A 71929-nucleotide genomic window follows, 5' to 3' on the forward strand; every position below is an offset into this window, starting at 1 on the left:
TACTCCGGGTGATTTACCGTACATTGTGACAGTACATATACTGCATGTATAGCTAACGGGGCTAGCTGTATGCTAGCGCAAAACAATGTATTCATGCAAGTTACATTGTATGGTAGCAGAATACCCGTATACGATTGCAATTATAAACACGTTATTGCTAGCCTAATATGAACCACTAGCTTTTGTTCATAGTAGTTTTATTACACTGCATTATAGTTGCCTTTCCTCCAAGCTAACGTTCATATCGTGTTAGCTACCAAGCAGTGGCGGCCGGTCCATAGGGGCGCTAGGGGCGCCGCCCCACCTCTTCCCATATTGAAAAAAAAAAAAAAAAAAAAAAATTCAAATTCAAATAAAAAAAAATATATATGTTTAAAAAAATATATATATTTTTATTTTTATTTTTAATGAACAAGGTAAATATTATACAATTGGTATCAGTAAAATGTATAATCTACAATAAAATCTCGTTTAAAATTGTGTTACGATGTCTAAAGTTACTGATAAGTCACATGTTTCCTGCCTGGCCTTGCCCATGCACCTTCTCTCGTCTGGGCGCTAAGAGAGGAGCCTTCAACCAGTGCAGCAGCAGCCACTAGCAGCTGACTGTTGCTATCTGTAACATGTAAACTATGCCGCGAAAATATAATTTCAGCCAATCAGCGTCGTCAAAGATGACGGTCACCGGGCGCCAATGTCAGCGCCCAGTGCAGTCTGTGAGTAGTTTGGACAGTGACTCGTATCCGGTTGACGCAGTAGTTGATGAGGATGGCTTCGTGTGCAGGTGGAGTCTCCGGACCTCGGTCCCCGCCTAATTCTGTTCAAGAGCTAATCTCCAATCCTTTCGAAAGGAGAAGTTTGGCAGATAAATTGTTGCTTAAAGACCTTGGACCGGACCAACCCGATTTGAATATATCGCAGCAATCTCGTGAAAAAGACAAAACGTATACACGAGGCTTCGCAAGTAGCTGGTACACAAAAAAGGCTTGGCTAGCTGGATGCAAACAGGTAAATGCTGTCTTTTGTTTCCCATGCTTGGATATCACTTTATATGTAGAGAGGAGGTTTCCCATGGTTGTTAGAAGTTTATTAATAAGTGGGCATTTATCACAGAAGTGATTGTTCTGTCTCCACGTTTGTTGCATTGTCTGTGATGTATTTTCCAACGGTTATAGCTTCTGTTCTGTCCTAGCAACACTACACGGTTTGCAGCTCCACCACATTTTTGGTTTATCTTCGGTGTCGCTTAAAATCTGCTTCCCATCGGACTAAAACCTCCACGTAATCTGAAGACAGATACTTGAAGTTATTTAAACCTTTTGCAAACTTTATGTTCTTTCTTGCTCTAGCCTTGCCAGTTACATTGTACATAACACATATATTATCATTATGCTAAGTGGTTGTTCGTGTTAGACGATGTAGCTTTTTCATTTCTGAGTTATTGCTATATGTAAATAAGCCTGTTTGTAAATAATCCTCAGAGAAACAAAGAAAAAACACAATTTATGACATTTTGTGCTGTGGTTATTTTTTTTAAATTGCATTTATTCACAGTTCAGTTTGAAATGCTGTAGTGACTTGTATTGAACCACTTAAATATTTATAATTAATGCTACTGAAAAGATGCTATTAATTTTATATCTCACATGCAGTTCACTGTAAAGCTACTTGGTGAAGGTGTTGGTTCATAAAACATGAACAGTTTTAAGAAAGAAAAAAACAGACCAGTTCTGAGAACACAAATTCCTGGTAAAGTAGTAGATGTTCAGGTTGATAAATAATATTTTCCACACTGAAGATTATGGAGGTATTGATCAGTCTTCTCATATTTTTAAGCCTCTATTTCTCCTTTCCCCCCCCCTCTAACATCACCAGAAGTCATCATTTAAGGGGTCATTTCTCGAAAAAAAATTTCGGGGGGGAAACCCCCCGGACCCCCCGGGTAGGTCACTTACGGTACGTCAAGAGCCCCACCAAAAAAAAAGACCACCGGCCGCCACTGCTACCAAGGTAAACAAAGCTAGGTTAGCATATTAGCAGGCGAGCTGTTCATTACACTCCTACCACAACTACTACTAACGAATCTAAAACAACTAAGTTTCTCTAATATTTTGTGATTTGCATTTGATTTCGTCCAGCCAGATCCTGGCGGACAATCCATGACGGGGACGGGACTTCTACTACTACTGAGGCCTCGTGCTAAAAGGCACCGCACCGGCTGTGCGCAGGCAAGATGCGAGGAGGAATGGATGATATACCGTGTGTATATATGTATATTTATGTTCATTTTGTACATTTCTAAAAATAAAGTTTAATGGAAATACTTAGTAGGCCTATCCTTTCTTCCCTGAATTCATATATAGCAAACCATGATTTGATTTCTCATCAAACAGTAGTAGTTTATTACAGGTAAAAATAACTTACTCTTTGTTATGACCGGCTCGTAGGCCACAACGGAAAGGCAAGGAGACATACACGAGTTTACAAAACCACGGCACATTTATTGTGGTAAATGCAGAGATAGGTGGTCGAGGGGAGAGGGTCGCTCAGTTCGTCCTTCTGCAGCCGCTTTGGAGAGAGACTCCGGGCCGCTGGGATTAATAGCACCGGCTACGGAGGTGTCCGTGATCGCGCTGATTACCCTCTTCAGCTCCACCCCACCGTAAGCCCTGCAACACACCTGCACAAAGGCCCTGGGGCCGTCACACTCTTCTATAACAACAGTTGTAGGTACAGTTCGGTTAGTTAGCGTATAAAATATACGGCTGTACCGACGCCATGATAAGACTGATGTTCCGCTGAGAGCAGCCTCTCTGGTGGTTGACTAATCAGAACAGAGTGGCCGAGCTGACCAATCGGAGCACACTAGGCTCACAGGGAGGGGGGGGGCAAGAGCTCCAACGAGTCGTTTAGTGGAGAAAGTGAATACTGCTGAATACACATGCTTGACAGAGATGCTGTATGCGAAACCAATGTGAGTTTGGAAAATTGCACAGTATAAATCTATTTTAGTATACCTCAACAATGTAATTATGATCAGTGGAAATAGCCATGACATGGGCCCTTTAATGATATATCTCCACAAGAGGTCGAGGGGGTGTCCATATGGCCGTCTGGTGTGCTGAGTGCCTCCCAAGAAACATTTTCTTACACATTGATGGTATACCTACTTTATTACATTGGATGGGAGACAAAGAGGGTTTTTCTGAAAATCATCAACCTTGACATGGAAACTTGATGTGAAAGTGCAGTACAAAGTGTGAAGTCTAATATGAGTTTACCCTTGCATCACACAAAACCAATTGCACACTTAAAAACAAGCAACAGGAATGATATGTCAGAACACATACAAACATTGGATTAATTCTGATAGCATAAGGCTTTTGATAAAACACATAAAACATCCATTACAGCATGTAGCTTACTTAACAAAAAGGCTATGCTCATGTTCGATTTTGATGAAGTGCTTCTAAGTCAGCTGGAGAAAAATTTCTGCCCGTGACAATTTATTCAATAAGAAATTATTTTATCTAGATATTTGCTAATGGAGCAAAACATTTTAAAGCAGTATTTCAAGATATCCAAAAAAAAGAGCAAAATATGTTGAATAAAATGGAAAAGAACTGACTTTCCACATGCACGATGACATTTATTTTCCACCTTTTGCGTAAGCTGATGATTTTTACACTTAAATACGTGTCAATTTGCAGTTACAACCTCAAATTCAGTGCTTTTATAATAAAATAATAGCTTAGAACCACTTTGTAAATAATGCTGTTTAACTTGCCCCCTAGGGCATTGAGTAGACATTACAGGAAACTGCTCCCCATCAGCGTACAGTTTGTGTTTCCTATTTTTCCAGGTGTTTCCTTTATTTTGTTAGTTGATTCTCTCCAAAACTATATGAAGGGAGGCAAACACAGCCTGTACACCAGACCGTAACCTGTTACATAGTAGGTTTGACAGACTTTGTAAATCATAGGCTGTCAAATAAATCACATGAAGTAACAACTTCAAAAATGGTTAACAGCTAAATGAAAACAATTGGAGTAGCATTCAAGAAAAAAGAAACCTACTCAAAAGTGTACTATGTCATAAATCTTGTGTGACATCTTGAATCTGAATAAATACAAGCTGGCGTTACAGTATCAGCAGGGTTATTTTTGTTACAGTCTGCACAAGCCGTTTTCATTTTTCAGCAGGGCTCTGTACAGGATAATGACCATGTGGAAAGAGATGTCTGACTCATGCATCAGTGTGGGGTCTCTGCAGCCCCCAGATGACGAATGAGACAGGATCATAAGTACACAAGGACAAATGTGCGAGGATACGTTTTTTTCACCTGAGTGCAAAAGTGTTTTTAAAGTATTTTTTTCCTCCTGGCTACAGCAGATGAAGTGGTCCTCACACCAAGCTATGGAAGTGTGGTGCTCACAAGTGTAGCAAAACATGTATGTATGTGTGTGAGAATGTTTGTGAGAATGTGTGTGTAATTTATGCCAGTGTGGGCTTTAATAGGTCGTCGATCCATCCAAATGTGTTTTGTTTATCGTTCCATTTTACCTACCAAGGGATAGTAGTTGAAACTAGAGAATGCAATTCCTGAAGAAATTGCTAGTGGGAATGCTTTATGCTGAAAAGCTGATGCTGAATTGCTATGCTGAAATGTAATGTGTAAGAAGAAAGTGAAGAATTTAGATTGAAATGATACATGAACACTGGGGGCTTGAATGTGTGATGAGAGAAGAAAAGACAGTAAAAAGGCTTGGAAAAGCAGCAGAATATTTGAACTGCAAACTTTTGAACTAACTTGATGGTGAATGATCTGTCGCCATGGCAACGGCATTTGATGACACCCCATAATACGCTTAGATGTGTTGATGGCTGCATCGTTACCAAACCTGTGAAGTTTTGGGCCGTTTGGAGCATTTTCACTGAAGTTATGAGAAAACCGTGTTTCATGGTGAGCATTGTGTTGCCATGGCAACGGCATTTGAAGAAATCTCAAAACTGTCCCGTAGATGTCTTCACGGCTGGACTGTTAGCACACATGTGAAGTTTGAGCACTTTTTGAACATTTTCATAGGAGTTAATGTATAGCGACATCGTCTTTTATGGCGAGGGATGCGTTTCCATGGAAACGGCATATGATGACACCCCATAATTGACGTAGAGCGGTTGAGGGCAGGACCATTAACCATTATCTGAAGTCTGCTGCTCTGAGCATGTCAGTTGGAGTTATGACATCATCGTGTTCCATGACACAGGCAAGGCAAGGCAAGGCAAGGCAAGGCAAGGCAAGGCAAGGCAAGGCAAGGCAAGGCAAGGCAAGGCAAGGCAAGGCAAGGCAAGGCAAGGCAAGGCAAGGCAAGGCAAGGCAAGGCAAGGCAAGGCAAGGCAAGGCAAGGCAAGGCAAGGCAAGGCAAGTTTTTACAGGTGTTTATATTTGAGCTAACGAGGTGTCCAGAGATCAAAGGTTTCCATTGTTCTGAATGAGAGATAAACCTCTTACATGTGAACGTTTTGTTGAAGAACCGTAACAGATATCGGTGAAATTTCAAAGCGTGAAGCATCTCAAGGACCTTGAGTATCTGAAGTGTGCTTTTTGTGTACTTTCGGGTCAATAATGTGGCCTTTTTGGCAGATTACCTAAAGGTGTGCGGCTGCTGCTGTGAGGAAATATCAGCCTGAAATTACAATCGGCTTTAATGGAGACATGTTGAAAGTTTTTGTCACTTCATACCCTCAAGAGGCATTTTGTTTAATTATTTGTCATTTTTCAAGCTACGAGATGTTTTCCTACGTTTGTCATGAAAAATTATGTCTCAGGAATGTAGGGTTTGGGAATTATGGCAGTTTTAAAAAAAGATATGAAGGCAAATTTCAAGATTTCCTACACTCTAGCTGTGACATCACGCACTCTAGTTAATGTTAAAATCTGACGAAGGCCTCTTTACCAAGGTCTGAACAATGTTTAATATCTCTAAAAGTTAAAAATGTGATGAATTATGGGATGTATCTCTGGAATTATGAAAGCTATGAATGATAAAAGTAATAGCAATCGATTCCTGACCGAACCGAACGTTTTGATGTTTGAACGGAGTTTCTGCGATGTTCAATGCGAGAAGACCGGCAAAATAACGGGCGGAATAAAATTAAAGAATTTCGTGCGTAGAAGAACAGATAGTTGGAATGCTGTTAACAGCCCACTAAATTATTAGGAATGCCTATTAGAAACGAGATGCCTTTAGATGTATTTTCTGGCTAAATAATGCTATGATAATGATAAACAGACTCGACCATAATCAGTGTTGTTTAGATTTGGTCTTCCTTCTAGCTCTGCAGCATAGGAACCTGAACATGGCGAATGTCAATAACAGCATTACAGTCGCTATAGTCAGCAATAGTAGCAGTACATCTAAACCGTAGTACGAGTACCAGGGCATCTTATAAGCCTCTGTACGCAGGTGAGGTGCCCCCTTATTACGCATCACATATTCTACCCAGAAGGTGGCCTGATCCATTGGGGCCATTGGCTGATCTCTGTGCAAACGTGACAGTCTTTGCATGTTCTGTCTGTAGCTGTCGTGATGGAGCACTTCATTTATGCCTTGCTCAAAACTGTGTCTGCTAACATCAGCTAGCTCAATTATCTTTCCGGCACCTCTGTGTTGCAGACGTAGAAGATTGTCATACTGGTCAAAGAACAATGGTATACCGAGCACAGGGACCCCGTGGTAAATGGCCTCCTGTACGCCGTTGGTTCCCCCATGAGCTACAAAGACTTTTGTCTGCGGGTGGCCAAGGAGGTCCTTCTGCGGCATCCAGTCCACTATCAGGGTGTTGTTGCCCAAAGTAGAAGGACGCTCACCTTTGTGCCTCCATATCACCTGATCAGAAAATGAAATCATTATGAATTGGTTTTGTGTCTGTACAAAATATATAATGATGATTCCATTGCTGCAGCCTGCATCTACTTATCATAAAACTATCAATCATACAATCAAGTACTATTATTATTATTATTTTCAATGTTATGGTGCGTTCACACCGGACGCGATGCGATTTTTGGGGGCGGCGCGATTACATGTACAGTCAATGCAAAGACACAGACAGACGCCAATGGCTCCGGCGGTGCGAATGAAGCGGTTGACGCGAATGAAGCGGTTGACGCGAATGAAGCGGTTGACGCGAATGCCCCAGCGCGATAGAGGCAATTGAAGGGAGCCGCGATAACCGCTCAAGTTCAATTTTTTCTACTTGAGCGTCAAATTCATCTGACACGTTCGCACGGTAGCCAATCAGCGGTAAGGATCTCAGCCTGCCGTCACTGACGTTGAAACAGAAAACCAAAACATTAAACGTTAGCTGTTAGCACACAGAGCTCACAGCTCCTCATATCTGTTCAGAAACTGGACGAAAGTTAAAGTACAAACCACAGACTGTCTGAGTCATGGCGAATAAAGTCGCTGCTTTATTTCTGTCTTTAGGACGTTGTTGTGAGTTTGGACGGAGCATATACAGGTTAGTTTAGCCTGATCGATCCAATCTCCATTCAGAAAACACGCATTTTAAAAGGTTTTTCGCCTGCCGTCTTGTCTGCACACTGCACATTAATTCACGGTTTTTACTAACCAGTATCAGTATGTAGTCATTCCGGCATCATTTTGAAACGTGTATTACAATAACATCACGGTAAAATATGTTCATTTAGTAGTAGTTGGTTTCTACCACAGTATTTACATGGAGATAAGCCCCGCCCCCTGGCCAGCGCGTCTTGTTTGAATGATGCGAAAAAAACACAGCTGACAGCCGCGGTGAAACTCGAGCGATCAGAGGTGTCCGGTGTGAACGCAGCATTACTATTGATAATTACCAATTAAAAACTAGCAGTTTTCAACATTTCATGAAATAACAAAAGTGAATCTCTGAGCATGTGTTACCTTCTGAGGCATCTTGGCAAAGACGCTGGCGATTTCATTTGCGACCTCTTTGGGCAAAGCATTCACATAAGTCCCCAGAGTCATGATGATTACTCCATGCTCCCCAGCACTCTGAACAAAGTCCTCCAGGTCTGCTGGCAGTGGTTGGGCTGGTTTGCACTGGAACCCTCCTATGTAGATGATATTTGGCATTGTTGGCCGAGGGAATTCAAACACAAAATCCGACCTGAACAGCCAAATGTCTGCTTCCTGGAGAAGCGAAATGATGTCACATCCACCCTCGATGTATTTCTCACAGATTTCATCATAGACCGGCCCCACCAAGACTTTTTGCTGGAAAACTATAATGCCATAGAAAAAAATATTCTTCACCCTCTGGAAAAAAGTCATTTTGTCCGTTAATCCTGATCCTGGAACTGGGATATAGGACAATGGTGACGGAGCTATCACAAAGTGGCCTTCTCCGCTGGTGATCCAGCGAACATTGAGCACCAAAGGCAATTTCAAATACTTGGCCAGTATGACCCCTGATCCTATACCTGGGTCAGTTAGTACAAGATCATATTGGGCATCTTTTAAGCTTTTGACCACCATTTCATCATCTAAGATTTGAGGGAGGGCATCAGCCCACATCAAATGAAGATGAGCAATCAAAAAGAGAAAATCCTTGGTGAGTTTTAGGAAAGTAAGTGCTGAAGCACCCTCTCTCTGCGCCTGAAATTTATCAAAAATAGATATATTTTAATACAGTTCTTGAAAGTCTATAAGACCATGTGGGTCCAAATAAATTATCCATAATGACATACCTGCATATGCTGCTGTAGGTAAACATCTAGGATGTCCTCCATGCCTTTACTAAGTTCCATGTTAATGGATGTGTAGAGAGGAGACTTTTCTGGGATGTACCAGCTGTTGGAGGCCCTTATCACATCAATGCTGTGTCCCCTGGCATGAAGTTCTTCCAGCAGAATCTTCATATTGATCCAGTGGCTGCCGTCCAGAGGAAACACAAGGATGTTTCCTCCATCACAAGGTGGTGTGAAGGAAATCAGACAAACACTGAGGATGGAAAATATTCCACAAACACAATGCATGGTTCCTGAAATGTGAGAGAAAAATCTTTATAACACGATAAACTTCTTACATTTCATATAGAATCATAGACGTTTGTTTAGCAAATTCATGGAAAAAATGTAGTTTTTATTGGTAAAGTGAATATGAATCTGCAGATGATTATATCTTTGGTACAATCCTATCGTTTTTACTTACCCATGCTTCAGAGTTGCGTCTGGTACCTAAAGTTTATGCAATACTTTTATAAATTAACTTTCCACCTCTGTAGGTGAGTTTAAAATAGATAATTGCAGCTTACACATTAATTCAACTGAGAGTGACCATCAAGAGAATAAATACTTTAGCTATTTGACTGTGGCACAACTTTTATGCAGAGGTGGAAGAAGTACTCAGATCTTCTACTTTAGTAAAAGTACAAGTACCAGAGTGTAGGAATACTCTGCTACAAGTAAAAGTCCTGCATACAAAATGTTACTCAAGTAAAAGTACAAAAGTATTAGCTTCCAAATATACTTAAAGTACAAAAACTAAAATCATACCTATGATGGTTGCTCACAGGCACATGAAAACAAAACGGCCTGATGCTCTCGAGAGAAAACTTCACAAATTAGCCGTCATGCCTGCCTGATGAGAGCAAAAGTAACTGTACGTGGCCCATGGAGCATTTTTTTTTAAATATCCGCCGATTTACAGAAGTCTCTTTCCCAATGTAAGTCAATGGGAAAAAGTTATTTCGGCCCGTTACGTCACGAACTGAAACGGAAGTTGTAGTACCGCCGTTTGGCCACTATGAACATTTGCTTCCACGTCCGGCGCACTTCATGAGGGCCTAGATGACGTGTATTGATCATTAGGTCTGACCATTATGGTTCACAAGGGCAAACATTTTAATTTTTTTTTTCCACTCTGGGTGCTATACTATACTTGTTATAGTGAGTTAAGAGTGGACGATCATCATGTTCCCTGGTAGCTGATGACCTAAAGTAGACAAAGGTTGAAGAGCAACTGAAGAAAACAATTATTTATATTGTGTCTGCCTTGAAGGCTCTTAGGATGGACAAAGGTCTTTGGACTGACCGTTGTTAATAATTGCCTGCTAGAAAAATCTTAGATAAAAGTAAATCTGTTCAACAAAAACAAATAGTTGAATAATCTAAAGAGCAGGTATTCATTTGCCAAATGACTCTGCTTAATCACACAATCACAATTTGTGGGTATTTAAAATGAAAATCTGTCCACAAACCTTTGACAAGCGATTCTAAAAAAGTGAAGGTGCTACATTTCTTTAACAATATCTTTATTTTAGGTGGATACATTAAATGACTTACTGTCATTTTACTTTATAAATAATAAATAGAAACAAATGAGATGCCTTTAGATGTATTTTCTGTCTAAAAAAGGCTTTACAGAACTCATTGTATCCTATTTCTAAAAAGACTCAACCGTAATCAGTGTTGTTTGGATTTTGTCGACCTTCTAGCTCTGCAGCATAGGAACCTGAACATGGCAAATGTCAATAACAGCAGTACAGTCGCTATAGTCAGCAATAGTAGCAGTACATCTAAACAGTAGTACGAGTACCAGGGCATCTTATAAGCCTCTGTACGCAGGTGAGGTGCCCCCTTATTACGCATCACATATTCTACCCAGAAGGTGGCCTGATCCATTGGGGCCATTGGCTGATCTCTGTGCAAACGTGACAGTCTTTGCATGTTCTGTCTGTAGCTGTCATGATGGAGCACTTCATTTATGCCTTGCTCAAAACTGTGTCTGCTAACATCAGCTAGCTCAATTATCTTTCCGGCGCCTCTGTGTTGCAGACGTAGAAGATTGTCATACTGGTCAAAGAACAATGGTATACCGAGCACAGGGACCCCCGTGGTAAATGGCCTCCTGTACGCCGTTGGTTCCCCCATGAGCTACAAAGACTTTTGTCTGCGGGTGGCCAAGGAGGTCCTTCTGCGGCATCCAGTCCACTATCAGGGTGTTGTTGCCCAAAGTAGAAGGACGCTCACCTTTGTGCCTCCATATCACCTGATCAGAAAATGAAATAATTGTATTTAGTTTTACAACATAATGACGATACCCTTGCTTCAGCTTGTCCCCCACTTATTAGATAACTATCAATTATGTAATTTAGTATTACCCTTATTACTTTTGCTTTATTCAGATTATTACCAATTAAAAACTAGCAGTTTTCAACATTTCATGAAACTACAAAAGTGAATCACTGAGCATGTGTTACCTTCTGAGGCATCTTGGCAAAGACGCTGGCGATTTCATTTGCGACCTCTTTGGGCAAAGCATTCACCAACGTTCCCAGAGTCATAATGATTACTCCATGCTCCCCAGCACTCTGAACAAAGTCCTCCAGGTCTGCTGGCAGTGGTTGGGCTGGTTTGCACTGGAACCCTCCTATGTAGATGATATTTGGCATTGTTGGCCGAGGGAATTCAAACACAAAATCCGACCTGAACAGCCAAATGTCTGCTTCCTGGAGAAGCGAAATGATGTCACATCCACCCTCGATGTATTTCTCACATATGGCATCATAGACCGGCCCCACCAAGACTTTTTGCTGGAACACTATAATGCCATAGAAAAAAATATTCTTCACCCTCTGGAAAAAAGTCATTTTGTCCGTTAATCCTGATCCTGGAACTGGGATATAGGACAATGGTGACGGAGCTATCACAAAGTGGCCTTCTCCGCTGGTGATCCAGCGAACATTGAGCACCAAAGGCAATTTCAAATACTTTGCTAATAAGACCCCTGCTGCAATAGCTGGGTCAGTGAGAACAAGATCATATTGGGCATCCTTCAAGCTTTTGACCATCATTTCATCATCTAAGATTTGAGGGAGGGCATAAGACCAAATTGAATGACCATGAGCAATCATAGAGAGGAAATCCTTGGTGAGTTTGAGGAAAGTAAGTGCCGATGCACCCTCTCTCTGCGCCTGAAAGATTGCAAAAGAAAATGTTTTAAAGTGGTGAAAAGTAATCAACTAAATATGTGAATGACTAGAATTGGCTCCATTACATTATCCATCATTTCATACCCGCATATGCTCCTGAAGGTACACATCAAAGAAGTCCTCAAAGCCTTCATTAATTTCAATGGTAATGGATGTGTAGAGAGGAGACTTTTCTGGGATGTACCAGCTGCTGGAGGGCCTTATCACATCGATGCTGTGTCCCCTGGCATGAAGTTCTTCCAGCAGGATCTTCATATTGATCCAGTGGCTGCCGTCCGAAGGAAACGCAAGGATGTTTCCTCCATCACAAGGTGGTGTGAAGGAAATCAGACAAACACTGAGGAATACAAATATTCCACAAGCACGATGCAATAGCATGGTTCCTGAAATTAGAAGAGATATTTAATAACACAAAAGACATCTTTCTTTTCAAATTGTCTAGACGTGCGTTTAAAAGTTTAAGGATAAAGATCCAGTTTCTGTTGGTAAAGCGTATTTAAATTATATTAATATTATTTAATATTTTAAAATGTTGGTGTCATACTATCCACAACTCAATCATTTTCCTGCCATTCACTCACCCATGCTGAAGAGTGGCAGCAGGATTGCCTGATGCCTGCCAAATGACAGTATTTAAAAGATTCCCTATATATTTGATTTCAAACTCCAGTCTCAAATACGGTCTGTCCCCATAAGTAAATGAGTTACATGTGTCACGTGTCACATGAAATGATGGCGCTAAAAAAATAATTCTGTAGTGGACCAACAAAGTGACTATTTCTTTGTTGTCATGTCATCATAGAACATAACTTCCTTAAGTAATGTTGATGTCAAATTGCTGGTAGAATCCTGTTAAGTGTAGTATTGTAAATGTCTTACTCTCTTGCATGCAAGCTTTTATCAGAAGGACCTCTGAACTCTTTCATAAGAGTATTAGCAGGGATTGTGTAATATTGAGCCACAACATTTTCATGCATATCAAATTTAAAGTGTAAATAAATAAATACCTTGAAAGTATACAAATGTGTTTTTTGATTTAAAGTTAGAGCTACCATGTTATAACAATAAGTCATGAAGTTTCTGCAGGTTGATGACCTGGAGGTAGGTTTATCACAATTTGTGCCAAAAGAGCTGTGAATGTAGGTTGCAGGTCTCAGGACTCAACTCAGTTGATCCGAACCATTTCCTCATATCCGTGGTGGAAAGATTTTCATATTCTTTTCCTGTTGCACCAATACCTCAATTTAAATAATCTGGTATAATCTGAGACTAGAATTTTACAAATCCTTAAAATTAAGCACATTTTAACAAAAACTAAATTCATCAATTTCTGATATATACCTGATACATATAGTCCTGGATAATATTCTAAAAGCTTCTTTCACTGTGATATACTCCCTAGGCTTTGCTATTGCCTGCGTTGGGCATAGATTTCAAGATTAAGAGGAAACAGTTTACAAGAAAAAACTCCTGAATTCCAATTAATGGGGAAAGAAATTGAAGAAATCCCGGGAGCGCACCAGAGGAGGGATCTGTCTCCCAGGACAGACAGATGTGCAATATGTGTAGTGTGTAAAGATTAAAAAGATAATACATCAACAACATAGACATTCCAATCCAATAAAATTGATAAAACAAATATTTTTTTAAAAGATGACCATGTACAGTTCCTTTCTCTTCTTGAGTCCATTTGGGTTTCTTTGGACACACTTGCCTTACCAGCAAAAAAACAATGTGCACATTGTTCAGTCTGCTTGATCCTAATGTCTGAACAAATGCATGCAAGTCAGTTGGAGGAGGATTAGATTGAAATAACACTTAGTGACCCTTTAAATTGCCCAATAAGGAACCATCAATGTATCTTGGTCAATGTCACCTCTGTTAAACATACAGTGCATTCCTCTGGTAGTTTTTTTCCATTCAGATTGAGGGAGAGCAGGCATACACTTGCCATATGACAAGGTGACGTGTGTGTGTGTGTGTGTGTGTGTGTGTGTGTGTGTGTGTGTGTGTGTGTGTGTGTGTGTGTGTGTGTGTGTGTGTGTGTGTGTGTGTGTGTGTGTGTGTGTGTGTGTGTGTCTATAGGATAAAACTCACAAAGATGCATTCAATCCAGAATGCTTGATGTGATTATGATCATGTCATCCTTTCCCAGAAACCAAAGAAGGTCAAGAATGAAGTCACAGCCCTCCAAAGATTTACAACATGCAATTATCAGAGTACAATAATACAAAATAATTTCAATGTTGATTAGTAAATAAGTTGTGATCAAAGTGTCCTTGTAGTCCTTGAAATAAAATATTAACTTTTCAGCAAATGTTGGTCCATAGCTATAAAGATTAAACCAATATTTGTGTTCTTTTTTATGTACTACAGATTATTTGTTTTCTTGTGTAATGTAAACACACATTTTGAACATAGTGTACTTCTCTAAAAATACACCGTACTCCCCCCCCGGGAACCGACCCAAAGTCTTATTTCACTCTTCCCTTCCAAGCTTAGTGCCTGGCAGATCTCTTGTGTGTCCTCCAATTCTAAATTAAAACCAGGTGACCACAGCTATGGATCTGAAATGTATGGGGTTTGAAGGTAGTCCCTGCAGAGACAGGATTAAAGTGCCAGCCATGATTCACTTTATGATTTATGTTCACTGTACATTTCCTCACCACTCAAACTGCGCCACTTCAGCTGATCTCAGACAATGTGCTTAGATTTTGTGTGCTATAGAAAATTAGGTACAAAGATAGATGTGGATGAATAAAATATAGTGCTTGCTGATGTTATGTTATGTTAATGCCTTGTCTTTTATGCTGCTGCAACAAAAACAATTTCCCAAATTGGGATCAATAAAGTACCATCTTATCTTATCTTATCTTATCTTATCTTATCTTATCAATTACATTTACATTGTACATCTTTAATCAATTCGGTGATGCTACATCATACCTGCTGAGTAGATCATGTCAGACTTTGAAAACATCTAGCCTAAGCTATCTTGAGAATACAATCGTTATCAATATTAAATAACTGCAGACATGTAATGTCCATATACATGTTTTAAGTTAAGTTAAGAGCTTTGTTATATCTGTGCCTTACAGTACATATTCTGTCAGAAAACACTTGCTATTCTACGAAATGGTTACGATATGTTTTTCAAACCAATATTTCATTGTTAGAAATAAACTGCTAATATAGAAATCAAAACAGTGAGAAGGTAAACAAGATGAAGGTACATGTAGAGTCAGAACAATATCAAACACTGTTGGGTTCATTTAGCCATATTATCCAACAGGGTTTAAGAGTGGATGATGGTGCTTTGCCTAGGAGAATTATACATAGCTGAAGTATGACTATGTTTTCTGAGAATTGACAAAGAGAAACACATGCAAACGCCCAACCAAAGCAAAGCAGGATTTTTGTGCAGATCACTGAATCCATTTTTGCTTCTGTGGCCAGTAGTTCCTCTGTAGAGAGAGGAATTATAGTGAGCTGTGTGTCTGTGGAGAGAGTGATGTCACGCCTTGCGGATGCCCACGGGGAGCACAAGCCAAAGAGGCTACAATTGTGTGTGTGTGTGTGTGTGTGTGTGTGTGTGTGTGTGTGTGTGTGTGTGTGTGTGTGTGTGTGTGTGTGTGTGTGTGTGTGTGTGTGTGTGTGTGTGTGTGTGTGTGTGTGTGTGTGTGTGTGTGTGTGTGTGTGTGTGTGTGTGTGTGTGTGTGTGTGTGCCTTGAGGCAAGAGTATTTTGGTATTTGTATTTGGCCTTTTTCAAGCACTTAATTGATGTCTTAAGGAGGCCCTGCTTTTTGGTATTCCCCCTCTTTCCTGTAGTGTAGTATACGTTTTTGTGCATGGAAATGGTCGGCAAAGGCTAATATCCCAAAGTTCACCATGTCCCCCCCAGCACTGCACCCTCCCGCCTGAGACTCCTCAATTGGACTCCTTTGTTTACTTCTGTAACACAGTGACATCACTTTGTAACAGTTGCGCTTCTGTTGGCTAGCGGTCCCACACATTGTGCGGGATAGGTTAAGGGACAGGACGTTTCTGACATATCTCCAAGAAGTTGATCAATCATTGGATTAACCAATCAAAGCAGACTGGGCTCTCATTTCAGACCGAGGGTGAAAAAAGGTTCTGCAACAAAGGCAGTATTTCAAATATAAAGCACTTGTCAAGAAGCACAAAATACAAATATGACCCTTAAAATGAGCATAATGTCTCCTCTTCAATTACGTTGAATCTAATTACTGGTTAATGTCAACCCATACTCTAAATTCACCATGTAATCATATGAAGGGATCTGATTACACCGAACTCACAGCCTGGCCTTGACTAGTCACAGTGACATCATCCAATACCAACCATGATCACAAGAAGGATTTTCCAAAGAAACCCGGGGTCCAAAATCAGGGAGGGAGAAGGACGGAAAAGAGCCACAGTTGAAAATAGACCAATGGAGGGATATATGGACACAAAGGGAGGGAGGTTGTGTGCTATCTGTCACACTTGCTGATACCAGTTACGAGACAGAGACATGCCCAACACATGAAGCTCAGCGCAAGTTCTTTCAGGAAGACTGGGTATATACATTCACTCCGCAGCTGCATATAATCAGCTCATCACAGGCGTTCTCTTTAACCTAATACATTTCACCTCATTCTCCAGCAGCCAATCACCGTGCTGCAGCCAAACTTTAAAATGGTTCTCCTCTCTCCTGCAGTCAGCTGTGATTTCAGGTTTTCATGCTGCACCTTCTCCCCATCCACCTCCATCATATCCAGTGCCAGGAGAGCTAATCCAAAGACCTCATCACACCTCCTCTTCATATCCAGATATTCAGCATCATCACCAGTGTCTAGACCCCGGGGGGGTTCCCTATATAATCACGGCTGCATTTCCCCCTTTAGATATACGATTTCAGGATCGGGGTCTAATCGCCAAAGACTTAACATTTATCATATGACATGTGTCAAAATGAAGTCTCTCCTGATGGAACTGTTTTATGTGAGTATACAGTATAGGCTGTTCCTACAGCTGATGTTGGGGTGTCTGTCCTTTTCTCTTGATAAGTACGGCCTTCCCTCAAGGGAAAACAAAGCTGTGAAGTGAGCAGCAACCTATAATGATGTGGAGTTACATACATGGACGTAAACATAAGGGTTGAAGTTAATGTTGACTTGTCCTTGACTTTCAGAGACAATTAAGTTATTGCAATTTAACTGCCTGAAGTGAACACATTCAATTTCAACAAAATGGAGCTTTGTAAGTTAAGATAAGATAAGATAAGATAGTACTTTATAGATCCCAATTTGGGAAATGTTTGTGTTGCAGCAGCATAAAAAGACATGGCATTGTACAATACAAATTAAAAGACAAGAAATAAACAAGAAAATAGAAAATATACATTGTTGAAGTTGTATTCCACATTACAATCAGTATTTGCATTTCCTCATAGAGACAAAATACATTTTTTTCTACTTGATTGACTGTTTGGATCTATTCAAATTAGTTGGTTTTTTAAAAGTAAAACAGACTGGTTTTTGTTTGGCTTGTTTGACAATGGCATTAAAATGTAATTATACTCAACAAACAGTTGCATCAATTGGTTCATTTTATTTCTGAATTCAATTTTCATTGTAAATCATTAAAAAGCACAGTTTGAGGTTTGTGGCTATACTTCAATTTACAATTACATAAATATGCAAACCACCACACATAATTCTTCCTTACTGTTTATTTATTCAACTGTGTTTCTGCTGAATGTTATACTTTATGTGGTCTCAGGCCTCATATATCATCACACTTTGTCTCGTAAATAGGCCCAGGAGTATCAGTGAATGTATCAAACAACGATAAGTGAAATATTATTTAGCTTGTGGTTGGACTTACCAGGAAAACCTTACTAGTTCTATAAATCAAAAGCATATGAGAGTATGCTTTATCAAAGACAGCTTTCCTCGCCACGACAGGCAACTGTGTTTGGACTGTTTAGGGATGGGGAATTGGTTTAATACGGTCAATTTTATGAAATTATAGGATTTTCCATGGGCCTTTTTGGTTTATCTTCTCACTGGCATAGTTTTAGTTTAGCAGATTATGTCATTTATATGGATTGTATAAATACAGATGATAATGAACAAGACAAAATCAATCACCAAGTTTTCCATAAAAATGAATGCCTGTGCTTCCTGCTTGTGATGTATACTGTACATGTGTTCTTGATATTCAAATATACTTTGCTGTTCCTCATACAGTGATATACGATTGGCATCTCAAATAAAACACTAAATTGTTTTTTGTAACAAATGTTTGTTAATTTGTATCTGAGGTTTTCCAATCTCTTCAACAAGCACATTAAAACTCCAACACAATCTACTTTTGCCATTTGAAGCAGTGGGTGACAATTTTGGTAGAGGAGACCATATGTTAATGATATATCTCCACAAGAGGTCGAGGGGGTGTCCATATGGCCGTCTGGTGTGCTGAGTGCCTCCCAAGAAACATTTTCTTACACATTGATGGTATACCTACTTTATTACATTGGATGGGAGACAAAGAGGGTTTTTCTGAAAATCATCAACCTTGACATGGAAGCTTGATGTGAAAGTGCAGTACAAAGTGTGAAGTCTAATATGAGTTTACCCTTGCATCACACAAAACCAATTGCACACTTAAAAACAAGCAACAGAATGATATGTCAGAACACATACAAACATTGGATTAATTCTGATAGCATAAGGCTTTTGATAAAACACATAAAACATCCATTACAGCATGTAGCTTACTTAACAAAAAGGCTATGCTCATGTTCGATTTTGATGAAGTGCTTCTAAGTCAGCTGGAGAAAGATTTCTGCCCGTGACAATTTATTCAATAAGAAATTATTTTATCTAGATATTTGTTAATGGAGCAAAACATTTTAAAGCAGTATTTCAAGATATCCAAAAAAAAGAGCAAAATATGTTGAATAAAATGGAAAAGAACTGACTTTCCACATGCATGATGACATTTATTTTCCACCTTTTGCGTAAGCTGATGATTTTTACACTTAAATACGTGTCAATTTGCAGTTACAACCTCAAATTCAGTGCTTTTATAATAAAATAATAGCTTAGAACCACTTTGTAAATAATGCTGTTTAACTTGCCCCCTAGGGCATTGAGTAGACATTACAGGAAACTGCTCCCCATCAGCGTACAGTTTGTGTTTCCTATTTTTCCAGGTGTTTCCTTTATTTTGTTAGTTGATTCTCTCCAAAACTATATGAAGGGAGGCAAACACAGCCTGTACACCAGACCGTAACCTGTTACACAGTAGGTTTGACAGACTTTGTAAATCATAGGCTGTCAAATAAATCACATGAAGTAACAACTTCAAAAATGGTTAACAGCTAAATGAAAACAATTGGAGTAGCATTCGAGAAAAAGAAACCTACTCAAAAGTGTACTATGTCATAAATCTTGTGTGACATCTTGAATCTGAATAAATACAAGCTGGCGTTACAGTATCAGCAGGGTTATTTTTGTTACAGTCTGCACAAGCCGTTTTCATTTTTCAGCAGGGCTCTGTACAGGATAATGACCATGTGGAAAGGGATGTCTGACTCATGCATCAGTGTGGGGTCTCTGCAGCCCCCAGATGACGAATGAGACAGGATCATAAGTACACAAGGACAAATGTGCGAGGATACGTTTTTTTCACCTGAGTGCAAAAGTGTTTTTAAAGTATTTTTTTCCTCCTGGCTACAGCAGATGAAGTGGTCCTCACACCAAGCTATGGAAGTGTGGTGCTCACAAGTGTAGCAAAACATGTATGTGTGTGTGTGAGAATGTTTGTGAGAATGTGTGTGTAATTTATGCCAGTGTGGGCTTTAATAGGTCGTCGATCCATCCAAATGTGTTTTGTTTATCGTTCCATTTTACCTACCAAGGGATAGTAGTTGAGACTAGAGAATGCAATTCCTGAAGAAATTGCTAGTGGGAATGTTTTATGCTGAAAAGCTGATGCTGAATTGCTATGCTGAAATGTAATGTGTAAGAAGAAAGTGAAGAATTTAGATTGAAATGATACATGAACACCGGGGGCTTGAATGTGTGATGAGAGAAGAAAAGAAAGTAAAAAGGCTTGGAAAAGCAGCAGAATATTTGAACTGCAAACTTTTGAACTAACTTGATGGTGAATGATCTGTCGCCATGGCAACGGCATTTGATGACACCCCATAATACGCTTAGATGTGTTGATGGCTGCATCGTTACCAAACCTGTGAAGTTTTGGGCCGTTTGGAGCATTTTCACTGAAGTTATGAGAAAACCGTGTTTCATGGTGAGCATTGTGTTGCCATGGCAACGGCATTTGAAGAAATCTCAAAACTGTCCCGTAGATGTCTTCACGGCTGGACTGTTAGCACACATGTGAAGTTTGAGCACTTTTTGAACATTTTCATAGGAGTTAATGTATAGCGACATTGTCTTTTATGGCGAGGGATGCGTTTCCATGGAAACGGCATATGATGACACCCCATAATTGACGTAGAGCTGTTGAGGGCAGGACCATTAACCATTATCTGAAGTCTGCTGCTCTGAGCATGTCAGTTGGAGTTATGACATCATCGTGTTCCATGACACAGGCAAGGCAAGGCAAGGCAAGGCAAGGCAAGGCAAGGCAAGGCAAGGCAAGGCAAGGCAAGGCAAGGCAAGGCAAGGCAAGGCAAGGCAAGGCAAGGCAAGGCAAGGCAAGGCAAGGCAAGGCAAGTTTTTACAGGTGTTTATATTTGAGCTAACGAGGTGTCCAGAGATCAAAGGTTTCCATTGTTCTGAATGAGAGATAAACCTCTTACATGTGAACGTTTTGTTGAAGAACCGTAACAGATATCGGTGCAATTTCAAAGCGTGAAGCATCTCAAGGACCTTGAGTATCTGAAGTGTGCTTTTTGTGTACTTTCGGGTCAATAATGTGGCCTTTTTGGCAGATTACCTAAAGGTGTGCGGCTGCTGCTGTGAGGAAATATCAGCCTGAAATTACAATGGGCTTTAATGGAGACATGTTGAAAGTTTTTGTCACTTCATGCCCTCACGAGGCATTTTGTTTAATTATTTTTTGCTTAATTATTTGTCATTTTTCAAGCTACGAGATGTTTTCCTACGTTTGTCATGAAAAATTATGTCTCAGGAATGTAGGGTTTGGGAATTATGGCAGTTTTAAAAAAAGATATGAAGGCAAATTTCAAGATTTCCTACACTCTAGCTGTGACATCACGCACTCTAGTTAATGTTAAAATCTGACGAAGGCCTCTTTACCAAGGTCTGAACAATGTTTAATATCTCTAAAAGTTAAAAATGTGATGAATTATGGGATGTATCTCTGGAATTATGAAAGCTATGAATGATAAAAGTAATAGCAATCGATTCCCGACCGAACCAAACGTTTTGATGTTTGAACGGAGTTTCTGCGATGTTCAATGAGAGAAGACCGGCAAAATAACGGGCGGAATAAAATTAAAGAATTTCGTGCGTAGAAGAACAGATAGTTGGAATGCTGTTAACAGCCCACTAAATTATTAGGAATGCCTATTAGAAACGAGATGCCTTTAGATGTATTTTCTGGCTAAATAATGCTATGATAATGATAAACAGACTCGACCATAATCAGTGTTGTTTAGATTTGGTCTTCCTTCTAGCTCTGCAGCATAGGAACCTGAACATGGCGAATGTCAATAACAGCATTACAGTCGCTATAGTCAGCAATAGTAGCAGTACATCTAAACCGTAGTACGAGTACCAGGGCATCTTATAAGCCTCTGTACGCAGGTGAGGTGCCCCCTTATTACGCATCACATATTCTACCCAGAAGGTGGCCTGATCCATTGGGGCCATTGGCTGATCTCTGTGCAAACGTGACAGTCTTTGCATGTTCTGTCTGTAGCTGTCGTGATGGAGCACTTCATTTATGCCTTGCTCAAAACTGTGTCTGCTAACATCAGCTAGCTCAATTATCTTTCCGGCACCTCTGTGTTGCAGACGTAGAAGATTGTCATACTGGTCAAAGAACAATGGTATACCGAGCACAGGGACCCCGTGGTAAATGGCCTCCTGTACGCCGTTGGTTCCCCCATGAGCTACAAAGACTTTTGTCTGCGGGTGGCCAAGGAGGTCCTTCTGCGGCATCCAGTCCACTATCAGGGTGTTGTTGCCCAAAGTAGAAGGACGCTCACCTTTGTGCCTCCATATCACCTGATCAGAAAATGAAATCATTATGAATTGGTTTTGTGTCTGTACAAAATATATAATGATGATTCCATTGCTGCAGCCTGCATCTACTTATCATAAAACTATCAATCATACAATCAAGTACTATTATTATTATTATTTTCAATGTTATGGTGCGTTCACACCGGACGCGATGCGATTTTTGGGGGCGGCGCGATTACATGTACAGTCAATGCAAAGACACAGACAGACGCCAATGGCTCCGGCGGTGTGAATGAAGCGGTTGACGCGAATGAAGCGGTTGACGCGAATGAAGCGGTTGACGCGAATGAAGCGGTTGACGCGAATGAAGCGGTTGACGCGAATGAAGCGGTTGACGCGAATGCCCCAGCGCGATAGAGGCAATTGAAGGGAGCCGCGATAACCGCTCAAGTTCAATTTTTTCAACTTGAGCGTCAAATTCATCTGACACGTTCGCACGGTAGCCAATCAGCGGTGAGGATCTCAGCCTGCCGTCACTGACGTTGAAACAGAAAACCAAAACATCAGCCGTTAGCTGTTAGCACACAGAGCTCACAGCTCCTCATATCTGTTCAGATACTGGACGAAAGTTAAAGTACAAACCACAGACTGTCTGAGTCATGGCGAATAAAGTCGCTGCTTTATTTCTGTCTTTAGGACGTTGTTGTGAGTTTGGACGGAGCATATACAGGTTAGTTTAGCCTGATCGATCCGATCTCCATTCAGAAAACACGCATTTTAAAAGGTTTTTCGCCTGCCGTCTTGTCTGCACACTGCACATTAATTCACGGTTTTTACTAACCAGTATCAGTATGTAGTCATTCCGGCATCATTTTGAAACGTGTATTACAATAACATCACGGTAAAATATGTTCATTTAGTAGTAGTTGGTTTCTACCACAGTATTTACATGGAGATAAGCCCCGCCCCCTGGCCAGCGCGTCTTGTTTGAATGATGCGAAAAAACACAGCTGACAGCCGCGGTGAAACTCGAGCGATCAGAGGTGTCCGGTGTGAACGCAGCATTACTATTGATAATTACCAATTAAAAACTAGCAGTTTTCAACATTTCATGAAATAACAAAAGTGAATCTCTGAGCATGTGTTACCTTCTGAGGCATCTTGGCAAAGACGCTGGCGATTTCATTTGCGACCTCTTTGGGCAAAGCATTCACATAAGTCCCCAGAGTCATGATGATTACTCCATGCTCCCCAGCACTCTGAACAAAGTCCTCCAGGTCTGCTGGCAGTGGTTGGGCTGGTTTGCACTGGAACCCTCCTATGTAGATGATATTTGGCATTGTTGGCCGAGGGAATTCAAACACAAAATCCGACCTGAACAGCCAAATGTCTGCTTCCTGGAGAAGCGAAATGATGTCACATCCACCCTCGATGTATTTCTCACAGATTTCATCATAGACCGGCCCCACCAAGACTTTTTGCTGGAAAACTATAATGCCATAGAAAAAAATATTCTTCACCCTCTGGAAAAAAGTCATTTTGCCCGTTAATCCTGATCCTGGAACTGGGATATAGGACAATGGTGACGGAGCTATCACAAAGTGGCCTTCTCCGCTGGTGATCCAGCGAACATTGAGCACCAAAGGCAATTTCAAATACTTGGCCAGTATGACCCCTGATCCTATACCTGGGTCAGTTAGTACAAGATCATATTGGGCATCTTTTAAGCTTTTGACCACCATTTCATCATCTAAGATTTGAGGGAGGGCATCAGCCCACATCAAATGAAGATGAGCAATCAAAAAGAGAAAATCCTTGGTGAGTTTTAGGAAAGTAAGTGCTGAAGCACCCTCTCTCTGCGCCTGAAATTTATCAAAAATAGATATATTTTAATACAGTTCTTGAAAGTCTATAAGACCATGTGGGTCCAAATAAATTATCCATAATGACATACCTGCATATGCTGCTGTAGGTAAACATCTAGGATGTCCTCCATGCCTTTACTAAGTTCCATGTTAATGGATGTGTAGAGAGGAGACTTTTCTGGGATGTACCAGCTGTTGGAGGCCCTTATCACATCAATGCTGTGTCCCCTGGCATGAAGTTCTTCCAGCAGAATCTTCATATTGATCCAGTGGCTGCCGTCCAGAGGAAACACAAGGATGTTTCCTCCATCACAAGGTGGTGTGAAGGAAATCAGACAAACACTGAGGATGGAAAATATTCCACAAACACAATGCATGGTTCCTGAAATGTGAGAGAAAAATCTTTATAACACGATAAACTTCTTACATTTCATATAGAATCATAGACGTTTGTTTAGCAAATTCATGGAAAAAATGTAGTTTTTATTGGTAAAGTGAATATGAATCTGCAGATGATTATATCTTTGGTACAATCCTATCGTTTTTACTTACCCATGCTTCAGAGTTGCGTCTGGATTGTCGGCTGCATGCAGAATGATTGCTTATTTTTTAGTTCAAACTCCAGTCCCAGATCAGTGATGGTCTGTCTTCAAAAATAAATAAATTACTTAATGTGTCATAGGTCACATGAAGTTTTTGGCGCTACATATGTTTTGCAGGTGACAAACAAAGTGATAACATTCTTTATGAGGTTATCCTAGCTTATTACTTGTTTTAATATTTTTTTAAATAATTGCTTATAGTTTCCTGTAAAGTGTAGTTATTTGAAAAGTCTTACTCTCTTGCATGCAAGCTTTCATGAGGAAAAACTGTGACCTCTTTCAAATGAGTGTTGGAGAAGGTAGAGCCAAATCAACTCACTTGATTTTCATGCATATAAAGTTGAGAATATAAGTTAATGTAAACACCTAGAGAGTATGCAAATGAGGGTTTTGGACTGATGTGTAACCTTTGATGTTTTGGAAAATGTTCTTGCAGTACTTTTGACCAGTTTTATGACCTAAAGGTTTGTTAAATACAATTTATGCAAAAGAGCTGCATGTTGAATGTAGGTTGCAGGTCTCAGGACTGAACTCAGTTGACCTGAGCGATGTTATCTAAAAGCAGCGGAGGACATTTTTCATATATTTCTCCTAAATAAAAGTAGCTTAATACCTTAATGTAAAGAATATCCCATCACAAGTACAAAATCCTGCATTGAAAATGTTACTTAAAGGTGGGGTATGTAATTCACCTCAGATACACTTTTTGTTATATTCCATGGAATGCTCTTAACATCCCGATAGCAATGAATACATTAAATGCTTTGACAATAAATAGATTAAAAAATGTCATCTGTGGAAGCCGTAGCGCTGTAAAAAGCACGACCAATCATTTTAGCCGGCCCGGCTAAAATAACTGGATGGCCTACCTGCCTGTCAGGCTTCCATCTGTGCACAAACTTATCTCGTGCCCTCATTGGTCATGTGCGCGTTCGTGTGTGTTGGAGGAGGGGCTCTGTAAGGAAGTGGCAGATTTTTTTCGGCTGCATAGTTTCAAATTCTAGCGCACTCGAGCTGGTTTCTACATTCTTACCTACCCTACCTTTAATTAAACGTGTGTAAGGGTTATTTGGAAAATAATGGCAAAAGTTAAATTACCTCGTGCAGAACAATTTCCCGTGAGTAGAAGAGTAAAGTGAGATACCTAAAGTTTATGCAATACTTTTATAAATTAACTTTCCACCTCTGTAGGTGAGTTTAAAATAGATAATTGCAGCTTACACATTAATTCAACTGAGAGTGACCATCAAGAGAATAAATACTTTAGCTATTTGACTGTGGCACAACTTTTATGCAGAGGTGGAAGAAGTACTCAGATCTTCTACTTTAGTAAAAGTACAAGTACCAGAGTGTAGGAATACTCTGCTACAAGTAAAAGTCCTGCATACAAAATGTTACTCAAGTAAAAGTACAAAAGTATTAGCTTCCAAATATACTTAAAGTACAAAAACTAAAATCATACCTATGATGGTTGCTCACAGGCACATGAAAACAAAACGGCCTGATGCTCTCGAGAGAAAACTTCACAAATTAGCCGTCATGCCTGCCTGATGAGAGCAAAAGTAACTGTACGTGGCCCATGGAGCATTTTTTTTTAAATATCCGCCGATTTACAGAAGTCTCTTTCCCAATGTAAGTCAATGGGAAAAAGTTATTTCGGCCCGTTACGTCACGAACTGAAACGGAAGTTGTAGTACCGCCGTTTGGCCACTACGAACATTTGCTTCCACATCCGGCGCACTTCATGAGGGCCTAGATGACGTGTATTGATCATTAGGTCTGACCATTATGGTTCACAAGGGCAAACATTTAAAAAAAAAATTCCACTCTGGGTGCTATACTATACTTGTTATAGTGAGTTAAGAGTGGACGATCATCATGTTCCCTGGTAGCTGATGACCTAAAGTAGACAAAGGTTGAAGAGCAACTGAAGAAAACAATTATTTATATTGTGTCTGCCTTGAAGGCTCTTAGGATGGACAAAGGTCTTTGGACTGACCGTTGTTAATAATTGCCTGCTAGAAAAATCTTAGATAAAAGTAAATCTGTTCAACAAAAACAAATAGTTGAATAATCTAAAGAGCAGGTATACATTTGCCAAATGACTCTGCTTAACACTAGAACCGCCAGAGGTTTTTGTATACCTAAAACCGCCACCTGGGTCAAATTGACCCGCTATTAGAATGCATTGATTTTCAAGGTAAAATGTTCTTTTATTGAACAGTGAGTTTTGATCGCACAGGGATGAAACGTATACCAATAGAATCTGTGGACTCTCAGCTTTTCATATGTTATAGGGCTCAACATTATAAATGGCCCGCTGGCCCGGAAGCATTATTTAGACACCCCGGCCAGTATAACATAGCCTACTTTCAACTCGCCCCACAGCTGTTTGCTGCGGAGCGCAGCGCGAGCAGTCTCCCGCACTACTTCACTACAGACTGTCTCTATCTCTCTCTCTCTCTCTCTCTCTCTCTCTCTCTCTCTCTCTCTCTCTCTCTCTCTCTCTCTCTCTCTCTCTCTCTCTCTCTCTCTCTCTCTCTATCTATAACTATCTATCAATATATCTATCCATCTATCTCTCTCTCTCTCAATCTATCTCTCAATCTATCTAAGAGGAACCGCAGTAGACAAAAGGTGTTGCTATGGCAACACGTCATGTTTATATGAAAAAGGGTGGGGTCAATATGACCCGCTGGGCGGAAATAGGTATAAATGGCAATTGTTTTGGCGATTTCTTCAATCTGACTTCATATTGACAATTTTTAACAACATAGGGTGCTACATAACACACTTTCAGGAAAAGTCACGGACTGGGAGACTTTAATATTTTATTGAAAAAAAGTTACATGCAATAAAAAACAGCTCTGGGTCAAATTGACCCGATTGGCGGTTCTATTGTTAATCACACAATCACAATTTGTGGGTATTTTAAAATGAAAATCTTAATCTGTCCACAAACCTTTGACAAGCGATTCTAAAAAAGGGAAGGTGCTACATTTCTTTAACAATATCTTTATTTTAGGTGGATACATTAAATGACTTACTGTCATTTTACTTTATAAATAATAAATAGAAACAAATGAGATGCCTTTAGATGTATTTTCTGTCTAAAAAAGGCTTTACAGAACTCATTGTATCCTATTTCTAAAAAGACTCAACCGTAATCAGTGTTGTTTGGATTTTGTCGACCTTCTAGCTCTGCAGCATAGGAACCTGAACATGGCAAATGTCAATAACAGCAGTACAGTCGCTATAGTCAGCAATAGTAGCAGTACATCTAAACAGTAGTACGAGTACCAGGGCATCTTATAAGCCTCTGTACGCAGGTGAGGTGCCCCCTTATTACGCATCACATATTCTACCCAGAAGGTGGCCTGATCCATTGGGGCCATTGGCTGATCTCTGTGCAAACGTGACAGTCTTTGCATGTTCTGTCTGTAGCTGTCATGATGGAGCACTTCATTTATGCCTTGCTCAAAACTGTGTCTGCTAACATCAGCTAGCTCAATTATCTTTGCGGCGCCTCTGTGTTGCAGACGTAGAAGATTGTCATACTGGTCAAAGAACAATGGTATACCGAGCACAGGGACCCCGTGGTAAATGGCCTCCTGTACGCCGTTGGTTCCCCCATGAGCTACAAAGACTTTTGTCTGCGGGTGGCCAAGGAGGTCCTTCTGCGGCATCCAGTCCACTATCAGGGTGTTGTTGCCCAAAGTAGAAGGACGCTCACCTTTGTGCCTCCATATCACCTGATCAGAAAATGAAATAATTGTATTTAGTTTTACAACATAATGACGATACCCTTGCTTCAGCTTGTCCCCACTTATTAGATAACTATCAATTATGTAATTTAGTATTACCCTTATTACTTTTGCTTTATTCAGATTATTACCAATTAAAAACTAGCAGTTTTCAACATTTCATGAAACTACAAAAGTGAATCACTGAGCATGTGTTACCTTCTGAGGCATCTTGGCAAAGACGCTGGCGATTTCATTTGCGACCTCTTTGGGCAAAGCATTCACCAACGTTCCCAGAGTCATAATGATTACTCCATGCTCCCCAGCACTCTGAACAAAGTCCTCCAGGTCTGCTGGCAGTGGTTGGGCTGGTTTGCACTGGAACCCTCCTATGTAGATGATATTTGGCATTGTTGGCCGAGGGAAATCAAACACAAAATCCGACCTGAACAGCCAAATGTCTGCTTCCTGGAGAAGCGAAATGATGTCACATCCACCCTCGATGTATTTCTCACATATGGCATCATAGACCGGCCCCACCAAGACTTTTTGCTGGAACACTATAATGCCATAGAAAAAAATATTCTTCACCCTCTGGAAAAAAGTCATTTTGTCCGTTAATCCTGATCCTGGAACTGGGATATAGGACAATGGTGACGGAGCTATCACAAAGTGGCCTTCTCCGCTGGTGATCCAGCGAACATTGAGCACCAAAGGCAATTTCAAATACTTTGCTAATAAGACCCCTGCTGCAATAGCTGGGTCAGTGAGAACAAGATCATATTGGGCATCCTTCAAGCTTTTGACCATCATTTCATCATCTAAGATTTGAGGGAGGGCATAAGACCAAATTGAATGACCATGAGCAATCATAGAGAGGAAATCCTTGGTGAGTTTGAGGAAAGTAAGTGCCGATGCACCCTCTCTCTGCGCCTGAAAGATTGCAAAAGAAAATGTTTTAAAGTGGTGAAAAGTAATCAACTAAATATGTGAATGACTAGAATTGGCTCCATTACATTATCCATCATTTCATACCCGCATATGCTCCTGAAGGTACACATCAAAGAAGTCCTCAAAGCCTTCATTAATTTCAATGGTAATGGATGTGTAGAGAGGAGACTTTTCTGGGATGTACCAGCTGCTGGAGGGCCTTATCACATCGATGCTGTGTCCCCTGGCATGAAGTTCTTCCAGCAGGATCTTCATATTGATCCAGTGGCTGCCGTCCGAAGGAAACGCAAGGATGTTTCCTCCATCACAAGGTGGTGTGAAGGAAATCAGACAAACACTGAGGAATACAAATATTCCACAAGCACGATGCAATAGCATGGTTCCTGAAATTAGAAGAGATATTTAATAACACAAAAGACATCTTTCTTTTCAAATTGTCTAGACGTGCGTTTAAAAGTTTAAGGATAAAGATCCAGTTTCTGTTGGTAAAGCGTATTTAAATTATATTAATATTATTTAATATTTTAAAATGTTGGTGTCATACTATCCACAACTCAATCATTTTCCTGCCATTCACTCACCCATGCTGAAGAGTGGCAGCAGGATTGCCTGATGCCTGCCAAATGACAGTATTTAAAAGATTCCCTATATATTTGATTTCAAACTCCAGTCTCAAATACGGTCTGTCCCCATAAGTAAATGAGTTACATGTGTCACGTGTCACATGAAATGATGGCGCTAAAAAAATAATTCTGTAGTGGACCAACAAAGTGACTATTTCTTTGTTGTCATGTCATCATAGAACATAACTTCCTTAAGTAATGTTGATGTCAAATTGCTGGTAGAATCCTGTTAAGTGTAGTATTGTAAATGTCTTACTCTCTTGCATGCAAGCTTTTATCAGAAGGACCTCTGAACTCTTTCATAAGAGTATTAGCGGGGATTGTGTAATATTGAGCCACAACATTTTCATGCATATCAAATTTAAAGTGTAAATAAATAAATACCTTGAAAGTATACAAATGTGTTTTTTGATTTAAAGTTAGAGCTACCATGTTATAACAATAAGTCATGAAGTTTCTGCAGGTTGATGACCTGGAGGTAGGTTTATCACAATTTGTGCCAAAAGAGCTGTGAATGTAGGTTGCAGGTCTCAGGACTCAACTCAGTTGATCCGAACCATTTCCTCATATCCGTGGTGGAAAGATTTTCATATTCTTTTCCTGTTGCACCAATACCTCAATTTAAATAATCTGGTATAATCTGAGACTAGAATTTTACAAATCCTTAAAATTAAGCACATTTTAACAAAAACTAAATTCATCAATTTCTGATATATACCTGATACATATAGTCCTGGATAATATTCTAAAAGCTTCTTTCACTGTGATATACTCCCTAGGCTTTGCTATTGCCTGCGTTGGGCATAGATTTCAAGATTAAGAGGAAACAGTTTACAAGAAAAAACTCCTGAATTCCAATTAATGGGGAAAGAAATTGAAGAAATCCCGGGAGCGCACCAGAGGAGGGATCTGTCTCCCAGGACAGACAGATGTGCAATATGTGTAGTGTGTAAAGATTAAAAAGATAATACATCAACAACATAGACATTCCAATCCAATACAATTGATAAAACAAATATTTTTTTAAAAGATGACCATGTACAGTTCCTTTCTCTTCTTGAGTCCATTTGGGTTTCTTTGGACACACTTGCCTTACCAGCAAAAAAACAATGTGCACTGCTTGATCCTAATGTCTGAACAAATGCATGCAAGTCAGTTGGAGGAGGATTAGATTGAAATAACACTTAGTGACCCTTTAAATTGCCCAATAAGGAACCATCAATGTATCTTGGTCAATGTCACCTCTGTTAAACATACAGTGCATTCCTCTGGTAGTTTTTTTCCATTCAGATTGAGGGAGAGCAGGCATACACTTGCCATATGACAAGGTGACGTGTGTGTGTGTGTGTGTGTGTGTGTGTGTGTGTGTGTGTGTGTGTGTGTGTGTGTGTGTGTGTGTGTGTGTGTGTGTGTGTGTGTGTGTGTGTGTGTGTGTGTGTGTGTGTGTGTGTGTGTGTGTGTGTGTGTGTGTGTGTGTGTGTGTGTGTGTGTGTGTGTGTGTGTGTGTGTCTATAGGATAAAACTCACAAAGATGCATTCAATCCAGAATGCTTGATGTGATTATGATCATGTCATCCTTTCCCAGAAACCAAAGAAGGTCAAGAATGAAGTCACAGCCCTCCAAAGATTTACAACATGCAATTATCAGAGTACAATAATACAAAATAATTTCAATGTTGATTAGTAAATAAGTTGTGATCAAAGTGTCCTTGTAGTCCTTGAAATAAAATATTAACTTTTCAGCAAATGTTGGTCCATAGCTATAAAGATTAAACCAATATTTGTGTTCTTTTTTTATGTACTACAGATTATTTGTTTTCTTGTGTAATGTAAACACACATTTTGAACATAGTGTACTTCTCTAAAAATACACCGTACTCCCCCCCCGGGAACCGACCCAAAGTCTTATTTCACTCTTCCCTTCCAAGCTTAGTGCCTGGCAGATCTCTTGTGTGTCCTCCAATTCTAAATTAAAACCAGGTGACCACAGCTATGGATCTGAAATGTATGGGGTTTGAAGGTAGTCCCTGCAGAGACAGGATTAAAGTGCCAGCCATGATTCACTTTATGATTTATGTTCACTGTACATTTCCTCACCACTCAAACTGCGCCACTTCAGCTGATCTCAGACAATGTGCTTAGATTTTGTGTGCTATAGAAAATTAGGTACAAAGATAGATGTGGATGAATAAAATATAGTGCTTGCTGATGTTATGTTATGTTAATGCCTTGTCTTTTATGCTGCTGCAACAAAAACAATTTCCCAAATTGGGATCAATAAAGTACCATCTTATCTTATCTTATCTTATCTTATCTTATCAATTACATTTACATTGTACATCTTTAATCAATTCGGTGATGCTACATCATACCTGCTGAGTAGATCATGTCAGACTTTGAAAACATCTAGCCTAAGCTATCTTGAGAATACAATCGTTATCAATATTAAATAACTGCAGACATGTAATGTCCATATACATGTTTTAAGTTAAGTTAAGAGCTTTGTTATATCTGTGCCTTACAGTACATATTCTGTCAGAAAACACTTGCTATTCTACGAAATGGTTACGATATGTTTTTCAAACCAATATTTCACTGTTACAAATAAACTGCTAATATAGAAATCAAAACAGTGAGAAGGTAAACAAGATGAAGGTACATGTAGAGTCAGAACAATATCAAACACTGTTGGGTTCATTTAGCCATATTATCCAACAGGGTTTAAGAGTGGATGATGGTGCTTTGCCTAGGAGAATTATACATAGCTGAAGTATGACTATGTTTTCTGAGAATTGACAAAGAGAAACACATGCAAACGCCCAACCAAAGCAAAGCAGGATTTTTGTGCAGATCACTGAATCCATTTTTGCTTCTGTGGCCAGTAGTTCCTCTGTAGAGAGAGGAATTATAGTGAGCTGTGTGTCTGTGGAGAGAGTGATGTCACGCCTTGCGGATGCCCACGGGGAGCACAAGCCAAAGAGGCTACAATTGTGTGTGTGTGTGTGTGTGTGTGTGTGTGTGTGTGTGTGTGTGTGTGTGTGTGTGTGTGTGTGTGTGTGTGTGTGTGTGTGTGTGTGTGTGTGTGCCTTGAGGCAAGAGTATTTTGGTATTTGTATTTGGCCTTTTTCAAGCACTTAATTGATGTCTTAAGGAGGCCCTGCTTTTTGGTATTCCCCCTCTTTCCTGTAGTGTAGTATACGTTTTTGTGCATGGAAATGGTCGGCAAAGGCTAATATCCCAAAGTTCACCATGTCCCCCCCAGCACTGCACCCTCCCGCCTGAGACTCCTCGATTGGACTCCTTTGTTTACTTCTGTAATACAGTGACATCACTTTGTAACAGTTGCGCTTCTGTTGGCTAGCGGTCCCACACATTGTGCGGGATAGGTTAAGGGACAGGACGTTTCTGACATATCTCCAAGAAGTTGATCAATCATTGGATTAACCAATCAAAGCAGACTGGGCTCTCATTTCAGACCGAGGGTGAAAAAAGGTTCTGCAACAAAGGCAGTATTTCAAATATAAAGCACTTGTCAAGAAGCACAAAATACAAATATGACCCTTAAAATGAGCATAATGTGTCTTCTTCAATTACGTTGAATCTAATTACTGGTTAATGTCAACCCATACTCTAAATTCACCATGTAATCATATGAAGGGATCTGATTACACCGAACTCACAGCCTGGCCTTGACTAGTCACAGTGACATCATCCAATACCAACCATGATCACAAGAAGGATTTTCCAAAGAAACCCGGGGTCCAAAATCAGGGAGGGAGAAGGACGGAAAAGAGCCACAGTTGAAAATAGACCAATGGAGGGATATATGGACACAAAGGGAGGGAGGTTGTGTGCTATCTGTCACACTTGCTGATACCAGTTACGAGACAGAGACATGCCCAACACATGAAGCTCAGCGCAAGTTCTTTCAGGAAAACTGGGTATATACATTCACTCCGCAGCTGCATATAATCAGCTCATCACAGGCGTTCTCTTTAACCTATTACATTTCACCTCATTCTCCAGCAGCCAATTACCGTGCTGCAGCCAAACTTTAAAATGGTTCTCCTCTCTCCTGCAGTCAGCTGGGATTTCAGGTTTTCATGCTGCCGCCCACCTTCTCCCCATCCACCTCCATCATATCCAGTGCCAGGAGAGCTAATCCAAAGACCTCATCACACCTCCTCTTCATATCCAGATATTCAGCATCATCACCAGTGTCTAGACCCCGGGGGGGGTTCCCTATATAATCACGGCTGCATTTCCCCCTTTAGATATACGATTTCAGGATCGGGGTCTAATCGCCAAAGACTTAACATTTATCATATGACATGTGTCAAAATGAAGTCTCTCCTGATGGAACTGTTTTATGTGAGTATACAGTATAGGCTGTTCCTACAGCTGATGTTGGGGTGTCTGTCCTTTTCTCTTGATAAGTACGGCCTTCCCTCAAGGGAAAACAAAGCTGTGAAGTGAGCAGCAACCTATAATGATGTGGAGTTACATACATGGACGTAAACATAAGGGTTGAAGTTAATGTTGACTTGTCCTTGACTTTCAGAGACAATTAAGTTATTGCAATTTAACTGCCTGAAGTGAACACATTCAATTTCAACAAAATGGAGCTTTGTAAGTTAAGATAAGATAAGATAAGATAGTACTTCATAGATCCCAATTTGGGAAATGTTTGTGTTGCAGCAGCATAAAAAGACATGGCATTGTACAATACAAATTAAAAGACAAGAAATAAACAAGAAAATAGAAAATATACATTGTTGAAGTTGTATTCCACATTACAATCAGTATTTGCATTTCCTCCTAGAGACAAAATACATTTTTTTCTGCCATTTATGTCTACTTGATTGACTGTTTGGATCTATTCAAATTAGTTGGTTTTTTAAAAGTAAAACAGACTGGTTTTTGTTTGGCTTGTTTTACAATGGCATTAAAATGTGATTATACTCAACAAACAGTTGCATCAATTGGTTCATTTTATTTCTGAATTCAATTTTCATTGTAAATCATTAAAAAGCACAGTTTGAGGTTTGTGGCTATACTTCAATTTACAATTACATAAATATGCAAACCACCACACATAATTCTTCCTTACTGTTTATTTATTCAACTGTGTTTCTGCTGAATGTTATACTTTATGTGGTCTCAGGCCTCATATATCATCACACTTTGTCCCGTAAATAGGCCCAGGAGTATCAGTGAATGTATCAAACAACGATAAGTGAAATATTATTTAGCTTGTGGTTGGACTTACCAGGAAAACCTTACTAGTTCTATAAATCAAAAGCATATGAGAGTATGCTTTATCAAAGACAGCTTTCCTCGCCACGACAGGCAACTGTGTTTGGACTGTTTAGGGATGGGGAATTGGTTTAATACGGTCAATTTTATGAAATTATAGGATTTTCCATGGGCCTTTTTGGTTTATCTTCTCACTGGCATAGTTTTAGTTTAGCAGATTATATCATTTATATGGATTGTATAAATACAGATGATAATGAACAAGACAAAATCAATCACCAAGTTTTCCATAAAAATGAATGCCTGTGCTTCCTGCTTGTGATGTATACTGTACATGTGTTCTTGATATTCAAATATACTTTGCTGTTCCTCATACAGTGATATACGATTGGCATCTCAAATAAAACACTAAATTGTTTTTTGTAACAAATGTTTGTTAATTTGTATCTGAGGTTTTCCAATCTCTTCAACAAGCACATTAAAACTCCAACACAATCTACTTTTGCCATTTGAAGCAGTGGGTGACAATTTTGGTAGAGGAGACCATATGTTAATGATATATCTCCACAAGAGGTCGAGGGGGTGTCCATATGGCCGTCTGGTGTGCTGAGTGCCTCCCAAGAAACATTTTCTTACACATTGATGGTATACCTACTTTATTACATTGGATGGGAGACAAAGAGGGTTTTTCTGAAAATCATCAACCTTGACATGGAAGCTTGATGTGAAAGTGCAGTACAAAGTGTGAAGTCTAATATGAGTTTACCCTTGCATCACACAAAACCAATTGCACACTTAAAAACAAGCAACAGGAATGATATGTCAGAACACATACAAACATTGGATTAATTCTGATAGCATAAGGCTTTTGATAAAACACATAAAACATCCATTACAGCATGTAGCTTACTTAACAAAAAGGCTATGCTCATGTTCGATTTTGATGAAGTGCTTCTAAGTCAGCTGGAGAAAGATTTCTGCCCGTGACAATTTATTCAATAAGAAATTATTTTATCTAGATATTTGTTAATGGAGCAAAACATTTTAAAGCAGTATTTCAAGATATCCAAAAAAAAGAGCAAAATATGTTGAATAAAATGGAAAAGAACTGACTTTCCACATGCATGATGACATTTATTTTCCACCTTTTGCGTAAGCTGATGATTTTTACACTTAAATACGTGTCAATTTGCAGTTACAACCTCAAATTCAGTGCTTTTATAATAAAATAATAGCTTAGAACCACTTTGTAAATAATGCTGTTTAACTTGCCCCCTAGGGCATTGAGTAGACATTACAGGAAACTGCTCCCCATCAGCGTACAGTTTGTGTTTCCTATTTTTCCAGGTGTTTCCTTTATTTTGTTAGTTGATTCTCTCCAAAACTATATGAAGGGAGGCAAACACAGCCTGTACACCAGACCGTAACCTGTTACACAGTAGGTTTGACAGACTTTGTAAATCATAGGCTGTCAAATAAATCACATGAAGTAACAACTTCAAAAATGGTTAACAGCTAAATGAAAACAATTGGAGTAGCATTCGAGAAAAAAGAAACCTACTCAAAAGTGTACTATGTCATAAATCTTGTGTGACATCTTGAATGTGAATAAATACAAGCTGGCGTTACAGTATCAGCAGGGTTATTTTTGTTACAGTCTGCACAAGCCGTTTTCATTTTTCAGCAGGGCTCTGTACAGGATAATGACCATGTGGAAAGGGATGTCTGACTCATGCATCAGTGTGGGGTCTCTGCAGCCCCCAGATGACGAATGAGACAGGATCATAAGTACACAAGGACAAATGTGCGAGGATACGTTTTTTTCACCTGAGTGCAAAAGTGTTTTTAAAGTATTTTTTTCCTCCTGGCTACAGCAGATGAAGTGGTCCTCACACCAAGCTATGGAAGTGTGGTGCTCACAAGTGTAGCAAAACATGTATGTGTGTGTGTGAGAATGTTTGTGAGAATGTGTGTGTAATTTATGCCAGTGTGGGCTTTAATAGGTCGTCGATCCATCCAAATGTGTTTTGTTTATCGTTCCATTTTACCTACCAAGGGATAGTAGTTGAAACTAGAGAATGCAATTCCTGAAGAAATTGCTAGTGGGAATGCTTTATGCTGAAAAGCTGATGCTGAATTGCTATGCTGAAATGTAATGTGTAAGAAGAAAGTGAAGAATTTAGATTGAAATGATACATGAACACCGGGGGCTTGAATGTGTGATGAGAGAAGAAAAGAAAGTAAAAAGGCTTGGAAAAGCAGCAGAATATTTGAACTGCAAACTTTTGAACTAACTTGATGGTGAATGATCTGTCGCCATGGCAACGGCATTTGATGACACCCCATAATACGCTTAGATGTGTTGATGGCTGCATCGTTACCAAACCTGTGAAGTTTTGGGCCGTTTGGAGCATTTTCACTGAAGTTATGAGAAAACCGTGTTTCATGGTGAGCATTGTGTTGCCATGGCAACGGCATTTGAAGAAATCTCAAAACTGTCCCGTATATGTCTTCACGGCTGGACTGTTAGCACACATGTGAAGTTTGAGCACTTTTTGAACATTTTCATAGGAGTTAATGTATAGCGACATTGTCTTTTATGGCGAGGGATGCGTTTCCATGGAAACGGCATATGATGACACCCCATAATTGACGTAGAGCTGTTGAGGGCAGGACCATTAACCATTATCTGAAGTCTGCTGCTCTGAGCATGTCAGTTGGAGTTATGACATCATCGTGTTCCATGACACAGGCAAGGCAAGGCAAGGCAAGGCAAGGCAAGGCAAGGCAAGGCAAGGCAAGGCAAGGCAAGGCAAGGCAAGGCAAGGCAAGGCAAGGCAAGGCAAGGCAAGGCAAGGCAAGGCAAGGCAAGGCAAGGCAAGGCAAGGCAAGGCAAGGCAAGGCAAGGCAAGTTTTTACAGGTGTTTATATTTGAGCTAACGAGGTGTCCAGAGATCAAAGGTTTCCATTGTTCTGAATGAGAGATAAACCTCTTACATGTGAACGTTTTGTTGAAGAACCGTAACAGATATCGGTGCAATTTCAAAGCGTGAAGCATCTCAAGGACCTTGAGTATCTGAAGTGTGCTTTTTGTGTACTTTCGGGTCAATAATGTGGCCTTTTTGGCAGATTACCTAAAGGTGTGCGGCTGCTGCTGTGAGGAAATATCAGCCTGAAATTACAATGGGCTTTAATGGAGACATGTTGAAAGTTTTTGTCACTTCATACCCTCAAGAGGCATTTTGTTTAATTATTTTTTGCTTAATTATTTGTCATTTTTCAAGCTACGAGATGTTTTCCTACGTTTGTCATGAAAAATTATGTCTCAGGAATGTAGGGTTTGGGAATTATGGCAGTTTTAAAAAAAGATATGAAGGCAAATTTCAAGATTTCCTACACTCTAGCTGTGACATCACGCACTCTAGTTAATGTTAAAATCTGACGAAGGCCTCTTTACCAAGGTCTGAACAATGTTTAATATCTCTAAAAGTTAAAAATGGGATGAATTATGGGATGTATCTCTGGAATTATGAAAGCTATGAATGATAAAAGTAATAGCAATCGATTCCCGACCGAACCAAACGTTTTGATGTTTGAACGGAGTTTCTGCGATGTTCAATGCGAGAAGACCGGCAAAATAACGGGCGGAATAAAATTAAAGAATTTCGTGCGTAGAAGAACAGATAGTTGGAATGCTGTTAACAGCCCACTAAATTATTAGGAATGCCTATTAGAAACGAGATGCCTTTAGATGTATTTTCTGGCTAAATAATGCTATGATAATGATAAACAGACTCGACCATAATCAGTGTTGTTTAGATTTGGTCTTCCTTCTAGCTCTGCAGCATAGGAACCTGAACATGGCGAATGTCAATAACAGCATTACAGTCGCTATAGTCAGCAATAGTAGCAGTACATCTAAACCGTAGTACGAGTACCAGGGCATCTTATAAGCCTCTGTACGCAGGTGAGGTGCCCCCTTATTACGCATCACATATTCTACCCAGAAGGTGGCCTGATCCATTGGGGCCATTGGCTGATCTCTGTGCAAATGTGACAGTCTTTGCATGTTCTGTCTGTAGCTGTCGTGATGGAGCACTTCATTTATGCCTTGCTCAAAACTGTGTCTGCTAACATCAGCTAGCTCAATTATCTTTCCGGCACCTCTGTGTTGCAGACGTAGAAGATTGTCATACTGGTCAAAGAACAATGGTATACCGAGCACAGGGACCCCGTGGTAAATGGCCTCCTGTACGCCGTTGGTTCCCCCATGAGCTACAAAGACTTTTGTCTGCGGGTGGCCAAGGAGGTCCTTCTGCGGCATCCAGTCCACTATCAGGGTGTTGTTGCCCAAAGTAGAAGGACGCTCACCTTTGTGCCTCCATATCACCTGATCAGAAAATGAAATCATTATGAATTGGTTTTGTGTCTGTACAAAATATATAATGATGATTCCATTGCTGCAGCCTGCATCTACTTATCATAAAACTATCAATCATACAATCAAGTACTATTATTATTATTATTTTCAATGTTATGGTGCGTTCACACCGGACGCGATGCGATTTTTGGGGGCGGCGCGATTACATGTACAGTCAATGCAAAGACACAGACAGACGCCAATGGCTCCGGCGGTGTGAATGAAGCGGTTGACGCGAATGAAGCGGTTGACGCGAATGAAGCGGTTGACGCGAATGAAGCGGTTGACGCGAATGAAGCGGTTGACGCGAATGAAGCGGTTGACGCGAATGAAGCGGTTGACGCGAATGCCCCAGCGCGATAGAGGCAATTGAAGGGAGCCGCGATAACCGCTCAAGTTCAATTTTTTCAACTTGAGCGTCAAATTCATCTGACACGTTCGCACGGTAGCCAATCAGCGGTGAGGATCTCAGCCTGCCGTCACTGACGTTGAAACAGAAAACCAAAACATCAGCCGTTAGCTGTTAGCACACAGAGCTCACAGCTCCTCATATCTGTTCAGATACTGGACGAAAGTTAAAGTACAAACCACAGACTGTCTGAGTCATGGCGAATAAAGTCGCTGCTTTATTTCTGTCTTTAGGACGTTGTTGTGAGTTTGGACGGAGCATATACAGGTTAGTTTAGCCTGATCGATCCGATCTCCATTCAGAAAACACGCATTTTAAAAGGTTTTTCGCCTGCCGTCTTGTCTGCACACTGCACATTAATTCACGGTTTTTACTAACCAGTATCAGTATGTAGTCATTCCGGCATCATTTTGAAACGTGTATTACAATAACATCACGGTAAAATATGTTCATTTAGTAGTAGTTGGTTTCTACCACAGTATTTACATGGAGATAAGCCCCGCCCCCTGGCCAGCGCGTCTTGTTTGAATGATGCGAAAAAACACAGCTGACAGCCGCGGTGAAACTCGAGCGATCAGAGGTGTCCGGTGTGAACGCAGCATTACTATTGATAATTACCAATTAAAAACTAGCAGTTTTCAACATTTCATGAAATAACAAAAGTGAATCTCTGAGCATGTGTTACCTTCTGAGGCATCTTGGCAAAGACGCTGGCGATTTCATTTGCGACCTCTTTGGGCAAAGCATTCACATAAGTCCCCAGAGTCATGATGATTACTCCATGCTCCCCAGCACTCTGAACAAAGTCCTCCAGGTCTGCTGGCAGTGGTTGGGCTGGTTTGCACTGGAACCCTCCTATGTAGATGATATTTGGCATTGTTGGCCGAGGGAATTCAAACACAAAATCCGACCTGAACAGCCAAATGTCTGCTTCCTGGAGAAGCGAAATGATGTCACATCCACCCTCGATGTATTTCTCACAGATTTCATCATAGACCGGCCCCACCAAGACTTTTTGCTGGAACACTATAATGCCATAGAAAAAAATATTCTTCACCCTCTGGAAAAAAGTCATTTTGCCCGTTAATCCTGATCCTGGAACTGGGATATAGGACAATGGTGACGGAGCTATCACAAAGTGGCCTTCTCCGCTGGTGATCCAGCGAACATTGAGCACCAAAGGCAATTTCAAATACTTGGCCAGTATGACCCCTAGTCCTATACCTGGGTCAGTGAGTACAAGATCATATTGGGCATCTTTTAAGCTTTTGACCACCATTTCATCATCTAAGATTTGAGGGAGGGCATCAGCCCACATCAAATGAAGATGAGCAATCAAAAAGAGAAAATCCTTGGTGAGTTTTAGGAAAGTAAGTGCTGAAGCACCCTCTCTCTGCGCCTGAAATTTATCAAAAATAGATATATTTTAATACAGTTCTTGAAAGTCTATAAGACCATGTGGGTCCAAATAAATTATCCATAATGACATACCTGCATATGCTGCTGTAGGTAAACATCTAGGATGTCCTCCATGCCTTTACTAAGTTCCATGTTAATGGATGTGTAGAGAGGAGACTTTTCTGGGATGTACCAGCTGTTGGAGGCCCTTATCACATCAATGCTGTGTCCCCTGGCATGAAGTTCTTCCAGCAGAATCTTCATATTGATCCAGTGGCTGCCGTCCAGAGGAAACACAAGGATGTTTCCTCCATCACAAGGTGGTGTGAAGGAAATCAGACAAACACTGAGGATGGAAAATATTCCACAAACACAATGCATGGTTCCTGAAATGTGAGAGAAAAATCTTTATAACACGATAAACTTCTTACATTTCATATAGAATCATAGACGTTTGTTTAGCAAATTCATGGAAAAAATGTAGTTTTTATTGGTAAAGTGAATATGAATCTGCAGATGATTATATCTTTGGTACAATCCTATCGTTTTTACTTACCCATGCTTCAGAGTTGCGTCTGGATTGTTGGCTGTATAAAGAATGATTACTTATTTTTGAGTTCAAACTCCAGTCCCAGATCAGTGATGGTCTGTCTTCAAAAATAAATAAATGACATAATGTGTCACAGGTCACATGAAGTTTTTGGCGCTGCATATGTTTTGCAGGTGACAAACAAAGTGATAACATTCTTTATGAGGTTATCCTAGCTTATTACTTGTTTTAATATTTTTTTAAATAATTGCTTATAGTTTCCTGTAAAGTGTAGTTATTTGAAAAGTCTTACTCTCTTGCATGCAAGCTTTCATGAGGAAAAACTGTGACCTCTTTCAAATGAGTGTTGGAGAAGGTAGAGCCAAATCAACTCACTTGATTTTCATGCATATAAAGTTGAGAATATAAGTTAATGTAAACACCTAGAGAGTATGCAAATGAGGGTTTTGGACTGATGTGTAACCTTTGATGTTTTGGGAAATGTTCTTGCAGTACTTTTGACCAGTTTTATGACCTAAAGGTTTGTTAAATACAATTTATGCAAAAGAGCTGCATGTTGAATGTAGGTTGCAGGTCTCAGGACTGAACTCAGTTGACCTGAGCGATGTTATCTAAAAGCAGCGGAGGACATTTTTCATATATTTCTCCTAAATAAAAGTAGCTTAATACCTTAATGTAAAGAATATCCCATCACAAGTACAAAATCCTGCATTGAAAATGTTACTTAAAGGTGGGGTATGTAATTCACTTCAGATACACTTTTTGTTATATTCCATGGAATGCTCTTAACATCCCGATAGCAATGAATACATTAAATGCTTTGACAATAAATACATACAAAAATGTCATCTGTGGAAGCCGTAGCGCTGTAAAAAGCACGACCAATCATTTTAGCCGGCCCGGCTAAAATAACTGGATGGCCTACCTGCCTGTCAGCCTTCCATCTGTGCACAAACTTATCTCGTGCCCTCATTGGTCATGTGCACGTTCGTGTGTGTTGGAGGAGGGGCTCTGTAAGGAAGTGGCAGATTTTTTTCGGCTGCATAGTTTCAAATTCTAGCGCACTCGAGCTGGTTTCTACATTCTTACCTACCCTACCCTTAATTAAACGTGTGTAAGGGTTATTTGGAAAATAATGGCAAAAGATAAATTACCTCGTGCAGAACAATTTCCCGTGAGTAGAAGAGTAAAGTGAGATACCTAAAGTTTATGCAATACTTTTATAAATTAACTTTCCACCTCTGTAGGTGAGTTTAAAATAGATAATTGCAGCTTACACATTAATTCAACTGAGAGTGACCACCAAGAGAATAATTACTTTAGCTATTTGACTGTGGCACAACTTTTATGCAGAGGTGGAAGAAGTACTCAGATCTTCTACTTTAGTAAAAGTACAAGTACCAGAGTGTAGGAATACTCTGCTACAAGTAAAAGTCCTGCATACAAAATGTTACTCAAGTAAAAGTACAAAAGTATTAGCTTCCAAATATACTTAAAGTACAAAAACTAAAATCATACCTATGATGGTTGCTCACAGGCACATGAAAACAAAACGGCCTGATGCTCTCGAGAGAAAACTTCACAAATTAGCCGTCATGCCTGCCTGATGAGAGCAAAAGTAACTGTACGTGGCCCATGGAGCATTTTTTTTTTAAATATCCGCCGATTTACAGAAGTCTCTTTCCCAATGTAAGTCAATGGGAAAAAGTTATTTCGGCCCGTTACGTCACGAACTGAAACGGAAGTTGTAGTACCGCCGTTTGGCCACTATGAACATTTGCTTCCACGTCCGGCGCACTTCATGAGGGCCTAGATGACGTGTATTGATCATTAGGTCTGACCATTATGGTTCACAAGGGCAAACATTTTAATTTTTTTTTTTCCACTCTGGGTGCTATACTATACTTGTTATAGTGAGTTAAGAGTGGACGATCATCATGTTCCCTGGTAGCTGATGACCTAAAGTAGACAAAGGTTGAAGAGCAACTGAAGAAAACAATTATTTATATTGTGTCTGCCTTGAAGGCTCTTAGGATGGACAAAGGTCTTTGGACTGACCGTTGTTAATAATTGCCTGCTAGAAAAATCTTAGATAAAAGTAAATCTGTTCAACAAAAACAAATAGTTGAATAATCTAAAGAGCAGGTATTCATTTGCCAAATGACTCTGCTTAATCACACAATCACAATTTGTGGGTATTTAAAATGAAAATCTGTCCACAAACCTTTGACAAGCGATTCTAAAAAAGTGAAGGTGCTACATTTCTTTAACAATATCTTTATTTTAGGTGGATACATTAAATGACTTACTGTCATTTTACTTTATAAATAATAAATAGAAACAAATGAGATGCCTTTAGATGTATTTTCTGTCTAAAAAAGGCTTTACAGAACTCATTGTATCCTATTTCTAAAAAGACTCAACCGTAATCAGTGTTGTTTGGATTTTGTCGACCTTCTAGCTCTGCAGCATAGGAACCTGAACATGGCAAATGTCAATAACAGCAGTACAGTCGCTATAGTCAGCAATAGTAGCAGTACATCTAAACCATAGTACGAGTACCAGGGCATCTTATAAGCCTCTGTACGCAGGTGAGGTGCCCCCTTATTACGCATCACATATTCTACCCAGAAGGTGGCCTGATCCATTGGGGCCATTGGCTGATCTCTGTGCAAACGTGACAGTCTTTGCATGTTCTGTCTGTAGCTGTCATGATGGAGCACTTCATTTATGCCTTGCTCAAAACTGTGTCTGCTAACATCAGCTAGCTCAATTATCTTTCCGGCGCCTCTGTGTTGCAGACGTAGAAGATTGTCATACTGGTCAAAGAACAATGGTATACCGAGCACAGGGACCCCGTGGTAAATGGCCTCCTGTACGCCGTTGGTTCCCCCATGAGCTACAAAGACTTTTGTCTGCGGGTGGCCAAGGAGGTCCTTCTGCGGCATCCAGTCCACTATCAGGGTGTTGTTGCCCAAAGTAGAAGGACGCTCACCTTTGTGCCTCCATATCACCTGATCAGAAAATGAAATAAATGTATTTAGTTTTACAACATAATGACGATACCCTTGCTTCAGCTTGTCCCCACTTATTAGATAACTATCAATTATGTAATTTAGTATTACCCTTATTACTTTTGCTTTATTCAGATTATTACTGATTATCGGCTAGCAGTTTTCAACATTTCATGAAACTACAAAAGTGAATCTCTGAGCATGTGTTACCTTCTGAGGCATCTTGGCAAAGACGCTGGCGATTTCATTTGCGACCTCTTTGGGCAAAGCATTCACCAACGTTCCCAGAGTCATAATGATTACTCCATGCTCCCCAGCACTCTGAACAAAGTCCTCCAGGTCTGCTGGCAGTGGTTGGGCTGGTTTGCACTGGAACCCTCCTATGTAGATGATATTTGGCATTGTTGGCCGAGGGAATTCAAACACAAAATCCGACCTGAACAGCCAAATGTCTGCTTCCTGGAGAAGCGAAATGATGTCACATCCACCCTCGATGTATTTCTCACATATGGCATCATAGACCGGCCCCACCAAGACCTTTTGCTGGAACACTATAATGCCATAGAAAAAAATATTCTTCACCCTCTGGAAAAAAGTCATTTTGTCCGTTAATCCTGATCCTGGAACTGGGATATAGGACAATGGTGACGGAGCTATCACAAAGTGGCCTTCTCCGCTGGTGATCCAGCGAACATTGAGCACCAAAGGCAATTTCAAATACTTTGCTAATAAGACCCCTGGTGCAATAGCTGGGTCAGTGAGAACAAGATCATATTGGGCATCCTTCAAGCTTTTGACCATCATTTCATCATCTAAGATTTGAGGGAGGGCATAAGACCAAATTGAATGAGCATGAGCAATCATAGAGAGGAAATCCTTGGTGAGTTTGAGGAAAGTAAGTGCCGATGCACCCTCTCTCTGCGCCTGAAAGATTGCAAAAGAAAATGTTTTAAAGTGGTGAAAAGTAATCAACTTAATATGTGAATGACTAGAATACAATTTGGCTCCATTACATTATCCATCATTTCATACCCGCATATGCTCCCGAAGGTACACATCAAAGAAGTCCTCAAAGCCTTCATTAATTTCAATGGTAATGGATGTGTAGAGGGGAGACTTTTCTGGGATGTACCAGCTGTTGGAGGCCCTTATCACATCGATGCTGTGTCCCCTGGCATGAAGTTCTTCCAGCAGGATCTTCATATTGATCCAGTGGCTGCCGTCCACAGGAAACACAAGGATGTTTCCTCCATCACAAGGTGGTGTGAAGGAAATCAGACAAACACTGAGGAATACAAATATTCCACAAGCACGATGCAATAGCATGGTTCCTGAAATTAGAAGAGATATTTAATAACACAAAAGACATCTTTCTTTTCAAATTGTCTAGACGTGCGCTTAAAAGTTTAAGGATAAAGATCCAGTTTCTGTTGGTAAAGCGTATTTAAATTATATTAATATTATTTAATATTTTAAAATGTTGGTGTCATACTATCCACAACTCAATCATTTTCCTGCCATTCACTCACCCATGCTGAAGAGTGGCAGCAGGATTGCCTGATGCCTGCCAAATGACAGTATTTAAAAGATTCCCTATATATTTGAGTTCAAACTCCAGTCTCAAATACGGTCTGTCCCCATAAGTAAATGAGTTACATGTGTCACGTGTCACATGAAATGATGGCGCTAAAAAAATAATTCTGTAGTGGACCAACAAAGTGACTATTTCTTTGTTGTCATGTCATCATAGAACATAACTTCCTTAAGTAATGTTGATGTCAAATTGCTGGTAGAATCCTGTTAAGTGTAGTATTGTAAATGTCTTACTCTCTTGCATGCAAGCTTTTATCAGAAGGACCTCTGAACTCTTTCATAAAATGTGTTTTTTGATTTAAAGTTAGAGCTACCATGTTATAACAATAAGTCATGAAGTTTCTGCAGGTTGATGACCTGGAGGTAGGTTTATCACAATTTGTGCCAAAAGAGCTGTGAATGTAGGTTGCAGGTCTCAGGACTCAACTCAGTTGATCCGAACCATTTCCTCATATCTGTGGTGGAAAGATTTTCATATTCTTTTCCTGTTGCACCAATACCTCAATTTAAATAATCTGGTATAATCTGAGACTAGACTCTTACAAATCCTTAAAGTTAAGCAAACAGTTTACAAGAAAAAACTCCTGAATTCCAATTAATGGGGAAAGAAATTGAAGAAATCCCGGGAGCGCACCAGAGGAGGGATCTGTCTCCCAGGACAGACAGATGTGCAATATGTGTAGTGTGTAAAGATTAAAAAGATAATACATCAACAACATAGACATTCCAATCCAATAAAATTGATAAAACAAATATTTTTTTAAAAGATGACCATGTACAGTTCCTTTCTCTTCTTGAGTCCATTTGGGTTTCTTTGGACACACTTGCCTTACCAGCAAAAAAACAATGTGCACATTGTTCAGTCTGCTTGATCCTAATGTCTGAACAAATGCATGCAAGTCAGTTGGAGGAGGATTAGATTGAAATAACACTTAGTGACCCTTCAAATTGCCCAATAAGGAACCATCAATGTATCTTGGTCAATGTCACCTCTGTTAAACATACAGTGCATTCCTCTGGTAGTTTTTTTCCATTCAGATTGAGGGAGAGCAGGCATACACTTGCCATATGACAAGGTGACGTGTGTGTGTGTGTGTGTGTGTGTGTGTGTGTGTGTGTGTGTGTGTGTGTGTGTGTGTGTGTGTGGTGTGTGTGTGTGTGTGTGTGTGTGTGTGTGTGTGTGTGTGTGTGCGTGCGTGCGTGCGTGCGTGCGTGCGTGCGTGCGTGCGTGCGTGCGTGCGTGTATATATATAGCTGTTAAGGTTTCCTCAGGGTGAAAATGATGATCTCAGTGCATTACAGCCTGCTCCTGCAGCTGACAGATGAAAATCCTTTAAAAATAAACACTGAAAGATATACCCTGATGAAGTGTCACTCTCCTGTGCCAACCTGCTCGAGGAAGAAACGTACCGTACAAGCAATCTCAATGAGTCAGTGATGGATAGTCTCTCAGGAAAACATGAACATCTCTGTCCTGTGAACAAAAAAAATTCAGAAGTAGAGACTAACATTGGTTGGGTTATTCATACAGGAGTTACACCCTTACATTTGCTAGCTTCCTATACACAGCTTAAATTAAAGGAGAGGAAGTATTCGGAGACAACATAAACGCTGATTACAGGTTCATTCTTATCCTACTGCCTATGATATCTATGTCCTGTTTGTTTTTGGTGCTTATCTCAATTACACCTTGCAGTCTAACTTTATAGAGACGACTTCAGAGCCTGTTTTATTATGAGATCATCCAAGCTCACCAATGGCATGAGTTCTATCACTGTATACATGAACAGACAATTTCCAACATTTCACAAATCTGTTGTACACCGAGGAGCACAGCAGACACTGAATATGTGTTGCTCAATATGCAATACTTTATTGTCTGTTCAAGTCAAGTAGAACTTGCAAATGTAGTCTCAAAGACCATTTCTATGTTTGTGATTTGCCCCAAATATGTATTTATTTTAGTTAACTGACTGTTTCAGACATCTAGCATATTTGACTGATATGTCAAAAATGTATTTCAGTTACAGAAATTCATGAAAAAAACATCCCAATGCTCAAGTGGTATTAGCATTAACTACAAATACATAGCATCCACTCCATTGTTAACAGGGTTCAAAGTTTAGCACATTTTAACAAAGCTCACCTCTGCCTTACTTCCTGCAGCGTGGAGTCAGTTCAATCATCTGGGAGATCTCAAAATCTCCTCAAGGTTTATGATTTCTTTCTATTTCGCCATCATCATGACATGAGTCACATAAAGCCTCTTACCGGCCCCTGCACGTGTGTTCACAATTGCAAAGTTGCATGCACGTTTGAACATTGTTTATTTCCCCATCCAATGCTCAATCTGTCTTCCATTCTGGACATGTTGAACGTCACTGTAGCACTGACGGCTCTCTCGTGAGGATATTGGAAAGCTGACGTGAATGTGACTCACACACATAGTGATGGTGATTGGGATGATTGATTAGTGATGTCTAATGCAATCCTATCTCTGATATCAGATTTTTGTAATCCATCAGGTTCTTTATTTTCCTTGAGAAGCTATTGGACGGTAGTTCTTCTTGCAGGCTTGCAGTCTGTTCAACCATCAAGGGAGAAACAATGTGCCAAACGTTCACTTTTGGAAAACAATAATCTTATTGTAAGGCAAGAAAAAGTTCAACGTTGATCAGACAAGTACTTTCATAATCTGTGCAGTTATTTTGCACCATAATCCTCACAGACAACATTGACCTCCGTGGCCAGCACTCACTGGCAAACAAAGAGCATGCACAGGAAAAGGTAAAGGCATGTCTGCTGTGCGTCATTCCACATGGGAATAACTATTTCTCTTACTGTTAGAATTCCACTTTGTTGAAACACTTTAATCATTTAACTGCATCCTTTTAGAAAATACTGAAGGCCAAACTTGAAACTCTGCAGTGTTCCAGCTGTCAGAGCTGATCAAAGCATTCACTTTGCATAAAGCATTGCACACAACCATAGGCTTTGTATATTCCTATACCTCTACTGAGTGCTGTGCATTCAGTTGTTTCTTTCCCACTGTTTTAGGATGAGGATCCTTGATGACATACTTTGGACTGTACAGAGGTCTACTCAAAGTATGTGAAAGGGCATGCACTCTTATCAAGGATACCAGTTATCCATATCCTGTGCTTACAGCCTGAAGAAAGACAGACTGAATCTTGTGTACTGTGTATAACCTAGTGAGGTAGAGGGATGTATAGCTCCATAAACAACATTTTATGAACAAAACCAAACCCCATAAGACTTTGTGGCATGGGAGCACTTTAACGGGCTAGAAAACATAACAAAAAAGGCACCAGAGGGTCAGGTTCGTTTACAAAATGCAACTTACTGGTCAAAGGCATTTTGGAAGAAACTGGCCTGTGTTTAGGCATGAAGACCTAAAGCAGAACACAGCATAGTTCAGTCACACCTAGTGCAAAGATCTCTGTAACTTCCAAAGGCTCAACATTTACACTGGAGTCTTTTGTAAATACCCATGAACAGTGAAAAGGTTAAGGTCACAGCGTAATGTAAGCAGTGGAGAAAGTTACTCATTACACCACCAAAGCAGACACACCAAAGCCGTCCACCACCACTACCCCACACTACGTTTAATTGTAGTGTTTTGAAAGTGTAATAAAAAAGACTCATTAAAATGTGTCAATTAATGTAAGTAATGACTTAGTGACATGGATCAGTCGGAGAGTTAACAGGACTAAAATGCATTTTAAGAAGCCACAATGAGGTTGACAATTGCGGTTCTGAGTAAAATAAAATAAAAAAACAGCTTTAGTCTTGTTTTGAGGTTCCAACAAAGAACCTCTCTTTAATCATGAACAGATGAACTGCTGAGTAGTTTAACACAGAGCCAGTCTGAGATACATATACTACACTACCTGTGCTCTGTACTCACCCACTTCAAAACCCACTCAAGGATCACTTTACTCTGTAATTACATCCCCAGGGCCAGACTTAGAGCCGTTCTTCCCACCCCCAGTGTCCTCCGTACATTATCATGGATCGGACGCCAGTCCAACGCCTTTCATCTTTCCAGCCCAAAGTTACAGCCAAAGGTCTGTCTCCCACTCAAAATAAGTCTTAACTCCTTTCTCAGAGTACTTTAAGTCCCCTTGTGACCACAGACCCAACACGTCACAAACAGATCAATGTATTCAGTCTTAAATTATTTTCCAGACGGTCTTTAAAACCTCCCACACTGCCGAAACAGAGTCAAGAAAGTTTTGATTGTCCACAATCTTCTCCATCTCATACTTCAAGTATAGCACATTTGAGGGAGAAATGTGCAATATCAAGAAAGGTTTTCTACTAAAGAATAGAGGGAAAAGCTCAGTCTTCACCTTTCGTTCCATAGTGAGGTCCAGTTTAAATAAGATCCTCCTTTTAATGGAAAAGGAGTGTTAGAAGAGCTTGTGAAAATAATTACGCACCTCCATGCCGTCCCCTGTCTGTGTGTGGCTGCAAGCACTGTTGCAGTCATTCGTGCCAGTGTTTACTTCAATTACACATGGTGAGAAAAAGAAAAAGCTACAAAAGGGCCAATTCCAAAATAATGTCTACTTCCCTTCACTTCAAATCAATGAAACGTATGTCGCGTCTCATACCGCCTCCTTTGATCTCTTTTTTGTCTTTTCCTTTTGACCAAAGTTGAACCAAAACCCGCCACACAGTTATGGAGACAGAATAGAAATAGTCTGCTGTGCCAAATCCCGATCAAACACACATGAATATATGCGTGTACACAGTATAGTAGTAGTATTATGTACAATCATGTAAAATATATGAGATTTGAGCGTATACAGCCTCAGTCATTTTGAACTGAATCCCTGTTTTCCAGAGAGGAAGTGCTGTTTTTATGGGCTGTGATTGACGCATTGGACCACTTCCATGATACAAACCAGACTGAGGAAGTGGACCTTATCTTATCCGCAGTGCGTTCAGGTTTTCTTACTGAACTCCAAACTATTTTCATCAACATGCTACATGGAAGCAGAGCTTTTATTTTGCACGCGGTACTTCACTTTTTGCTGTCAATAAATGTTAATAAAGGTCTGGCATTATCTCTGAGGCTCTTTCTTTCACCAACATATCGCAATTTATCATTTGCTTTTAACAACAAATATATATTCTCTTCTAAATAAGAGCAAGACAAAAAACTGAACCATTGTTTTAAATCACTGGCCTCATAATTCATGAATTCATTGAGGTTCCTCATCTCAGTCAACTATTAAATTACCATGACTGGTTTATGTGGTCAGTCAGTCTGAATTAGAAGCCAACGGACTGAAAAATGCATGAAATCCCCCTGATCGGTGGTTTTTGTAATATTATTCCGTCTGCAGACAGAATAGGCGCTACCAGTGGTTTCATTGAACAGATGCACACACACACAATAATGCACAGCCTTTCCTTTCTTCTGTCTTTTTTTGACAAATCCTCTTTCTCAGTTATCCCAGCATCCCATTTACTTGACAGTTTTGTTGAGTGATGTGGAGGTAAGGAATTCACAATTAATCCCTACTCATCCGTGTTGGGATAAATGTGATGGATTGACAGCTCTCAACGTGTCCTAGATCTATGCTGGCTTGAATTACCTGACACGCTGAATATCCAAAAACCTTTCACTCTTCAAAATCTGTCGAGCAGCGCTTATTTACAACCACACCCAGACTCAGCACCACTCCAGTTATAATACCAAAAGCAACACAAGTCCATATCTTATCTCCTCTTATCCTAATATACATACAGTAGCATATTGTACATACTGGTCGTTACTCATTAACACCACCTTCAACTTTTTCATCACTGCACCTTGTACGTTTTAATCTAGCTCTGGCGAGTTGCCAACTGGCTGCTGGCCAATACGCTGCACAACCAACCGCGACTGCGATGACAGACACATTTGTGTTTTATTTCCAGGACACCCCTGTGTTTATAGACCCAATGACAGGATGTGTAAGACATTTTCTTCCTATGGAAGGAACGATGGCTGTGAGGCTGTACGAATAACAATATGTGATGCAGACTAGTTTAAGCACATAATAGCACTGTAAAGGAAATGAAGGCACTATTCGACAAACATCTCAATATAAACATGTTTTACTGTAGTTCATTCAACACATGAGTAGTGTTTACTGTGTATGTTGAAGTATGCAATAAGGAGTTTTGTAGAGTTTTTGTTGACAGACAGATTGAAAGAAGATGTCTCAATATATAAAACACAAAACATGTGATGTTCGGGTGTGAGTCATAGCTTCCATCAGACAGGCTGCAGGCTTTTCTTTAATGTCAGTGCTGGATACTGTCCTGTGCAGTGGATCAAGTTCGCAGCATGACAAACATGGACCACATTCTTTAAAAAAAAATGATTGTGTAACCTCGCCATTGAAACAATATCCAAGCATCAAATCTGAGTTTAAAATAGCCCTGTTGTGTTGCTGCTTTTATCCCAGAATACACTCTTTTGGCTTCTTACGTTTTTGCCTCCTTTCTTCAAAATAGGTTGGCCAATTTATCTCTGCCTTCCTCATGCCATCCTGTTTTCTATGGCAATTTATCTGTGGTCTTTATTTGTTTGAAGATTGACTCCCATTGCATACATTTGTGAATGGTTATGGCCAAAGCACTCAAGGCCATTCCAGACCTTAACATGCTGTGACCACTTCATCATTACTCATTCGTTCTGAATGATGAAGCCGAAGGGAAAACCATAGGTCTACACATGGAGGAAACCCAAAGCTTGTTGGTCTAATGTTGGATTGTCAGCTTTCACCTGCTGACTTAAGTATTCAGTTTGAAAGCACAGTTATACAAAACGGAAACCAATTACTGTGGTAAGAGTATCCACAATAAATGTACCTCTGAGGGGACAAACGACTTTTAAATGACTCACAGTTTGAGCTTTAGACATTGTGGGGGATTCAGTGAAAGGTAATGTATCTTAGTGTAAACATTTAAATCTAGGCGAGAAATAACGGGCACCAAATCACTGCCTGGTATTTAACAGTATGACAACTTTACATAGTCTACATACTGTAATATTCAAATCATTCAAGAAGGGCTTTTAATATTGATTAAAAGGGTCACTTGACTATTATTACAAAGAAAAGCATGTTATATTTTCTCACTGAACCCCAACCAGTGTCTAGCAATGCAGACGCTTTCTGCTGCCGACCCGATAAAGCTGAGGTTAATGGAATTTTGTTCGTGGCGCTCACAGCATTAAGGGTCAGGATAAAGGTCAGCAACTCACTGTAAAATATGATTTCATTCAAACTACTTTCTACCACTGGCAACACCAATGTCTGGGGATTATCAAGAATAAAAAGGACATTTTAACTGTAAGAAAAAAAAGTGTTCCTTCGCATTTCTGAAACTACAGTAATATATTTTTTTAAAGTATGGAGGTAAATTGGGAGAACTGACCCTTTCATGCTTTGTCATTAATCTTTGTTGACACAGGTCATTCAGTACATTCCTTCTCGTTACCTTCTTACAACTTTGAACCACTGCAAAGAAAATGTTATATCACCTGTTTAAGCTCTGACATCATACCAGCTCTGACCAACACTGAAAATGACAACCCATTTATGAGCTTTACGAGCAAATGCAGACATGCCAGAAACCATATACTCCATCCATGTCTCTCTGGGTTTTGTTGCAGGTTGTGTGGCTCTGGTTATGACATGTTTTGCCAATGAGGTTATGTGACAGCAGAGCTTAAGTGTATATAAGGGGTTCAAGGTTTATTTATTGTGCAAACAGAGCTTTCTCATTACTACAGCATGGTTTCACTGTTTGATGTAGTGAGCTGCGCCACACACAAAGAAAACAGATGTAGACCCGCACACACACACACATACACACACACACACACACACACACACACACACACACACACACACGCAACACACAGCAAGTCTTCTGTTTTGCTTAACTAATCAGTATGAGATCTATTGCTTAAAACTGAAGGTTATCTCTTTTCATTAATCAAAATGCAATCGCTGTTTTTATGCTTTGATGAAATGAATGTGTTTCAGCAAGCACTGTGACCTCACACCATCTAAACCGAACTGTCCAAACGTGACCTAAAGAAAGATAGCATCGCTGTCATAAACCTAAACACACACACACACACACACCTGCAGGTTCCATTCATGTCTGAGCCAGCATTCTCAAAGACAAACCTGAGAAGATTTATTATTTATTTTATTTATGGCAACACTGAGAGAGAGAAAGAGGTGGGATACTACTGAGTTCAAATGACAAATGCAAAACAGTGAAATCACCTCTGAGACTCTATAGGGACTTACCCCACCCCACGTGTGTGTGTCCGCTTCTTAAGTCAAAGCTGTTTCTAATTATTTGACTGCATCAACAGCCCCATCAGCACTGTCGTCACTATTCCCTATAATTCATTTTTACACCCCACAACAGGGACCTCAAGCACCACGGGAGGTGTTTTACTGAATTCCCTTTGCGGTGTGCCAATCTTTCTTGCAAACTGTAAATAAACATAAACCAGATGAGAAACAATTAAGTGACAAACTGGGGAAAAATATGGTGGGGTGCTGAGTATAGCAATGTGAGATACCCTGACTTCAGCTCATTGTAATCTTGTGAAATTGCAAAACAGAGCTTTGGAGAAAATGATAAATATCACTATATTTCAGTCAATAATAGTTTGTTTTTTAACTAATCACTACTTAGTTATGGTTCACGTAATAATGATTTCTATCTCAATTGTGAATTTGCACCAAGTTAAAATCAATCAACGCTGAACTTAGCTCAGCACGTATAAACTATTCCATTTTGACAACCAAGTTTATTATCGGTACCAGAGGTGCTGCTTTGCAAAACTTAATCATTATGATACAAATTCTCCATGTGCAAACTGTCCTAAAACAAGAAATAACCCTTCCCCCAGTACTGCTCTGTATCTGACCCTGTTCTCTTTGGAGGAAAATAAACCAAAAAAGACACTTTCTCTTTTGGGAGGGATTAGTGGATCACCACAAAAGCTTAGGTTGAGCAACAAACAACGCTAAAGCATCCTTCTTTTCAATTTCAATTTGTAAATGGATATTTATTCTTATTTTTCCTCGAGGGCGCATTGCTTCTTCTCTGGCACTTAATATTGCATCCTACTAGGGTTATGCAAGATAAGGGAGCAATTTAAACACGTCAGTGGCTAAGAACCAGACCCGGCTGGGCAGGCCAACTGAGATTCTCTGACTACTGCGTCCTCTTGATAATATTGCTAACAGGCCTTTTAAGAGGAAACATTACTCATTCCTGTCTTATCTCTTTCTAATTTCCTTTATCCATTCACATGTTCACTGCTTTTATTCTCTCTTTTTCCATCCTTTTAAAAGTCAGTGTTTTCACTATCAGATACATTCACTCTGCAGACACATGTCAATGAAGTGTAAAGATTTAAGGCAAGCACTGTTGTCAGATGATTACTCCGTATTTGCAGATTCCTAGAGTTGTATAAAGTATTTTTATATCATCATTTCGGCTCAGAGGTTACACCATACACCTGGCTCATTTATCCTTGAAGTTCAACGACCGAATATGTGTGTCCACACAGGCCATGGGGATGTATTACATCTTCCCTCGGAGGATGTATCAATTATAGAAATGAATGGATTTGGAGAGCAACCAAATGCCAAATTCCTTTAAGACACACCAGCAGTTTAGCACCAACCAGGGAAACCATAGCATTAGGCGCTTTCACACCGCAGTACTTGTAAATAAATGTAAATAAAAAATAGTATCAAACCATAAAGCGGAAAGATAGATTTATGGTCAGGTAAGGCTTAATGTAGGTTTTGACAGTGCGGTTCAATGACTGCCAGGGCATTTACCCAGAATAACTCTGTGGTCATTTATAGTGTAATTCTGTCCCGCACTGATTAGGGGTATTAGGGTGAAGGTTTACATAAGACAGCCTATCCCAAGGTTTTTCCTCTTTATTAAAAAAAGAAACACTACTCTAAACAATAGACTCAAATAACATTTGGCCTATTTATAATAATTTACGGCAATTTTCCTTCTAAATCTATGTGGGGTGTTTAGTAATGAAATACATATGTGTACCACTGTGACTGTATTTCAACACATTACCATCTAAACTTCTTAAAATGTTCACCGTAATCCCCATAACAGAGCAGTAAATCTACAGATCAGCAGATTTCTTGGACACGGCATGAAAGCAATACTTTTATGATGAGCGGAGTCAAGCAGTGATTTGCTTTACAGAGTCATGAAGTTTGTTCGGGTAGCGAGGCCGGGTTTCCAGCAGCCGCAGGCAGTTGTAGATTAGGATCACAACAAGATATTACCTATATGTCTGAGGCAGACGGAGGAAACACTCAAATCTCCAGCTGCCTGGATGATTGACAGGAATTATAGTTTCTACCAGTGCCTGTAGGGTTTATAATGAGGTCTCCCAAAAGCCTTTACTGTAACCTAGATCGGGTTCGCAAACACTCACAACGTTTCTTAGGTCAGTGTTTCTCAAACATTGTTGGTCCCTGAGTGATGTCGATATTTAAACTGCTTGTAGGATTGAAACATTCTTAACACAAGGACGTGCAGCTATTATGTGTCATTTTTGTGTTGTTGTTTTTTGATCATTGACATGTTATATTTCACCTTTTTTTTTTTTTAGCACATCCAGCAGGAGTAACATGTTATGTTTGTGTCCACCTGCAGAATGTAAAACAAATATTCAGCATGTGGCTCCTTAAGTGCTAGCTTTTAACCTGCTACTTGCAAACTTTGTCATACTGTATGGTATTAGGCAGGTAGTATACAGTGTTTTTTACAGCTTTTTTGCTTTAAAACTAATTGCATTGTTTTAATATCAATACCAAAACATTTTATTTTTAAATGCATTTCAACCTTTACAAAAGCTGCAACAAAAAAATAGAAGATATTACTATAATTAGGTGCTTAAACACGGTTACCTCACAAACTTGTGTCCCATTTTGGGTTAAAACTCATGAAAGAAAATGTAATGTTACATTGTCACCACATTGACTTCAACAAATCACTTGTTTCTTGCAATGTGTTCAAAACTAGAAGTACGTTTTCAGTTTTATATTGAACGAGCTGGAACAGGATATTAAAAGTTGATGTTATTGTGAGTCACTATGTAAGACTGTGTCAAGTTTCTTCACACAACCAGTGGAAACTGGCACATTCACGATCTGGCAGCGGCCAGCGAGGATTAAAAACAAAAACAAAAAAGTTCATACAAATTTGGAAGTCCTTTTAAAATAAAGATTCTTCGTTTTGCCTGAGGGTAAGAGAAACATGTGTAAGTAACCAAACATAAGTTTGAAGGCTACATTTTCCAATAAAGACTAAAGAATATAACTCTTCCTAATCAAAGAGTTCCTATATCAGTGTTTCTGGATTCTTCAAAAACCATCAGAACCATCAGAAGCTGGAATAAAATGAAAGCAACATCATCTGTTATGAATTCAGTGGGCAATTTAATAAAATGTTAAACTTTTCAACTTGCAGGCAATTGAATCGAAGGAATCTAAATATTCCTCTCCATCCAAATGTTAAAACATAAACTAAAATAAGTCTCAGGAAGGCCTGAACTCAGCGGGCCCAACTGATGTCAGTTGCTTTAACTTTATGGAGCCATTTAGTCTGTGTGTGTTTTGGCCAACCTCGCAACCTTTTTGCCAGAATACGGATAGAATGGTGAAAGACATGTAGAAAAAACACCACCCAACAAGTTGTGCCATGATCTAGTTCTCCAGAAATGTAAGGCCCATGTTCTGCACAGGGAACTGCAGCGCCTTCCAAGCTGCTTTTAAGCTAAATCGTTTTGTATTATCGATGAGTTTTTACTTTATGGAGTCACAATGGAGTTTGTAACTCTATATTCTTTCATGTACATGTACAGCTCTAAACCTGTGCTTTCCTGGACCTTTATTACAATAACGTCTGAGTCCAATTGTCCTGCACTTGTTTACATTTTAGTTACAGCGCCTTCAATTTGTTGAATCCGAGGTTGTTCTTCAAGTGTGCCACAAATGTCTATCTAATCCACTCAGACAATTGCTGTAGGAAAGTGGGCAGGCTGGTAATGGAGTAAACTGTCACATCATGGAAACTACAGGACATGTGTTCACTTGCTGGCTCACTGTGTGTTTCCCTTGGCCAAGAACTCTGGCTGTGTTGTCCCATCAGGCCACTCCTGTCTGAAATGATCTGGCTTCTCTCTTCCTCTGTCTCTCAAACACACACACACACACACACACACACACACACACACACACACACACACACACACACAAACTTGTCTATGGTCTATCAAACATGATATGGCTCTGTTTACATCTTCAATGTGTGAAACGCTGAATTGTGTTGACCATAAAGTATAGGGTTTGCCACGCAGGTCTCAGCTAATGTGACATTTCTGCTTAGCTCATTAATAGATATGATTAAAGATATGTATGTTTGGTTTACAGGTACAAACATAGCCTAAAGTCTGAACAAGAGCAGAGCAGTGGTCATGCCAAGATATGCACTGCTCCGACAAACACCTGAGGGAATCAGCACTTTGGAGTGACTTAGCTGCAAATCATCTTACTTCAAGTTATCAATGCCTGACACCTTTCAGAACCTTTTCCAAACACTTCAAAACGATTGGATCGGCTGTTGCCAAAGCAAAGCGCATTATAGATAGATTTTCCTCCCCTAAGGTGAACGACTACCTGGTTTGCCTAGACTTGTATTTATAGCTTTTCTATCATCTTTCTTTGTCAAATATTTCGTCATTTTATAAATCGCTGGTGGATGTATTTATTATAGGGGAATGTTGTTACTGTAACTCAGCTTGTTATTAAGGCACACTACTGTGCATTTTTTAAAGTGATTTAACATGACATTATAGGGCAACCCACTCTATGTCAGTATACGGTTTAAGAAATGGAAATGGTTTGCCCCCTTTAATACCAATCTATCTCTTCGACTGTTATCTTTGACTTCTGTCACTTCTCTTTTCCTCTCAGCCTTTCACAGTATTGTAAATGACTCATCAGGCGGATTTTGGAAGACATTTTTTTGTTCCTGTTATGGAAGTTATAACACTGAGGTCACAGAAATCCGAAACATCTTCTAAGCCTTCCATAAAAAGGGTGATGATGACGAGCCAATCACCCTTTACATTTACTTAATTTTTCCCTGGTTGTGTTGTTTTTTTTAAGGGGGCAATGACGCAAGCAGCTGTTGCCGTTCGTGTCCACAGCTGTTCTCGCTTGTGCGTGTTTACCCCATAATGAAAGGAGGATGATGTTTTTTGTTTGTTTTTCTCATTAATTAAAGAAAAATATAACAGAGCATAACTAAACCACAGTCTATTTACGCCCACACCAGTGTAACTAAATCTCAACATTCTCTAGTAACTCTCACCGATTTTCTCCCATGCAGTCTGTAGTTCTGTGTGTTTCACCATGTCAGTGGCAAGAGGTCTGTCACTTACAACTCAGTACCATCCATCTTTTTTTATTTAGTCAGTATCTTAGATTACTTATACCCTTGCTATATGTTTTTTATGTAATGTTTTTTATACAAGTGTGTATATCCGTATTACAACTATGACCGGACATTTATGTGCATGTGAAAATCCCGGGCTGCTTGCAAGGTTATAGGCCAGTTAATCCAAGCTCCAACGCAAACATCCATTCAGCTGCTTATCTGAGGGGGGACAACAGGAGCTGTGTGTGTGTGTGTGTGTGTGTGTGTGTGTGTGTGTGTGTGTGTGTGTATGTGTGTGTGTGGTGTGTGTGTGTGTGTGTGTGTGTGTGTGTGTGTGTGTGTGTGTGTGTGTGTGTGTGTGTGTGTGTGTGTGTGTGTGTGTGTGTGTGTGGTGTGTGTGTGTGTGTGTGTGTGTGTGTGTGTGTGTGTGTGTGTGTGTAGAAAGAGTGAGTCATGAGGTTCCAGAGAAAGACAATGACCGGTTGTTCTTTCCTGTGTGTGCATTCACCAGTCCATGTCTGCAGACAACATGTGGTCAGTTTACACTGACCTGGGTATAGGAATATAAAATGTAGGTGTACTGAAAGCTCACATGTGTCCACTGCTGACAGAGATTATTAACCAACGCCTCAGTTCTCTCTGTGTTGGCAGCTGTAATTGTATTGGAGGAAAATTGTAATCCCTAAATTATTACACAGCTCATTCTCTCTGGAGTTTATGCACTTCCAGAGAAGACTAAGTGGGATGAGCTGCCCACTTAACACAGCTCAATTTCAACCTGTTGATTTGATAATTTGCACAAAAGAAACAGAGCTAGTGATGCAGTGGTGCCAGGTTACACACTTAATTATATTTGAAGTTTTTAGCCATATGTTTATGCTATTCCTTCTCTCTTTTCTTTATATAAAACCATGTGTTTGAATATTTATAGTCTTTTTCTGCGCTCCAGCGTTCTCTCAACTCCCTGCTTCTCTCTAATCACACATTAGGGAGTCATTCAAATCGAGAAGAAATTAAAACGATTGTAATAGGTAGTGCCATAAGATTCCTAAAACAAACATCAAGTGAACAAAGGGAAAAAAGGCCTTTTGCTTCTGCCAGTGAAGACCCCATTGCACAGTAAATCAAGACTATTGTTTATTGCACCACAAGGGGAAATATATCCAGCACTAATTACCACACCATGCTAACCAACTGAAATGAAAGAGTGTTTGTTGGTTTGTAAAGCACCATCTATTCCCCATTATTTCCCCCATCCTCTTCCCCTTTTATCCCTTGGCCACTCCTGCTATTCGGGGTGATGTCCAACATTGACGTTTGCTTTCACTCACTCAGCAGCCTTTGTACGGCTTCTCTGGGAGTGAATCACCCCATTTTGGCACATAGACTGTTGGACTCCAGAATATGAAGCTGCTATTAACCACAGTGAGTGCCATAGGCTCACATAAGGTCACGTTATTGAATTGTAGACACATAGTCTGCTACCAAGCTATAAGAAGTGCATTACACAGGGGCAGCTGCCAGAGCTCTAGTTCTTGAATTAAATCTAATTTCTTCTCATTACAAAGAGTTACTCAGAAAAAGATTCAACAACATGAAATATTGGGACATACTGGTCACGAGACGGATCCAGCTGTGATCTCAACGGGACTAAACACTGTAACATGTTTCCCCTTCCAAAAATCTTGATTTTACACAAGGCAAACGTAATACAGAGAATTCTTGTTAGCCTTCAGGGAAGTGTAAGACCGAACTTGAGCAAGTGACCAGAGACATTTTTGTCTTTGACCTTACGTCTTTCAAAGTAAAACTGCTGCTGCTGAAGAAAAAACATTAAAAACTGATTTAATCTCTGTACTTGTTTAGACAATGTCTGCGAACATTGGCCTTTGAACTGAAAATCAGCTGCATAATTAATGGTTATAGAAAACCTGCTTTTCTTCCCTCTGTTTCACAATATGACCATAAATTATAACTCAAAAACACTACTCTGAATTGTAAAAACTTTGCTTGAGGACACAGTTTTTGCCAAATATGTCTCAGAAGTGCCTTAATATTGTTTCTAGAAATCAAGTAAGATCGTTAACTAATACAAAAGCGCTATTGTTCTGTTTTTCTTAACACAAAAAAGCCTACTCAAATTTAAGTCAGCGTTTCAACCCGATACATAAAGAGAAAGCCGGTGTAGCTGGCCAACTCTCAGTGGGTCTTTTTGCTCCTCTCCTCATGAGATTTTTCTTCAGCAGTGTAATCTTCTCCAACACGACATAATAGCTCATTGTTTGGGACAATAGCTGAATCACAAACTCAGAGTGTGCAGGGTCCAGAAATGCAGCCATAATCCCCTCTGGAGCACAACTGGATCCTATAAACTGCGAGTAGCGGCCCTCAAGACAAGTAGTTTGCTTTCCCACTTTCAGTGATATGATGAGAAGTGACTTGCTATTAACTGAAGATATTAACACAGTGATGTAAATAACAATAAGCATTTCTTTACACTAACTACTTTTTTTTACTACTACAATTTCAAAATTGTCACTGTGTGATTTGCTTTTAAGATGTATGCTTGTGAGCTTCATGCATGCAGGAGGCTAACGTTGTTCTTTCAAATAGTTTTATTGAGCAAAAAAAAACAGCTCAAGTTAAAAAAAACTAGCTGTTCAATATAAAATATAAATGTTGGTAATATGGTCCTAAAACGGTTAGTAACATATTGTAACACATATTAAATCTTCAGTTCCTATACTTTTGCACTATATACTTTGAAATATGGCATCCACCAGAGTTATTTTATCTGACAGTCTGCTATTGAAATCATGACATCTGCAGTCCTCATCTCTTCGCTCAACAGAAAAAACAGACAGAAAGTCTCCTCTCCCAGGGTCCAGGTCCCATGTCCATCAAGGTGCATGAGAGAGGTGTAAAAGTGAGACTGAAAAATAATAAGGGGCAATGTATTTGACAATATGCCAATTGTGTGTCAATAATATGCAAAGATTTAAATGCCAATTCCACTGAACCTGCAAGTTTGTCTTTGCCACAGACACAAAAAACCTTCTTTAAAATAGTGTTCACTCATCCCCAACTGGAAAAAACATGACATAATCTCACGGAAGAGCAAAATAATGACTGCATATGGATGGATCCCTACCTCCTGTCCAATAGTAAACAAAACCAAATGGCTCCTATTGTGAAGGTTTTTTTTTTATGGTCAGTGATATATAATGCCTCAACACGTTTTCGATTTGAAAGCCTCCAACAGCTTAGGCTGCCACATGTCAAACATTTGGAAGTCATCTTTTTTCCCCTGCTGGTTTTCTTTTACTAATCCTTTATTAATCTAGTATTATGACTCAGCAGAATATTGGCAGGTACAGCAATATAAAAGACAAACTCTCAACCTTGCTAGTTGCCAGGCCAATAAAATGACTTTAAAAGCTTTAATGTTGTACCACATGTACAAATATAAAAGAGGAAAGTAAATGTGAATCAGAGCATTCCAAAACACATAATATTTCACTGAGTAACCATGGGGTAATACCCAAATCCAGAGTACTACTTTAATTGTTTATAACGTTTAATAGAATTTGATTATTGTTTGAAGGCAAGACAATATTTATGACCTGCTGTATGTGTGTGACCTTTAAGATACTCCATTAAACCTATACTAGACGGCTGACCACACACTGTATTCAGTATTTCATTTCATATGACAAACTTACTTGAACTAGAAGGGCTTCTTGATAGTGCAGACCCCCGCCAAGGTCAAATGCTCTATCCCGAAAAGTTTACGAAAGTGAAAAATAATGTATGTATCTATTCCGTGGTTCAGATCAACCCTGAAATGAAATGAGTTCTTCTTTGGCTTGCGCTACACTCTTCCCCCAAGTTTAAAGAAAAAAACGGGTAAGTAGTTTTTCCGATAATCCTGCTGATTAATAGACAAACAAATAAACTGAAAACATACGTCCTTGGCAGAGGTTAACTCTGCACACACTTGATGTGCTCTCTATATATACATGCCTGAAATAGACAAACTCAGTTCCCTTAAGTTCACAACTCTGGATGCACTCATGAAAACCAAGAGCTGTTTACATTGCAATCAAAATGCTGTTTACATTGCTGTCAAAGACAACAGTAAGTCATTAGCACTGGTGTGTAATAGCTAAATAATTATTTGCAGGTCCTAATTTGGAGAAAAGATTACTTAAAATCTTCAAAATCCTGTATCTTTTTCCACATGGCTTTAATGCAGGAATTAGCTAAAGGGTATCTAACTGTCATTTTGTATTTGTCAGGACAGCAGCATTGGTATACACAAAAGCAGCACTTTCATTTGTACCCTTTGACTTTTTATATGTAGTCATAAATATTATAATCAATCAATCAATCAATCAATGTTTATTTATATAGCCCAATATCACAAATGTTACATTTGTCTCAGTGGACTTCACAGTTTGTACAGAATATCAGTATGACAATACGACACCCTCTGTCCTTAGACCCTCACATCGTATACTAGGAAAAACTTCCAAAGAAACCCCACAGTTCAACGGGGAAAAATGGGAGAAAACTCAGGGAGAGCAATAGAGGAGGGATCCCTCTCCCAGGACGGACAGACGTGCAATAGATGCCGTGTGTAAATTGAAAAGATAATACATTTACAGCATAGGTAGTCCAAATGTTTGGAAATGCATGTGTCTATAATAAGAAGATGAATCCACAAGGATGTCAACAATCCTGTGGGAGCCATCAGGGAAGTAGTATGATGAGAGTCAGGCAGGACCGCAGAGACAGGTTCAGCCACGACTCGAAATCCAGGACTCAGGATCCAGGACTCAGGATCCAGGACACAGGATGCAGGACTCAGGATCCAGGACTCAGGATGCAGGACTCAGGATCCAGGACTCAGGATCCAGGACCACAGCAACAGGCACAGCCACGACTCAGGATCCAGGGCTTGCGATCCAGGACTCAGGACCACAGCAACAAGATCAGCCACGACTCAGGATCCCGGCGTAGATAGACACCAAAAAGAAATTTGGGGGAAGCTGGGTTATTCGGAACATGAGAGTACACAGGTACAGACAGACAGAAGGAAGAAGTAAGGTGTCCCCCGACAGTCTAAGCCTATTGCAGCAAAACTAGAGGCTGAATCTAATCAGCCCTAACTATAAGCTTTATCAAAAAGGAAGGTCTTAAGCGCACTCTTAAAAACGGATAGGGTGTCTGCCGCCCGAACACAACCTGGAAGCTGATTCCACAAAAGTGGAGCTTGATAAGAAAAGGCTCTGGCTCCCATTGTACTTTTAGAGACTCTAGGAACAACCAACAACCCTGCATTCTTGGAACGCAACGCCCTAGTAGGACAGTAGGGTATAATGAGTTCTTTAAGGTAAGATGGCGCCTGCCCATTAAGGGCTTTGTAGGCGAGAAGAAGAATTTTTAATGCTATCCTGTGTTCTATAGGGAGCCAGTGTAAGGCAGCCAAAACAGGAGTAATGTGGTCCCTTTTCCGAACTCTGGTTAGTACACGTGCTGCAGCATTTTGAATCAGCTGAAGCGACTTAACTGATTTCTTGGTACACCCTGATAATAAAGAGTTACAATAATCCAGCCTTGAAGTAACAAATGCATGGACTAGTTTTTCTGCATCGTTTTGAGGCAAGATGCCTGATTTTTGCAATGTTACGTAGATGAGAGAAGGCGGTCCTTGAAATTGATTTTATGTGGGCGTTAAAGGATAAATCCTGATCAATCAGTTTTGGCAGTGTTTAACATCAAAAAATGTAAGGTCATCCACGTTTTTAAGTCCTTGAGGCAGTCTTGAATTTTATTTAGATAATTGGTTTCATCAGGCTTGATTGATAAATATAGTTGAGTATCATCCGCATAACAATGAAAATGTACAGAGTGATTCCTTATAATATTGCCTAATGGAAGCATATATAATGTGAACAAAATAGGTCCAAGCACTGAGCCCTGTGGCACTCCATGGCTAACCTTGGTTTGCATGGAAGATTCATCGTTGACACATACAAACTGAGAGCGTTCAGATAGATAGGACCTAAACCAGCCTAAAGCAGTTCCCTTTATGCCAACTAAGTGCTCTAGTCTTTGCAATAGGATATCAGTCGATAGTATCAAATGCAGCACTGAGATCGAGCAAGACAAGAATAGAGACAAGTCCTTTGTCTGAGGCTATTAGAAGGTCATTTGTGACTTTAACAAGAGCTGTCTCTGTGCTATGATGTGTTCTAAAGCCAGACTGAAAATCTTCAAATAAATCATTGTTTTTTAAGTAATCACACAACTGTTTTGTGACTGCTTTCTCAAGATATTTTGAGAGGAACGGAAGATTAAAAATAGGTCTATAGTTGGCTAAAACCTCTGGATCGAGGTTGTGCTTTTTAAGAAAAGGTTTTATCACTGATACTTTAAATGATTGTGAAACATAGCCTGATGATAAGGACATATTCATAATATTTAATAAAGAAGAGTTCATTAATGGAAAAACATCCTTTAACAGCTTAGTTGGAATCGGGTCTAAGATACACGTTGATGGTTTAGAAGAAAGAATCATTGAATTCAATTGTTCAAGGTTTATGGCTGAAAAGCATTCTAATTTACTATCTAGTGTAATATTAGAACTTACATTTCCGGGAGCTGTTGATAACACCATACTGGTCAAAGGCAAGAGGTAATTAATTTAGTTTCTAAGAGTAACAATTTTATCATTAAAAAAAACACATAGCATCATTACTACTGAGTGAATAGAAGGCTCAATAGAGCTGTGGCTCTCTGTCAGCCTGGCCTAGAAATCTTGCATTATTCTTATTCTCATCTATTAATGAAGAGTAGTAAGCTGATCTCGCTTTACGCAGTGCTTTCTTATATTCATTGAGAGTAATATGCCAAATTAAACGAGATTCTTCAAGTTTAGTGGAACGCCATATCCTTTCAAGTTGTCTCGACTTTTGCTTTATTTTGCGGGTTTCGGCATTATGCCATGGAGCTAATCTATGTTGTTTTATTTTCTTCTTTTTCAAAGGAGCAACAGAGTCTAATTTTATTCGCAGCGCACCTGTAGCACTATCAACAACATGATCAATTTGGGGTGGTGTACATTTTGTATAAGTTTCCTCCCTTACATGCAGACATGCTATCGAGTTAAGTATTGATGGAATCTCTTCCTTACATTTGGCTATAGCACTAACAGATAGGTTTCTGCTGCAGGAACTTTTGACTAATGGTTTGTAGTCTAGTAACAGTACTTCAAAAGTTACTAAGAAATGGTCGGATAAAGCAGGATTATGTGGTTCGACTAATAGTTGCTCAATTTCAATACCATAAGTCAGAACAAGGTCGAGAGTGTGATTATAACAGTGGGTTGGTTTATTTATACTTTGACGGAAACCAATAGAATCTAATACAGAGTTAAATGCAACAGTAAGGCTATTTTTATCGTCGTCAACATGAATATTAAAGTCACCTACGATAATTACTTTATCTGTTTTAAGTACCAAAGTTGATAAAAAACTCTGATAATTCTGATAAGAATTCTGAATAAGGACCTGGTGCACGGTACACTGTAACAAATAAGATTGGCTGCAAAGTTTTCCAGGTCGGATGCGTAAGACTAAAAACAAGGCTTTCAAAGGAGGTATAATTTAATTTTGGTTTAGTATTGATAAGTAAACTTGAGTCAAAGATGGCTGCAACAACACCTCCTTGGCCTGTGCCCAGTGGCGGAGCCAGGACATTTTCAGTGGGGTGGCCAGGATGGAACCAGTGATCATTTTGGGGTGGCATTGAAATCACTATTATATGAACATAAAAATACATCTCACTATAAAATAAGGGGTTATTTAAGGCACCTACAACAAACCTCTACATTATTTGGGATTAAGCTAGTGGTGGAATAGATCAAATAATGTTCAGTATATCTAACTATTTTTTTCTTATTCCCACAGGCAAAGTAACAACAAAGCTTACATTATACAAATGTAATGCAATATACAGACTGTTTAGCTTATGGTGATCAGCAGCCCTATGAGCTCATTCTCTCAGTGTATCATCAGGAATACAGAGACACACACACATCATTTAAATAAGAGTTTTTGATTGGTTAAGAATAAACATCTTAAAGTAAATAACACTACACAATAGCCCTTAACCCTTTCCTGACAATAGATCTCAATAGTCATCTTTTATGGTGTAAATGCCTTTTTAATAATAACATTTTTTAATGGAACATTCTCAACATGAATGCATAAATCCAAATAAATATAACTTAAATATGTGGAAAAATACTGTGTTTGAAATGTGTAATTGAAATGAGATGTTAGCTTTTTGTTTTGATATATATATATATATATATATATATATATATATATATATATATATATATATTGTATTCCAGTCTCCCTTCAGATATGTTAAGTGGCATGTAATTGAACACAATGCTGCTCACCTCCTTCAGTTGGGAGACAAGCTGGTTCAGGTTCAGCATTCTGGGGGGACAGGGCTGCTGAGCCTAAATATGGATATGTTGGACCTTGCACCAGGGGGAGGGACAACTGATTTAGTATGAATAGCTGCTAAAAATGTACCTGCATTTATTAAATGTCAGCTAAAAGAGCAGTGAAATTAAAAACCTCTGCATTTTCTTTATAGATATTAACAATACTTAAAGGTGGAGTATGTAATTTATTTCAGAAACACTTTTTGTTATATTCCATGGAATGCTCAATGAACATATGAATATATTAAATGCTTTGACAATAAATACATACAAAAATGTAATCTGTGGAAGCCGTGGCGCTGTAAAAAGCACGACCAATCATTTTAGCCGGCCCGGCTAAAATAACTAGATGGCCTACCTGCCTGTCAGCCTTCCATCTGTGCACAAACGTATCTCGTGCCCTCATTGGTCATGTGCGCGTTCGTGTGTGTTGGAGGAGGGGCTCTGTAAGGAAGTGGCAGATTTTTTCCGGTTGTGTATTTTCAAATTCTAGCGCACTGGTTTCTCCAAATTTACATACCCCACCTTTAATGTCAGCTTAGTAAAAAAAACAACATAACAATTATTATTTACAATGGACTACGCTTAGCTAACAGACACATTTCCACCACTCATGGACCACACCCACCTTTTCTCTTGAAAAACTGGGTGACATACTGTCACCCTTTAGTCCCTCTCTCTTTTCTTTCCTTTTTGAAAGCCTGACTTTGTGAGTCATTGAGACATGGCACACACGTAAGTACTAGCATCCCTGCTCCTCACATGCTCTCACTCTCTCCTAGAAAGTGCCGTTTGGAGGCGGAGGCGTGACCAAACCATTACATGTAAATAGAAGGGGGTGTACAGAGGCTTTGGATAATTAACTTTTGGAAGAAAATAAGTTAAATGAATTGTAAGTTTAGTGAGTACATTATCAATATAACGTTCTATTAATGTTAATTATTGATGAATGATGAAAGGCTACTTAAACATTTATTTCTTAATGTTCTAAAATTGTTTGGGCCCCCGTGGTGAGGGTGTTTGGGGTGGCCAATAGGGTGGCCAGGATTCAGGTGGGGGTGGCCACGGCCACCCCCAGCCACCCCCCAGCTCCGCCACTGCCTGTGCCTCGAGGAATATGAGTATAAGTTTCCTGTTGTTGATGAATGGTCAATGGACTGCATTTATATAGTGCTTAACAACAACACAAACCAGCCATCACCCATTCACACACATTCATAGAGTCACATCCTGCCATACCAGGATCCGAAGTGATAATTATTCACACACACTTATTACGCTCTGTTGGCCATGCCATCAGGGGGATTTGGGGTAAAATATCTTGCCAAAGAACACTACTTCGTGAACCACCAACACTCCAATTGGTGGACCACTGCCCTATTGCAGTCAGCCAATTTGATTGGATTGGTTGTTAAATGTGGTAAAGGAATGACATTCAATACAATTAAATTAAAATGATATAAATTGCTGAACCATGGCATGATCATTGTCAAAATGGGCTCTATCTATGCAACCTTAATAAACATGCCTGCAGTAATTTTGCAGATTTATTAGACCCAGCTTTTTGTTTAAACTATAAAGCTAAATGACTATCACATGGTTCAAATCCAGCATAGGAGACTTGTTTTCATTTCTGAATACAGACACTGTGTTTCTCAGGAATACTGCCATTTAATCTCACATATGTTTTTATCCATTATGGTTTTCTTCAATACAATGTCCAACACAGCTGTTTAGTATTATGTACCCTTATTCATTCCATGTTGCAACCAAGCACAGTCTTTACTGGTGAGGACATAAAGAAGAAATATTTTTGAGGATGTATGCCAGTTCAACACCACAGCCTTGGGATTTGTAATGTCTTCCTTGGAAACCAGTCAGCTTAAAAGGTAGAGATGGTGCTCAGTGGCCAATGCAAAACCATTTGTATTCATTTTTTATTTATTTATAACACTCACTGGTTTACTTTTTTTAAAACTGATTGAAACCAGTGATGAGTAATTTCTGGTCAATGTGTAAATTAGTCAACGGAAAAACTTTCAAGATTGAGGAAATCCAATCCATTTTAATTAGTTGAATTCGTTAGCCACAACACTCAAGCGGTTGCAACATGTGGATTCAAACAAAATGTAACCACAAGAAAACCAGCTCTATGTGCACACACATAGCTTTTACAAGCTCACATTTGAAATATGACTGACCCCGAACAAGCCCCGTCATGTGTAGACTTTCCAATGTTTCCAATTGAAAGAAAGGATGTCTGTGTGGGTGTGTGTGTGTGTGTGTGTGTATGTGTGTGTGTGTGTGTGTGTGTGTGTGTGTGTGTGTGTTTGTGTGTGTGCGTGCGTGCGTGTGTGAGTAGCAGGTGTGGACTGGTCCTACTGAGCCCCACCCAGAACCTTTCTGCCCTCATAAATGAACTACTTATACTCTTGAGACGTTGATGTTAAAGGAACACTTAGAACGACAAACATGCTTACTGTTAGAATACATTTATGTAAGTTTTCTGTAAAATCAACATTCTTAAATAACATCTTAATACATTGAAATCCTGCAGAATTGTCAATAAACTTAAATGTTGTTCCTTAAGGATAGAAATAAAGGAAGGTCAGAGCACTTGACAGTAGGCCCAAATGATCCATAAGTGACACGTATTGAAAATGTAAAAAAGGTAAATGTGGTCAAAAGTGCATCCTGACTTTCTTAACATCTAAATCTGTACACCAGATTCATCGTGAATTATTTCTGATCTTTCTTTATCCTTTATGACTGTGCTTATTTTACTGCCTCACTATGTCATCCAGCCTAATGAATCTGCTATCCTGCTCTCCCCCCTACTGTACAATTATGGAATTTCAACCAATATTAATATATTGTATTAACTTGGGCTGGAATTCAACAGTTTTAATCAGTTGACCTTAAACAACAAACTCAAATGGACACACCATTTTGAATAACATATCTATTTCCATGTACTAAATAAAAAGTTACACCTTATAACAATAGCTATTACTGCTCCCTCCTATGTGAGGCTATTGTTTTCTATAATAACTGCTGACTTTTAGTTTAACTGAAGTTTAAATCAGGGTCAGCACACCACTGTTTTCATTGATCATTATTTTTATTCTGATAGCCAGGCTATAATTTCGATTAATAAACGTTGAAGTCTGTTTATAGTCAACGGTAAATCCTGTATGTCAATAACACATTACATTACATGTTACTTGTTAGACGCTTTTATCCAAATTGACTTACATACT

General features: G+C 39.6%; 5 protein-coding genes and 1 pseudogene across 5 annotated transcripts; all 6 read right to left on the reverse strand.

Moving 5' to 3' along the window:
• Positions 1-6064: 6064 nt before the first annotated feature.
• Positions 6065-9232, reverse strand: LOC117490764 (UDP-glucuronosyltransferase 2C1-like). The gene is made up of 4 exons (XM_034140576.1): positions 9213-9232; positions 8750-9042; positions 7944-8657; positions 6065-6890 (listed from the first exon to the last, which is right to left on the reverse strand). The coding sequence occupies exons 1-4, from the start codon at positions 9214-9216 to the stop codon at positions 6306-6308; spliced, it is 1596 nt and encodes a 531-aa protein (XP_033996467.1). The 5' UTR covers positions 9217-9232; the 3' UTR covers positions 6065-6305.
• A 1069-nt stretch (positions 9233-10301) lies between these two features.
• On the reverse strand, positions 10302-12659 carry LOC117490763 (annotated as a pseudogene).
• Positions 12660-21470: 8811 nt separating this feature from the next.
• On the reverse strand, positions 21471-24629 carry LOC117490398 (UDP-glucuronosyltransferase 2C1-like). The gene is made up of 4 exons (XM_034140132.1): positions 24600-24629; positions 24137-24429; positions 23331-24044; positions 21471-22224 (listed from the first exon to the last, which is right to left on the reverse strand). The coding sequence occupies exons 1-4, from the start codon at positions 24601-24603 to the stop codon at positions 21640-21642; spliced, it is 1596 nt and encodes a 531-aa protein (XP_033996023.1). The 5' UTR covers positions 24604-24629; the 3' UTR covers positions 21471-21639.
• Positions 24630-27648: 3019 nt separating this feature from the next.
• LOC117490395 (UDP-glucuronosyltransferase 2C1-like) lies at positions 27649-30008 on the reverse strand. Its single transcript, XM_034140129.1, has 4 exons — positions 29925-30008; positions 29428-29726; positions 28612-29325; positions 27649-28401 (listed from the first exon to the last, which is right to left on the reverse strand). Exons 1-4 carry the CDS (start codon positions 29926-29928, stop codon positions 27817-27819), a joined length of 1602 nt encoding a protein of 533 aa, XP_033996020.1. The 5' UTR covers positions 29929-30008; the 3' UTR covers positions 27649-27816.
• An 8725-nt stretch (positions 30009-38733) lies between these two features.
• On the reverse strand, positions 38734-42049 carry LOC117490397 (UDP-glucuronosyltransferase 2C1-like). The gene is made up of 4 exons (XM_034140131.1): positions 42006-42049; positions 41543-41835; positions 40737-41450; positions 38734-39612 (listed from the first exon to the last, which is right to left on the reverse strand). Exons 1-4 carry the CDS (start codon positions 42007-42009, stop codon positions 39028-39030), a joined length of 1596 nt encoding a protein of 531 aa, XP_033996022.1. The 5' UTR covers positions 42010-42049; the 3' UTR covers positions 38734-39027.
• A 2215-nt stretch (positions 42050-44264) lies between these two features.
• Positions 44265-46579, reverse strand: LOC117490396 (UDP-glucuronosyltransferase 2C1-like). The gene is made up of 4 exons (XM_034140130.1): positions 46543-46579; positions 46046-46344; positions 45224-45937; positions 44265-45013 (listed from the first exon to the last, which is right to left on the reverse strand). The coding sequence occupies exons 1-4, from the start codon at positions 46544-46546 to the stop codon at positions 44429-44431; spliced, it is 1602 nt and encodes a 533-aa protein (XP_033996021.1). The 5' UTR covers positions 46547-46579; the 3' UTR covers positions 44265-44428.
• Between the last annotated feature and the right edge of the window lie 25350 nt (positions 46580-71929).

The sequence above is a fragment of the Trematomus bernacchii genome, unplaced genomic scaffold (genome assembly GCF_902827165.1).
Source record: "Trematomus bernacchii unplaced genomic scaffold, fTreBer1.1, whole genome shotgun sequence".
Lineage (NCBI taxonomy): Eukaryota > Metazoa > Chordata > Actinopteri > Perciformes > Nototheniidae > Trematomus > Trematomus bernacchii.

Bases quoted from the DNA above. Each gene is read 5' to 3' on its own strand.
- LOC117490764 (XM_034140576.1), bottom strand. The intron at 8,658-8,749 runs GTATGTCATTAT...GATAAATTTCAG, and splicing joins ACCTACAGCAGCATATGCAG to GCGCAGAGAGAGGGTGCTTC. The intron at 6,891-7,943 runs GTAACACATGCT...TTTTCTGATCAG, and splicing joins TTGCCAAGATGCCTCAGAAG to GTGATATGGAGGCACAAAGG.
- LOC117490398 (XM_034140132.1), bottom strand. The intron at 24,045-24,136 runs GTATGTCATTAT...GATAAATTTCAG, and splicing joins ACCTACAGCAGCATATGCAG to GCGCAGAGAGAGGGTGCTTC. The intron at 22,225-23,330 runs GTAACACATGCT...TTTTCTGATCAG, and splicing joins TTGCCAAGATGCCTCAGAAG to GTGATATGGAGGCACAAAGG.
- LOC117490395 (XM_034140129.1), bottom strand. The intron at 29,326-29,427 runs GTATGAAATGAT...GCAATCTTTCAG, and splicing joins ACCTTCAGGAGCATATGCGG to GCGCAGAGAGAGGGTGCATC. The intron at 28,402-28,611 runs GTAACACATGCT...TTTTCTGATCAG, and splicing joins TTGCCAAGATGCCTCAGAAG to GTGATATGGAGGCACAAAGG.
- LOC117490397 (XM_034140131.1), bottom strand. The intron at 41,451-41,542 runs GTATGTCATTAT...GATAAATTTCAG, and splicing joins ACCTACAGCAGCATATGCAG to GCGCAGAGAGAGGGTGCTTC. The intron at 39,613-40,736 runs GTAACACATGCT...TTTTCTGATCAG, and splicing joins TTGCCAAGATGCCTCAGAAG to GTGATATGGAGGCACAAAGG.
- LOC117490396 (XM_034140130.1), bottom strand. The intron at 45,938-46,045 runs GTATGAAATGAT...GCAATCTTTCAG, and splicing joins ACCTTCGGGAGCATATGCGG to GCGCAGAGAGAGGGTGCATC. The intron at 45,014-45,223 runs GTAACACATGCT...TTTTCTGATCAG, and splicing joins TTGCCAAGATGCCTCAGAAG to GTGATATGGAGGCACAAAGG.